Source organism: Taudactylus pleione, unplaced genomic scaffold (genome assembly GCF_031769625.1).
Source record: "Taudactylus pleione unplaced genomic scaffold, aTauple2 ptg000696l, whole genome shotgun sequence".
NCBI classification, from domain to species: Eukaryota; Metazoa; Chordata; class Amphibia; order Anura; family Myobatrachidae; genus Taudactylus; species Taudactylus pleione.
Window position 1 is genome coordinate 276390 of NW_028285098.1, and position 72089 is coordinate 348478.

A 72089-nucleotide genomic window follows, 5' to 3' on the forward strand; every position below is an offset into this window, starting at 1 on the left:
TCCAATATTAGAGTTAGCGATATGACCCCTCCCCAGGCCCCGGCCCCCCACCCTTACAGCACCTTCCTGTACAATTATACCTGGTAAATATAACGTTTGCCCGATGCCCACACGGCTGCCGGCTGAGCTCTTATATGTACTGTTCATTGTTTGCATATAATATAGAACAGAACCTCCCCAGTGCAGACATATAACGCCACCTCCTAATGTCAGACACTACAGGGAACATATTGTTACAGTGTATCACCCGAGCCTTCCCTTCCTAGGAGGTTCTTGCTGTCATGTACTCTACACTGCCGGACCAGAGATCCATATCCTGCCCTGATGGGAGCCAGTAAGTGTGAGACAGTTGTATGCAGGCTGTATTGATGACTACACATCTCTGATGCCAGAAAGCGGAGGTGTCTGGAACCAATGGGTGGGCTCAGGGGCAAGTAAATAGCGATTTGCATATCTCTACCCACAAGTCTCAGGGTGAAGCTTAATCCTTTACTCTATGGTTGTGTTGGTTCATTGTAATACCATTTTATATTAACTTTTGCCATATAAATGCTCTCACTGCATCATTTATAGTGAAGGGTCCACTTCTGTGCCCCTGGCTAAAATCCTAGACTAGGGATGGCCATGACTGAGATAACCATTGATGGTCTTTAACTATTGGGATTTGGGAGAATAGTGGACGCTTGACCGTCATTGGACCTCTGAAGCCGATGTTTACCATCGGTGAATATTCATTGATGGAAAAACTATCAACCGTAGATGTTAGAGACTATCACTGAGACCTATCCATCGATGGTTGATGGCTTCCTCTAATGCAGACCAACGTGTGTGTGTGTGTGTGTGTGTATATATATATATATATATATATATATATGTATAGGAACATGAAACGTTAACTCTTTAATGTGGCCTATGCAGGGCTGGTACTGCACACTGTGTCTTGTTCCAAAGGCTGTATACAGTGGACCAGTCCTGCCCTCAAATAACAGTGGAAGACCATTTATGAACCAATGGGAAACCATTGACTTGGTAGGGATCCCAGCCACCGTAAGATGTGCCGCCAGCCACAGTAAGATGTGCCGCCAGCCACACACACCCTGAGACATGGAGAAGAGAGTCGGCAACATACATCTTATTAAACACAGCGACAATGATCACACTAAAGGAAATAGGATACTTGTGTAATTTGTGTTTATTTTTCTTATCATACAAAGTATAATATAAAACACGTAGAAGACATTTAGACAAGGGAGGAGGGGATATTTACCCCTATAGCGACTTCAACTGCCCCCTGCTGGCAGCACAGAGACTACTTTCTGCCCCTGCAAATCTCTAGCTCAGAATACAGGCTATCCTAATTCAGGAATAACAGGAACTGGGGCAACATGGGACAGTCTGTAGGGCTTCCGTAATCTTCCTATCACCACAGTGCTTTAATATGGGGGACCCTAAAGTAAGATATATATAAAAAGAGGGTTATGTGGGGGAGTTATGAGAGCGGGAAGAGCCGGGACATCATTATGAGTCCACAGAGGGGGCTCCCAGGATCTATGGAGCACAGCGAGCTATAACCACCCCTGGGGCAGGAGGGACACACAGGATGGGTATATACAAGCATAGCAGAGGGGTACACGACGGCTAATATTACATTCCCCAGAGGTACACAGATAGGGGGGGGTGAGGGTCAGGTACAGCACAGGGTACAAGTCATTATATTAACAGATGAGATGTGGGGCCCCTGAGGACGGGACCCCGCAGGCTAGTAACACCGCAGCATGAAAGAATTACAGGAGGCTCCTCGCAGGCAGTCGCACAGCTTCCCAATCCGTGGCCCATGTTTCATGGCACAACGCTCTCCTACGTCACACTATCCAGGGAGAAAAACAGTGAGAGTCAGCTCTTGGGCCAGGGGAATCTTACTTTTGCTTAGCGCTTGTATTCCCTTAATCCCCTGTTTAGTAAATTATTTAACTCTCCCCTCTTTCTTGTCCCCCCAAATTCTGAGTCAGTGCAAATCTTCCTTTGTCACCCACAGGCCTCTCTGTCCTTACACCCGATCTGCCTCTAACCCATGGCCGCCCCCTAAACTATATGGTATGCTAGGCATTATTATAGCTCAGTGATTCCCAACCTCGGTCCTCAAGGCACACTAAAGCTGGCCACACACTAGAACAACTTACATCCAACCAGCCAACTTGTTGATTGGTTGGAATGAAAATCTGGTAACGTATGGGAGTAACTGATGATCAGCAATTTACTCCTAAATGCCAGAAAACAGATGAAAATGGTCGTCAGACAAGTTTGTTAAATGTTTGATTTAAACTATTTGTTTATACAACAGTTTTGGTCCACTTTTCAGCGTCTGGGAGCAAATTGCTGATTGTATTCCTTACCAGATTTTCATTCCAACCAATCTACTAGTTGGCTGGTTGGACAGATAATCTTTAGATGTGTGGCCAGCTTAACAGTCCTGCTTTTAGTGATATCCAGGCTAAAGCACAGATGGTTTAATCAAAATAACTGAGGTACTAATTAAGTCACCTGTGCTCCAGTATAGCTATCCTTAAAACCTGGACTGTTAGTGTGCCTTGAGGACCGTGGTTGGGAACCCCTGTTATAGCTCCTTCCCCTGGGAGCAATGGCACCCATATGGCGTATCCCCAGGGCCAGCTCCGCTCTAACCCCTAGATCGGTGTCCATAAGAAAATCCCCCATCGCCATCCCTATAAGGGATCATCGGTCCCTCCTCACCCTGGGCACTTGGCTGGCTTTCTTCTCCAGGCTGATGCCTTTGTCCTGGTTGTACTGCAACATTTCTCCAAGGGCCACGGCCTGGAACAAGACACCAGTTACAGCACAAAAGGCTATTTACTAACATATATATATATATATATATATATATATATATATATATATATATATATATACACATACACATAATATTCACACCAGTGACCGATCAGGCATTAGCATGGTCTAACTTGTGCTCAGATGTAAGATAATTGTTCATTGGCTGCTATTTTAATGATGATTTACAACTTTCAGGGATGTTAGTCCATATCATTTACAGATCCCAGTGTAGAGTGATTTTAGTGCATGCAGGGCGCCACCTAGCAGTGGAAGTGGTAACAGACTGCTCGGGATAAGAAATACTGATATACAGTAGATTCTAATTTACACCTATACAAATAGTCCTGTGAAATTTGTGTACCCAGCAAAGGAGACAATACTATACTGTTAATAAAAAGTTGTTTTACTTCCTCTAACACAGAGAGTGATCTGTAATGTAATAATCTGATAGATAGATAGATATATATATATATATATATATATCTATCTATCTATCTGTCAAGAGTGTAGATAGGACAGAACAATGTCCTACAGATAACTTAGGTCAGTAATGTAATAATCTGCAGACTATATCACTATGTACCTGTCAGGGGGTAGATGGGACAGAGCAATGTTCTGCAGATCACTAGAGAGATCAGTAATGTAATAATCTGCAGAATATATCACTATGTACCTGTCAGGGGGTAGATGGGACAGAGCAATGTTCTGCAGATCACTAGAGAGATCAGTAATGTAATAATCTGCAGAATATATCACTATGTACCTGTCAGGGGGTAGATGGGACAGAGCAATGTTCTGCAGATCACTAGAGAGATCAGTAATGTAATAATCTGCAGAATATATCACTATGTACCTGTCAGGGGGTAGATGGGACAGAGCAATGTTCTGCAGATCACTACAGAGGTCAGTAATGTAATAATCTGCAGAATATATCACTATGTACCTGTCAGGGGGTAGATGGGACAGAGCAATGTTCTGCAGATCACTAGAGAGATCAGTAATGTAATAATCTGCAGAATATATCACTATGTACCTGTCAGGGGGTAGATGGGACAGAGCAATGTTCTGCAGGTCACTAGAGAGGTCAGTAATGTAATAATCTGCAGAATATATCACTATGTACCTGTCAGGGGGTAGATGGGACAGAGCAATGTTCTGCAGATCACTAGAGAGATCAGTAATGTAATAATCTGCAGACTATATCACTGTGTACCTGTCAGGGGGTAGATGGGACAGAGCAATGTTCTGCAGATCACTAGAGAGGTCAGTAATGTAATAATCTGCAGACTATATCACTATGTACCTGTCAGGGGGTAGATGGGACAGAGCAATGTTCTGCAGATCACTAGAGAGGTCAGTAATGTAATAATCTGCAGACTATATCACTATGTACATGTCAGGGGGTAGATGGGACAGAGCAATGTTCTGCAGATCACTAGAGAGGTCAGTAATGTAATAATCTGCAGATTATATCACTGTGTACCTGTCAGGGGGTAGATGGAATAGAGCAATGTTCTGCAGATCACTAGAGATCAGTAATGTAATAATCTGCAGAATATATCACTATGTACCTGTCGGGGTAGATGGGACAGAGCAATGTTCTGCAGAATATATCACTATGTACTTGTCAGGGGGTAGATGGGACAGAGCAATGTTCTGCAGATCACTAGAGAGGTCAGTAATGTAATAATCTGCAGACTATATCACTGTGTACCTGTCAGGGGGTAGATGGGACAGAGCAATGCTCTGCAGATCCCTAGACAGGTCAGTAATGTAATAATCTGCAGACTATATCACTATGTACCTGTCAGGGGGTAGATGGGACAGAGCAATGCTCTGCAGATCCCTAGACAGGTCAGTAATGTAATAATCTGCAGACTATATCACTATGTACCTGTCAGGGGGTAGATGGGACAGAGCAATGCTCTGCAGATCACTAGAGAGGTCAGTAATGTAATAATCTGCAGAATATATCACTATGTACCTGTCAGGGGGTAGATGGGACAGAGCAATGTTCTGCAGATCCCTAGACAGGCCAGTAATGTAATAATCTGCAGGATATATCACTGTGTACCTCAGTCTGTGTTATTGCAGCTGGGAAGTAAGTGAGAAAAGCAGAAGCTGGCAGGTGTGAGATAATTCAGATAGTAATCTGGGGGTACAATTAGTAAATGAAGAGAATGGTGTAAGGTGTTACTGTGCCCATCGGCTTAGTGCTTATAGTACAATATAAATCAGCATTGGTGGATGATATATACTTTATAGTTACTCACCAGGCTGTTAGATTGCAGGGGGATATCTTCCTGAGACAGCGACAGTACGGGGTCTTCACCTTTACCCGGCAGGACGAATGTGGACAGACAGAGAACCAGCAGGATGGCAGAGTGTCTGGGGGCAGGCTGGGCGAACGGGGGGCATCGCCTCACTTTCTCCATGGTGCTGTCTGTGGGAATCAGCCGTTATTCTCCCTTGTATCAGTGCCGGGCTCCTGGCTTATATCTGTGAGGGGAGGTCTCTGAGTGCACCACAGACCCTGCCCCCCCTCCTCCATATTTCAGCCCTTTATTAAATTCTGCTTTGCTATAAACAAGTGACCTCTAGTGTTTATCTTCTCTCAATACTTTTATTTCTCTCACTAAGTCATGTTTCAGGCAAAGAGCCGGGAGCAGGTTATAATGTCCTTTTATGAGTCAGGTGACATAGTAATTATATTATGTTATTTGTATAGCGCTTTTCTCCAATAGGACTGGAGGAGGAAATCCTGACTATACAGACATGAGACGGGACAGAAGCGCTCACAGCCTGGATGTGATATGTACAATAATACACTGTGCACGTTACGTCCCCAGACTGCCGCAATGTATGGTCCGGGGATTCGCAGACATGAGACGGGACAGAAGCGCTCGCAGCCTGGATGTGATATGTACAATAATACACTGTGCACGTTACGTCTCCAGACTGCCGCAATGTATGGTCCGGGGATTCGCAGACATGAGACGGGACAGAAGCGCTCGCAGCCTGGATGTGATACGTACAATAACTACACTGTGCACGTTACGTCTCCAGACTGCCGCAATGTATGGTCCGGGGATTCGCAGACATGAGACGGGACAGAAGCGCTCGCAGCCTGGATGTAATATGTACAGTAACTACACTGTGCACGTTACGTCTCCAGACTGCCGCAATGTATGGTCCGGGGATTCGCAGACATGAGACGGGACAGAAGCGCTCGCAGCCTGGATGTAATATGTACAATAATACACTGTGCACGTTACATCTCCAGACTGCCGCAATGTATGGTCCGGGGATTCGCAGACATGAGATACTGTAGGAGCAAGTTTCTTGGCACTGTAAGGAGTTAAGCCATGTCCTCCTTATGGGGTCTATATATCAAATATTTCCAGCACCCGTTTTCCAGGGGGTAACCCACAAATATGTAGTATCCCCAGATGTATTATGGAGGAGCTGCTGCAGACATGCGATCCTTCCATTTCTGATAGCAGCTGCAGCCCCCAGATGTTTCTATGGGGATGCGATGCTGTCACATTTACCAAGCTCCAGACTGCAATGTATACCGGAACTTGGTCCCCACAGATATCGCCATCTGAAGATGGCATAAGTCACCGTAGCCTATGGGCTACAAATCGCAATGCCAGCCAGGAGTGGGTTCCATAGAATCCCTCCCCCAGCAATGGTGGCTGCAGACGCATGGTCTGTAGTCTGCGCATACACTGACGTCCTGGCACAGGAGTGGAGATACCGCTAATGTGATCACTTCACTCCCAGCACATCTCAGGGATGGGCTCCTTTTGCAACCCCTTTTAGTACATCCGGGCGATATGATCGCAAACAATTGGACGCAATGTGCGTTGGCTGCAGGACTAGATGCTTCTCAAGATTCGTCCAGCTCTGCAAAGGTAGCGCATGCGCCAATGTTACACTACTAGACAACAGTAGTATATGCACCAGGTAGATGCCATTGTAACACAGTAATATACGGATGTGCCTGGTTTACACCAGGAGATCCTAGCTTCACAGTGTTCGTACTACAGTACCCAATTCATACACAATATAGTACATTGGTGCAGTATGATATACATACGACAGAATAGGAATGATTCGGAGATGCCTGCAAGGTTTCTAGCAACATGTGTCGGTGATTGCGTATACAACTACGAGCATTGCAGAGCCGTACTGATCTCAGACACTCCACCACTAGCCGCTTAATGGGTATAGGAAGCGCTCGCACATAGGATAAGTGTGCCGCTTATTGGGTATAGGAAGCGCTCGCACATAGGATAAGTGTGCCGCTTATAGGGTATAGGAAGCGCTCGCACATAGGATAAGTGTGCCGCTTATAGGGTATAGGAAGCGCTCGCACATAGGATAAGTGTGCCACTTGCTGCTTATAGGGTATAGGAAGCACTCGCACATAGGATAAGTGTGCCACTTGCCGCTTAGAGGGTATAAGAAGCGCTCGCACATAGGAAAAGTGTGTCACTTGCCGCTTAATGGATATAGGAAGCGCTCACAAATAGGAGAAGTGTGTCACTTGCCGCTTAATGGATATAGGAAGCGCTTGCACATAGGATAAGTGTGCCACTTGCCGCTTATAGGGTATAGGAAGCGCTCGCACATAGGATAAGTGTGTCACTTGCTGCTTATAGGGTATAGGAAGCACTTGCACATAGGATAAGTGTGCTGCTTATAGGGTATCGGAAGCACTCGCACATAGGATAAGTGTGCTGCTTATAGGGTATAGGAAGCGCTCGCACATAGGATAAGTGTGCCGCTTATAGGGTATAGGAAGCGCTCGCACATAGGATAAGTGTGCCACTTGCTGCTTATAGGGTATAGGAAGCACTCGCACATAGGATAAGTGTGCCACTTGCCGCTTAGAGGGTATAAGAAGCGCTCGCACATAGGAAAAGTGTGTCACTTGCCGCTTAATGGATATAGGAAGCGCTCACAAATAGGAGAAGTGTGTCACTTGCCGCTTAATGGATATAGGAAGCGCTTGCACATAGGATAAGTGTGCCACTTGCCGCTTATAGGGTATAGGAAGCGCTCGCACATAGGATAAGTGTGTCACTTGCTGCTTATAGGGTATAGGAAGCACTTGCACATAGGATAAGTGTGCTGCTTATAGGGTATCGGAAGCACTCGCACATAGGATAAGTGTGCTGCTTATAGGGTATAGGAAGCACTCGCACATAGGATAAGTGTGCCACTTGCTACTTATAGGGTATAGGAAGCGCTCGCGCATAGGATAAGTGTGCCACTTGCCGCTTATAGGGTATGGAAAGCGCTCGCACATAGGATAAGTGTGTCACTTGCCGCTTAATGGATATAGGAAGCGCTCGCACATAGGATAAGTGTGGCACTTGCCGCTAATAGGGTATAGGAAGCGCTCGCACATAGGATAAGTGTGCCACTTGCCGCTTAATGGGTATAGGAAGCGCTCGCACATAGGATAAGTGTGCCACTTGCTGCTTATAGGGTATAGGAAGCGCTCGCACATAGGATAAGTGTGCCACAAGCCGCTTATAGGGTATAGGAAGCGCTCACACATAGGATAAGTGTGCCACTTGCCGCTTATAGGGTATAGGAAGCGCTCACACATAGGATAAGTGTGTCACAAGCCCTTAATGGGTATAGGAAGCGCTCGCACATAGGATAAGTGTGCCACAAGCCGCTTAATGGATATAGGAAGCGCTCACACATAGGATAATTGTGCCACAAGCCACTTAATGGGTATAGGAAGTGCTCGCACATAGGATAAGTGTGCCACAAGCCGCTTAATGGGTATAGGAAGCGCTCGCACATAGGATAAGTGTGCCACAAGCCGCTTAATGGGTATAGGAAGTGCTCACACATAGGATAATTGTGCCACAAGCCACTTAATGGGTATAGGAAGTGCTCGCACATAGGATAAGTGTGCCACAAGCCGCTTAATGGATATAGGAAGCGCTCGCACATAGGATAATTGTGCCACAAGCCACTTAATGGGTATAGGAAGTGCTCGCACATAGGATAAGTGTGCCACTTGCTGCTTATAGGGTATAGGAAGCGCTCGCACATAGGATAAGTGTGCCACTTGCCGCTTATAGGGTATAGGAAGCGCTCGCGCATAGGATAAGTGTGCCACTAGCTGCTTATAGGGTATAGGAAGCGCTCGCACATAGGATAAGTGTGCCACTTGCTGCTTATAGGGTATAGGAAGCACTCGCACATAGGATAAGTGTGCTGCTTATAGGGTATAGGAAGCACTCGCACATAGGATAAGTGTGCCACTTGCTGCTTATAGGGTATAGGAAGCGCTCGCACATAGGATAAGTGTGCCGCTTATAGGGTATAGGAAGCGCTCGCTCATAGGATAAGTGTGCCACTTGCCGCTTATAGGGTATAGGAAGCGCTCGCACATAGGATAAGTGTGCTGCTTATAGGGTATAGGAAGCGCTCGCACATAGGATAAGTGTGCTGCTTATAGGGTATAGGAAGCGCTCGCACATAGGATAAGTGTGCCACTTGCTGCTTATAGGGTATAGGAAGCACTCGCACATAGGATAAGTGTGCCACTTGCCGCTTATAGGGTATAGGGAGCGCTCGCACATAGGATAAGTGTGCTGCTTATAGGGTATAGGAAGCACTCGCACATAGGATAAGTGTGCCACTTGCCGCTTATAGCGTATAGGAAGCGCTCGCACATAGGATAAGTGTGCTGCTTATAGGGTATAGGAAGCGCTCGCACATAGGATAAGTGTGCTGCTTATAGGGTATAGGAAGCGCTCGCACATAGGATAAGTGTGCCGCTTATAGGGTATAGGAAGCGCTCGCACATAGGATAAGTGTGTCACTTGCTGCTTATAGGGTATAGGAAGCGCTCGCACATAGGATAAGTGTGCCACTTGCCTCTTATAGGGTATAGGAAGCGCTCGCACATAGGATAAGTGTGCCACTTGCTGCTTATAGGGTATAGGAAGCGCTCGCACATAGGATAAGTGTGCTGCTTATAGGGTATAGGAAGCGCTCGCACATAGGATAAGTGTGTCACTTGCTGCTTATAGGGTTAGGAAGCGCTCGCACATAGGATAAGTGTGTCACTTGCTGCTTATAGGGTATAGGAAGCGCTCGCACATAGGATAAGTGTGCTGCTTATAGGGTATAGGAAGCGCTCGCACATAGGATAAGTGTGCCACTTGCTGCTTATAGGGTATAGGAAGCGCTCGCACATAGGATAAGTGTCCCACTTGCTGCTTATAGAGTATAGGAAGCGCTCGCGCATAGGATAAGTGTGCCACTTGCTGCTTATAGGGTAGAGGAAGCGCTCGCACATAGGATAAGTGTGCTGCTTATAGGGTATAGGAAGCGCTCGCACATAGGATAAGTGTCCCACTTGCCTCTTATAGGGTATAGGAAGCGCTCGCACATAGGATAAGTGTGCCACTTGCTGCTTATAGGGTATAGGAAGCGCTCGCACATAGAATAAGTGTGCCACTTGCTGCTTATAGGGTATAGGAAGCGCTCGCACATAGGATAAGTGTCCCACTTGCTGCTTATAGGGTATAGGAAGCGCTCGCGCATAGGATAAGTGTGCCACTTGCTGCTTATAGGGTATAGGAAGCGCTCGCACATAGGATAAGTGTGCTGCTTATAGGGTATAGGAAGCGCTCGCACATAGGATAAGTGTGCCACTTGCCTCTTATAGGGTATAGGAAGCGCTCGCACATAGGATAAGTGTGCCACTTGCTGCTTATAGGGTATAGGAAGCGCTCGCACATAGGATAAGTGTGCTGCTTATAGGGTATAGGAAGCGCTCGCACATAGGATAAGTGTGCCACTTGCTGCTTATAGGGTATAGGAAGCGCTCGCACATAGGATAAGTGTGCTGCTTATAGGGTATAGGAAGCGCTCGCACATAGGATAAGTGTGCCACTTGCTGCTTATAGGGTATAGGAAGCGCTCGCACATAGGATAAGTGTGTCACTTGCTGCTTATAGGGTTAGGAAGCGCTCGCACATAGGATAAGTGTGTCACTTGCTGCTTATAGGGTATAGGAAGCGCTCGCACATAGGATAAGTGTGCTGCTTATAGGGTATAGGAAGCGCTCGCACATAGGATAAGTGTGCCACAAGCCGCTTATAGGGTATAGGAAGCGCTCACACATAGGATAAGTGTGCCACTTGCCGCTTATAGGGTATAGGAAGCGCTCACACATAGGATAAGTGTGTCACAAGCCGCTTAATGGGTATAGGAAGCGCTCGCACATAGGATAAGTGTGCCACAAGCCGCTTAATGGATATAGGAAGCGCTCACACATAGGATAATTGTGCCACAAGCCACTTAATGGGTATAGGAAGTGCTCGCACATAGGATAAGTGTGCCACAAGCCGCTTAATGGGTATAGGAAGCGCTCGCACATAGGATAAGTGTGCCACAAGCCGCTTAATGGGTATAGGAAGTGCTCACACATAGGATAATTGTGCCACAAGCCACTTAATGGGTATAGGAAGTGCTCGCACATAGGATAAGTGTGCCACAAGCCGCTTAATGGATATAGGAAGCGCTCGCACATAGGATAATTGTGCCACAAGCCACTTAATGGGTATAGGAAGTGCTCGCACATAGGATAAGTGTGCCACTTGCTGCTTATAGGGTATAGGAAGCGCTCGCACATAGGATAAGTGTGCCACTTGCCGCTTATAGGGTATAGGAAGCGCTCGCGCATAGGATAAGTGTGCCACTAGCTGCTTATAGGGTATAGGAAGCGCTCGCACATAGGATAAGTGTGCCACTTGCTGCTTATAGGGTATAGGAAGCACTCGCACATAGGATAAGTGTGCTGCTTATAGGGTATAGGAAGCACTCGCACATAGGATAAGTGTGCCACTTGCTGCTTATAGGGTATAGGAAGCGCTCGCACATAGGATAAGTGTGCCGCTTATAGGGTATAGGAAGCGCTCGCTCATAGGATAAGTGTGCCACTTGCCGCTTATAGGGTATAGGAAGCGCTCGCACATAGGATAAGTGTGCTGCTTATAGGGTATAGGAAGCGCTCGCACATAGGATAAGTGTGCCACTTGCTGCTTATAGGGTATAGGAAGCACTCGCACATAGGATAAGTGTGCCACTTGCCGCTTATAGGGTATAGGGAGCGCTCGCACATAGGATAAGTGTGCTGCTTATAGGGTATAGGAAGCACTCGCACATAGGATAAGTGTGCCACTTGCCGCTTATAGGGTATAGGAAGCGCTCGCACATAGGATAAGTGTGCTGCTTATAGGGTATAGGAAGCGCTCGCACATAGGATAAGTGTGCTGCTTATAGGGTATAGGAAGCGCTCGCACATAGGATAAGTGTGCCGCTTATAGGGTATAGGAAGCGCTCGCACATAGGATAAGTGTGTCACTTGCTGCTTATAGGGTATAGGAAGCGCTCGCACATAGGATAAGTGTGCCACTTGCCTCTTATAGGGTATAGGAAGCGCTCGCACATAGGATAAGTGTGCCACTTGCTGCTTATAGGGTATAGGAAGCGCTCGCACATAGGATAAGTATGCTGCTTATAGGGTATAGGAAGCGCTCGCACATAGGATAAGTGTGTCACTTGCTGCTTATAGGGTTAGGAAGCGCTCGCACATAGGATAAGTGTGTCACTTGCTTCTTATAGGGTATAGGAAGCGCTCGCACATAGGATAAGTGTGCCACTTGCTGCTTATAGGGTATAGGAAGCGCTCGCACATAGGATAAGTGTCCCACTTGCCTCTTATAGGGTATAGGAAGCGCTCGCACATAGGATAAGTGTGCCACTTGCTGCTTATAGGGTATAGGAAGCGCTCGCACATAGAATAAGTGTGCCACTTGCTGCTTATAGGGTATAGGAAGCGCTCGCACATAGGATAAGTGTCCCACTTGCTGCTTATAGGGTATAGGAAGCGCTCGCGCATAGGATAAGTGTGCCACTTGCTGCTTATAGGGTATAGGAAGCGCTCGCACATAGGATAAGTGTGCTGCTTATAGGGTATAGGAAGCGCTCGCACATAGGATAAGTGTGCCACTTGCTGCTTATAGGGTATAGGAAGCGCTCGCACATAGGATAAGTGTGCTGCTTATAGGGTATAGGAAGCGCTCGCACATAGGATAAGTGTGCCACTTGCTGCTTATAGGGTATAGGAAGCGCTCGCACATAGGATAAGTGTGCTGCTTATAGGGTATAGGAAGCGCTCGCACATAGGATAAGTGTGTCACTTGCTGCTTATAGGGTATAGGAAGCGCTCGCACATAGGATAAGTGTCCCACTTGCTGCTTATAGGGTATAGGAAGCGCTCGCACATAGGATAAGTGTCCCACTTGCTGCTTATAGGGTATAGGAAGCGCTCGCACATAGGATAAGTGTGCCGCTTATAGGGTATAGGAAGCGCTCGCACATAGGATAAGTGTGCTGCTTGTCGCTTATAGGGTATAGGAAGCACTCGCACATAGGATAAGTGTGCCACTTGCTGCTTATAGGGTTAGGAAGCGCTCTCACATAGGATAAGTGTGCCTCTTATAGGGTATAGGAAGCGCTTGCACATAGGATAAGTGTGCCGCTTATAGGGTATAGGAAGCGCTCGCACATAGGATAAGTGTGCCACTTGCCGCTTATAGGGTATAGGAAGCGCTCGCACATAGGATAAGTGTGCCGCTTATAGGGTTAGGAAGCGCTCGCACATAGGATAAGTGTGCCGCTTATAGGGTTAGGAGGCGCTCGCACATAGGATAAGTGTGCCACTTGCTGCTTATAGGGTATAGGAAGCGCTCGCACATAGGATAAGTGTGCTGCTTATAGGGTATAGGAAGCGCTCGCACATAGGATAAGTGTGCCACTTGCTACTTATAGGGTATAGGAAGCGCTCGCACATAGGATAAGTGTGCCACTTGCTACTTATAGGGTATAGGAAGCGCTCGCACATAGGATAAGTGTGCCACTTGCTGCTTATAAGGTATAGGAAGCGCTCGCACATAGGATAAGTGTGCCACTTGCTACTTATAGGGTATAGGAAGCGCTCGCACATAGGATAAGTGTGCTGCTTATAGGGTATAGGAAGCGCTCGCACATAGGATAAGTGTGCCACTTGCTGCTTATAGGGTATAGGAAGCGCTCGCGCATAGGATAAGTGTGCCACTTGCTGCTTATAAGGTATAGGAAGCGGTCGCACATAGGATAAGTGTGCCACTTGCTGCTTATAGGGTATAGGAAGCGCTCGCACATAGGATAAGTGTGCTGCTTATAGGGTATAGGAAGCGCTCGCACATAGGATAAGTGTGTCACTTGCTGCTTATAGGGTTAGGAAGCGCTCGCACATAGGATAAGTGTGTCACTTGCTGCTTATAGGGTATAGGAAGCGCTCGCACATAGGATAAGTGTGCTGCTTATAGGGTATAGGAAGCGCTCGCACATAGGATAAGTGTGCCACTTGCTGCTTATAGGGTATAGGAAGCGCTCGCACATAGGATAAGTGTCCCACTTGCTGGTTATAGAGTATAGGAAGCGCTCGCGCATAGGATAAGTGTGCCACTTGCTGCTTATAGGGTATAGGAAGCGCTCGCACATAGGATAAGTGTGCTGCTTATAGGGTATAGGAAGCGCTCGCACATAGGATAAGTGTGCCACTTGCTACTTATAGGGTATAGGAAGCGCTCGCACATAGGATAAGTGTGCCACTTGCTGCTTATAAGGTATAGGAAGCGCTCGCACATAGGATAAGTGTGCCACTTGCCGCTTATAGGGTATAGGAAGCGCTCGCACATAGGATAAGTGTGCCGCTTATAGGGTTAGGAAGCGCTCGCACATAGGATAAGTGTGCCGCTTATAGGGTTAGGAAGCGCTCGCACATAGGATAAGTGTGCCACTTGCTGCTTATAGGGTATAGGAAGTGCTCGCACATAGGATAAGTGTGCTGCTTATAGGGTATAGGAAGCGCTCGCACATAGGATAAGTGTGCCACTTGCTACTTATAGGGTATAGGAAGCGCTCGCACATAGGATAAGTGTGCCACTTGCTACTTATAGGGTATAGGAAGCGCTCGCACATAGGATAAGTGTGCCACTTGCTGCTTATAAGGTATAGGAAGCGCTCGCACATAGGATAAGTGTGCCACTTGCCGCTTATAGGGCATAGGAAGCGCTCGCACATAAGATAAGTGTGCCGCTTATAGGGTTAGGAAGCGCTCGCACATAGGATAAGTGTGCCGCTTATAGGGTTAGGAAGCGCTCGCACATAGGATAAGTGTGCCGCTTATAGGGTAAAGGAAGCGCTCACACATAGGATAAGTGTGCCACTTGGCGTGTTTGGGGGCTATTCAGGGGTGACCATGCGCCGAGGTCACACTGATCTCAGATAGAGCTCTTGCACCAAGGCGAGGGCTGGCGCAAATCTGCGCTGCTGATGACGCTAAGTTTCTCAAGCGGATGTACAGGGACAACGCGGAAGCATAGAAATGGGCCAGACGTGAATACACGCCTCATCTATTTTCAAACTTTCAAAGCAAAAATAGGCAATTTGTGCCAAATAAATGCATCTGTGCCCAAATCTATATCTGTCCCCCTCTGTACGTACAACGTTCCTGGTCCTCAGGGTTAATAGTGATCATGTCTAATGGTGTGAGCTGGCAGGAACACTCCGGGTGGAGTCAGGTGCGGTATTTACAAGTTGAGAACATACGGAAAAGTTTAAAGTCCACCTGACAACTAATTACACTTTGTTATTACCGTCCACGGGACACAACTCTGTGTAATTACATGGTACGTCCTCGCCATTCACTACTTGCCCCGGTCAGTGGGGGTGAGCTTTCCCTTTTGGACGCAGTTCGGGTTTGGTCAGTCTTCTGATCCCGCATGGTGGTGCACAAGAGAGGTTGGCCAGAGCGTAAACAGACGCTGGGCAGATGATCACGGCTAGTATTCGTCAGGTGTATGTCTCAGAGCAGGTCCCCGTTCCTGTGCATATTGTGACTAATCCAGATCAGTGAGCGCCTTCTGGGTGGCGCAGCCACCTGGTACTCTGTTCGTACTTTTACTTTAGGCAGTGTCCCCCAGAAGGGGGAAAGGAGGGTTTTGTGAGTCCATCTGGGGGCCCCTGGCTCTTGTGTCACTCTGTCTCTCATGGTCGGAGTGGGTTGTTTTAGCTCATCTATAGCTCTGTGAAGTTTAAACTGAATTTCTTAGCTCCTTATTAGCTTTGGGTGATGTAGAGGGGGAACAAGTGTCGTGTGACGTGCCTGCTCCTCGCAGTGCCCACCAAGACGGGCTCAGAGATTGGGATTTAATGAGCAGTACCACCAATCCGCTTATGAATCTGATCCTTGACCCAACACATTGGCCAGAGAGGAAAATGTATCTCATTAAATGTAAATCAAATTTCTCGTGTGTTGTGGACGTGTACCCCGAGTTGCATGCTGTCGTGAGACGCACGTACGGAGAAGGGACGCCTGTGTCAGGCGGATCCCTCAGCGTGGGGCTGGTGCACGTGCCAATGCTAATGATGGCAGCTGTGGGCTCGAAGCTGCATGGAAATTGGTATTAGCCCTATGCGGTTCCCCCTCACTACAGCCTCACTCAGAATCAGGGCTCTCGTGTCACCGTACGGATGTCTCCATGTCACCCCGGCACTGGCTGGGTGACCACGCGCAGACTGCCCCCAATATGACCACTCTGCTGTAACAAGACGGATAAAAACTAAATAACATTTTTATTAACACATGTTACAAATCTTTTTCTCCCCGGAGATATAATTGACCCCCTCCCCTTCTAAAATATAATCATTCCATATATAAATATTATAAAACATTTCTCTGAATATCAGGAAGTTCCAGTCAAGCAGGAGTTAGGCGGTAATCGCAGCGAGAGGAGGCGGTTCTGTGTGTTACACCGCAGTCTCAGTGTGTCATTGCATGCGCAGCGTATGTACAACTCAGCGAGGCCTTTATTACTAGTCTATAGATCTGTGATATAGGGGATTATGGGCACCGTTCCTTGTGTCAGTGTGTGCTCAGGGATATACTGTGTGTGTCCGCACTCCTACAGATTGTGTGTCCAAAGCTTGTGTGTGTGTATGTGTGTGATATAACACAGTCTAACGCTTAACAGGGTCATCTGGAGAACACACAGGTGGGGTGGAAGTTAGTGCAGCGAATTATACACCGTGGCTAAGTATAGACTGGCTAAATCCCTGATTAATTAAGCCATGAATAATTATTTTATAGTGAAGTTACGGTGCCCAAATACTGTGTTCTCCCATTAGCCAATTACAGTCACACAATGGGCACAATCCGACTGCCTGTGCATTATCCGTGCCCGTGAGCTGCCCACTGCGGTGGTCAGTGTACGATATTTGGCATTATACTTGGCTAGCAGACTGCGTAAAGATCAGATCTGATAGGGCATCTTTGGTTGTAAAAAGTACCCAGTTAATGCCAATGTGCATTGTATAGTGCAATAAAGTCTACTGCCCCTGTCGCAGATACATTATGTTGCTGTGCCTTATGTACGTATGTAGGATTGTGGCCTAGGTGTCCTGTATGTTGTACAGTGAGTGTGTATAGGACAGACACCTGTGACTGGGCACTCGGGGGGGAGTCACCGCCTCCTCTCGCCGTGCTGGGTACTAGTGCCAAGCCTAAATGTAACATCTCCCATCACAGTCTATGGCAAGCCTTTGTGCGGTCACATCTCGTCTGTCCGTGCTGTCTTAGACAGGTCCCTGTTAGCAGGATTGTCCTGGTCCAGCGGCAGATTTTCTTTCTCCGGGGGGAGAGTAGATTCGGGGGGCACCCTCTCCTCTGATGCCTGCCTCTCCAGAGAGATCACTGCCCCCCTCTTGTCTGCGTCCGTCTCTTCCTGCTCTGGGGCATCAGGGGGCCCTACGAGAGGTTCCTGTATCTTCTCCCCCAACTGCGGAACGCGGGACAGCTTCTCGGAGAGGACAGGGGGCTCTGTGACCTCGGAGAACTCTCCTTTATTCAGGATGTTTCTAGAGATAACTGGAAATACATCACCAGCATTAAAAGCTGATCACTCCCAGGGCGGTGTATTCAGATTACATTGGCACCATAAATCACTCCCCATGCCAGGAGTTATTATTCAGCTGCCTGACATACATGCGAAATGTCGTCCCCCCCACCAACTTGCTAAAATTGCAGAACACCCTACGTTTTTACAGCACCTCAGAGCAGTCACATCACCCGCTTCTGTGAGCATCTAAGCCCTGCCGTGCGTCTGCCCGCACACCGTTATAATGGCGAAGGGCAGCACCGTTACAATGGCCTTACTGCTGTCGCTATAGTGCTCTTACCTCCAGTAGGTGTGTAGGTGGAGCCATCACTCAGGGCAGCTCCGGAACGGAGCGGGTAGTAATTGGGATATATCAGCAGAGCCAAGGAAAAGAATAGGATCTGCAATAGAGTGACAGCTCTGTGACAAGCACACGTGGGAAGACACGGGAATGACTAGGGGAGGGATCACGTGGGACATACCAGGACACAGGTGCCCGTCTGAGCGGCTTTGTTAGATGTCTGCTTGATGAGGGTCTGAAGTCTGCGGAGTTGGGTGATCAGGGATCTAGAAACGGGAACAGATTCAATGTGATAATCACCCTCACAATTATTAATGATCACCCTCACAATTATCACCCTCACAATTATCACCCTCAAAATCTCCTTCTGTTTCATATATATATATATATATATATATATATATATACACACCCCAGAGTCATTGCTTCTAATCCTCCTCTCACACAGTTACCCCTGTACCTCCACCCTGTGCTTTACACCCCACAGCTACCCCCATACCTCCTCACTGTGCATTACACCCCACAGCTACCCCGTACCTCCACCCTGTGCATTCTACCCCACAGCTACCCCCGTACCTCCTCCCTGTGCATTACACCCCACAGCTACCCCCGTACCTCCACCCTGTGCTTTACACCCCACAGCTACCACTGTACCTCCACCCTGTGCATTACACCCCACAGCTACCCCCGTACCTCCACCCTGTGCATTCTACCCCACAGCTACCCCCGTACCTCCACCCTGTGCATTCTACCCCACAGCTACCCCCGTACCTCCTCCCTGTGCATTACACCCCACAGCTACCCCCATACCTCCTCACTGTGCATTACACCCCAGAGCTACCCCCGTACCTCCACCCTGTGCTTTACACCCCACAGCTACCCCCGTACCTCCACCCTGTGCTTTACACCCCACAGCTACCCCCGTACCTCCACCCTGTGCTTTACACCCCACAGCTACCCCCGTACCTCCACCCTGTGCTTTACACCCCACAGCTACCCCCATACCTCCTCACTGTGCATTACACCCCACAGCTACCCCCATACCTCCTCACTGTGCATTACACCCCAGAGCTACCCCCGTACCTCCACCCTGTGCTTTACACCCCACAGCTACCCCCGTACCTCCACCCTGTGCTTTACACCCCACAGCTACCCCCGTACCTCCAGCCTGTGCTTTACACCCCACAGCTACCCCCGTACCTCCAGCCTATGCATTACACCCCACAGCTACCCCCATACCTCCACCCTGTGCATTACACCCCCACAGCTACCCCCATACCTCCACCCTGTGCTTTACACCCCACAGCTACCCCCGTACCTTCACCCTGTGCATTCTACCCCACAGCTACCACCGTACCTCCACCCTGTGCTTTACACCCCACAGCTACCCCATACCTCCACCCTGTGCTTTACACCCCACAGCTACCACCGTACCTCCACCCTGTGCTTTACACCCCACAGCTACCACCGTACCTCCACCCTGTGCTTTACACCCCACAGCTACCCCATACCTCCACCCTGTGCTTTACACCCCACAGCTACCACCGTACCTCCACCCTGTGCTTTACACCCCACAGCTACCCCCATACCTCCACCCTGTGCATTACACCCCACAGCTACCACCATACCTCCACCCTGTGCTTTACACCCCACAGCTACCCCCATACCTCCACCCTGTGCATTCTACCCCACAGCTACCACCATACCTCCACCCTGTACATTCTACCCCACAGCTACCCCCATACCTCCACCCTGTGCATTCCAGCCCACAGCTACCCCCGTACCTCCACCCTGTGCATTCCACCCCACAGTTACCCCCGTACCTCCACCCTGTGCTTTATACCCACAGCTACCCCCGTACCTCCACCCTGTGCTTTACACCCCACAGCTACCCCCGTACCTCCACCCTGTGCTTTACACCCCACAGCTACCCCCGTACCTCCACCCTGTGCTTTACACCCCACAGCTACCCCCGTACCTCCACCCTGTGCTTTACACCCCACAGCTACCCCCGTACCTCCACCCTGTGCTTTACACCCCACAGCTACCCCCGTACCTCCACCCTGTGCTTTACACCCCACAGCTACCCCCGTACCTCCACCCTGTGGTGCTTTACACCCCACAGCTACCCCCATACCTCCACCCTGTGCTTTACACCCCACAGCTACCCCCATACCTCCACCCTGTGCTTTACACCCCACAGCTACCCCCATACCTCCACCCTGTGCATTACACCCCACAGCTACCCCCATACCTCCACCCTGTGCTTTACACCCCACAGCTACCCCCGTACCTTCACCCTGTGCTTTACACCCCACAGCTACCCCCGTACCTCCACCCTGTGCTTTACACCCCACAGCTACCCCATACCTCCACCCTGTGCTTTACACCCCACAGCTACCCCATACCTCCACCCTGTGCTTTACACCCCACAGCTACCACCGTACCTCCACCCTGTGCTTTACACCCCACAGCTACCCCCGTACCTCCACCCTGTGCATTACACCCCACAGCTACCACCGTACCTCCACCCTGTGCTTTACACCCCACAGCTACCCCCATACCTCCACCCTGTGCATTCTACCCCACAGCTACCACCATACCTCCACCCTGTGCATTCTACCCCACAGCTACCCCCATACCTCCACCCTGTGCATTCCAGCCCACAGCTACCCCCGTACCTCCACCCTGTGCATTCCACCCCACAGTTACCCCCGTACCTCCACCCTGTGCTTTATACCCACAGCTACCCCCGTACCTCCACCCTGTGCTTTACACCCCACAGCTACCCCCGTACGTCCACCCTGTGCTTTACACCCCACAGCTACCACCGTACCTCCACCCTGTGGTGCTTTACACCCCACAGCTACCCCCGTACCTCCACCCTGTGCATTCCAGCCCACAGCTACCCCCGTACCTCCACCCGGTGCTATACACCCCACAGCTACCCCCGTACCTCCACCCTGTGCTTTACACCCCAGTTACCCCCATTCCTCCACCCTGTGCTTTACACCCCACAGCTACCCCCGTACCTCCACCCTGTGCATTCCACACCACAGCTACCCCCGTACCTCCTCCCTGTGCATTCAACCCCACAGCTACCCCCGTACCTCCTCACTGTGCATTCCAGCCCACAGCTACCCCCGTACCTCCACCTCATGCATTACACCCCACAGCTACCACCGTACCTCCACCCTGTGCATCACACCCCACAGCTACCCCCATACCTCCACCCTGTGCATCACACCCCACAGCTACCCCCATACTTCCACCCTGTGCATCACACCCCACAGCTACCCCCATACCTCTACCCTGTGGTTTACACCCCACAGCTACCACCGTACCTCCACCCTGTGCATTCCACCCCATAGCTACCCCCGTACCTCCACCTCGTGCATTCCACCCCAAAGCTACCCCTGTACCTCCACCCTGTGCATTCCACCCCACAGCTACCCCCGTACCTCCACCTCGTGCATTCCACCCCACCGCTACCCCCGTTCCTCCACCCTGTGCATTACACCCCACAGCTACCCCCGTTCCTCCACCCTGTGCATTCCACCCCACAACTACCACCGTACCTTGAGTCTGTGCATTACACCCCATACACCCCTCACACCGCCCCCTGTCACCCTTCCCCCACACGGGACGCACAAACACTCACACATTGTGCTTTTCCAGCTCCAAAACCTTTTTGTGTAGTTCCTGGTTTTGTACAGAACAAGCAGTAACTCTGTAATAAAAGAGACCACGACAATTATTTTACAATCCCCGGCATAGAGAGCAGGAGACCCCACCCAATTCCCTGGGTCCTATAGTATACACATTACACCATCACACCTGCTTTCCAGACCATCGATATATTCCTTCTTGCGTTTCCGGCTGTCCTGCGCGGACTGTTTGTTCCTGATCTTCCTCCGCACTTTCTTCAAGATCCGTTCCTCTGCCTGTGAGAGGGAGAGAAAGCCGGGATCACACGCTGCGGAGGGGATGGAGAATTCTGTACGTACAAACGCTCTCTCACACCATTCTAATGGAGAAGACACGGAGTGCTGCCAAATGCCAGGCATTTACTGACGGCTGCATCCTATATGGACAGAGAAGATCATTCTCTGCATCTCACACACCAGAACGTGGTCCCAGCACTCTGCTACAGTGTGACCCAGTCACAGCACTTCCCTTCTAAGACAAATCTTCCTCACCACCTGTAATCTGTACTATGGGGCTGGATTAGATGCATACACTGCCCATGTTCACATAGTTGGGCTAAAACCAGCATTTGCATATTAACGCGGCGGCTCTGCAACCAAACGCAGTGGCACCGGTGACTGACGGCACCGCTGGATCAGGCCCTGAGGCCTTAGGTGAATTAGTCCCTTCTCCGTCATCCCCTCGTTTCTTACTAACCAAATTCACATGAGAGATAAAGATTTCCAGCTCACGCTGCTTTCTATCTACATCTTTCTGCCCAATTATCTCCATCAAGCCGCATATATATTGCTACATTACTACATGCTCGCGGCCCAAACTCGTTCATCAAGTTCTCCCTTTTCTGAATGTGATCTGTGCTGATCCAAAGAAAAGCAAAACACGTTTGCAGGGAGGAACCCATCCGGCGTATATATAAATAACCATCGGGACAGGTCCCCGGCTCACTAAGGACATCCAATCCATGTTCCAACCTCATTTACACACCTGCCATCCGTCAGTCAGGATTTCCATTACCGAATTTGACGAGTTGTCGTTCCGATCTGTCGTAATTGGGAAAATCGTTCAAAATATCGCTAAATGTGTACCCAGCTTTAGGCTATAGACAGACCTGTTTTTAGGTTGAAGTCGGAGTGTCCCTGGGGTTGATTGTCAGAGGGGCGCAGTGCTCCATCTGCTCATCAGCCCACCATCAGCAATATAAGCTATTACCACAGTATATTTCCCATCATGCTTAGCACCCAGGACTTGTAGTATAGGGCCATACAATGCACAGCACTGCGGCCTTACACATCCTATAACCAGGTGTACCTCCACCTACAGCGGTAACTACCAGCAGTAAATACAAATCAGTCCGCGCCTGAGGGTGAACCCTCCAGGAAGACTGAGGCTGCTGCAATCTTCTGGCTGGAGCGGAGCAGTAAATAAAGTCACGTATTGCCACCTTGGCCCATCTGACGCCACTGACTCCAGAACATAAAACCATAGGCAGCCGTGGCTTGGCGTGACCAGTCATTAACTGACTGACCAGACCTCAGCGGTAAAATAAGGTGCACCCATGCCGATGGTGTGCTGGCTGACTAAGCTGCAGGATTCAGGCTCTGATGCCATACCTTTGTGAGTGGCAGGTTATTGGGCAACGCCACGCCCTCTTGGGACAGAAGTCGCTTCTCCTCGTCAGTCAGGTGGAGCTCTGGGTACTGTAGATAGAGAACGGCTGATATAATGACAAAAGGGAGGACACAGACAGACAGATCTACGGACAGAACACAATTCCTTACCAGGGCCTCCACGGACAGCAGGTCTGGAGAGATGCCCCGAACGGGCACTACTGCAGCCTTACACATGCCCACTTGCAGAGGGGGCAGCTCGTTCACGATGCAGCTGTCGGGTATGAGGACAGAAGAGTGCCAGTCCTCTGCTAATATAGATAAACAGAGAAGAGGCATCAGCAGTACGCCTAGTCCTCTCTACCTCCATTCCTCATGGCGTAAACTGCATTATACAAGGACATCAAGGAATAATTCAAATCAATAACGCTTTGTAATATTAACATCATTCTGTGGGGTCTATTTACTAAGCAGTGTTAGGAGACAGAGTGAAAAGTGATAAGGTACCAGCCAATCAGCTCCCAACTGTCATTTTTCAAACACAGCCTGTAAGGTGACAGTTAGGAGCTGATTGGCTGGCACCTTATCACTTTTCACTATGAGGGGTATTCAATATGAAAGGTTAAACTTCCCTGGCGAAGTTAACTTTTCATATCGGAGTTTTTTTCTGCGTAAAGGTATGGTGCGCTCCCGCTTATCCCCGTATTCAATATCAAATTAACGAAAACGGGAAACTGCGAAGTTGGATTTGCGTAAAGTTAAGAATTTTTCCTTAAAATAATTGTAAGACCCCCCTAAAGTTGTAAAAACATGGGGGAACACTATGGATACCCCCGTTTTAGCCTTTAATTGAAAGTCGGGGTTTTAAATAGCCGCAGCAAGTGTTTTTTTCCCGACATTGAAGAAGTGATGCAGAAGAGCACTTGGGTTATTTTTTTCGTTTTTTTAAGTGGTCCCATCATATTTGGGGTACATGAAAATGGGTACTAGTATATTTTGGTGTCCCTAAAGTAAGTTTTTAAATATTCTGCATTTGTGCACCTGCCGCTATAAATCTCTACATTTTTTTTTTTTGCACCCCAATTTTTAGATTCATTTTTTTAACAAAGTTCTTTTTTAAATGTCAATCTCAGGGGTGCAGGCTATTTTTTTTTAAGCCTGCACCCCTAAACCCCAATACTGCACTTTTTTTCGACACCTATTCAAGGGTGAAAAGTTATCACCGTTTTTTATCCAAGACTTTTCAAAACAGCGATAAGTCTTTGAAATTGAATACGGTGTAAAACTAAAACCAGTGATATTAACGCAAAAAACGATGTTATCGCACCCACATTGAATACCCCTGTATGTCTCCTAACACTGCTTAGTAAATAGACCCGTGTGTCTTTAACCAAAGCCTTTATATCATTTGGGAAGAGTTGTTTATTTTGGTCACCCTTCTATGTATCTAGTATAAGTGACAATAGGGAAACCACAAAACAATAAATGTTAGAGGTGTTACGCTGGAAAACCCATTCATGTCACTCATCGCCATCGGTGGGACAGAAATATACTTTGATCTGTTATGGGATATGGACGAGGACGGATAAGCAGAGATAAGGAGACAGCGGTCTCATAGGGAGTGCTGCACACTTTGCCATCATGCATTTACGTACGGACCAAGCCAAGAGGTCCATGACCCACAGGCCACTGGTGAGAGGGAGACGGCAGCTGGGTACCTAGCTGTATGGACACCACGCTGCTCATCTCGCTGTGAAGCTTGTGCTCCTGCATGGACCCAATGTCATACACCAGCTCGTACACCGGGGTCGGCTGGGGCAGCGGGGTGCTGGCGTCACAGTTGGTGGGGGTCTCTGGCCGAGGGTCATCTGAGAAGCCGCTGTCACTCTCCAGGGACTCGCTGGCCGCTGCCTCCGTGTTGTAGACATCATTGGGATTTATCATCATCTTCAGGAACTCATCGGGGTCTTCTCTCTCGCTCAGTCCCTAAAATCACAAAGAGGTTACAGCGCAGATCCCGGCATCAAGGACGCAGGACGGGGACTGGTGGTCACAGACGACAGACATCCAGCAAACATGAGACTGTGTTAGATTTATTAACAAGTGAGGTGACCCGTGTACACTTCCTTTTGTCATCTTGTGGTACTTCCCACCCGTATATATTGTAAGCTCTCAGGAGCAGGGCCGTCTTTCCCCATTACTTGTGACATCTTCTCCTCCCCCTTCCCAACTGCAGCAGTAATGTGTATTATATGGCTGGGATACTCCCGGGTACAGCAGTGACTGTGTATACAGTAATATGTATTATATGGCTGGGATACTCCCGGGTACAGCAGTGACTGTGTATACAGTAATGTGTATTATATGGCTGGGATACTCCCGGGTACAGCAGTGACTGTGTATACAGTAATGTGTATTATATGGCTGGGATACTCCTTTGCCCCTTCCCGGGTACAGCAGTGACTGTGTATACAGTAATATGTATTATATGGCTGGGATACTCCCGGGTACAGCAGTGACTGTGTATACAGTAATGTGTATTATATGGCTGGGATACTCCCGGGTACAGCAGTGACTGTGTATACAGTACTGTGTATTATATGGCTGGGATACTCCCGGGTACAGCAGTGACTGTGTATACAGTAATGTGTATTATATGGCTGGGATACTCCCGGGTACAGCAGTGACTGTGTATACAGTAATATGTATTATATGGCTGGGATACTCCCGGGTACAGCAGTGACTGTGTATACAGTAATGTGTATTATATGGCTGGGATACTCCCGGGTACAGCAGTGACTGTGTATACAGTAATGTGTATTATATGGCTGGGATACTCCTTTGCCCCTTCCCGGGTACAGCAGTGACTGTGTATACAGTAATATGTATTATATGGCTGGGATACTCCCGGGTACAGCAGTGACTGTGTATACAGTAATGTGTATTATATGGCTGGGATACTCCCGGGTACAGCAGTGACTGTGTATACAGTACTGTGTATTATATGGCTGGGATACTCCCGGGTACAGCAGTGACTGTGTATGCAGTAATGTGTATTATATGGCTGGGATACTCCCGGGTACAGCAGTGACTGTGTATACAGTAATGTGTATTATATGGCTGGGATACTCCCGGGTACAGCAGTGACTGTGTATACAGTAATGTGTATTATATGGCTGGGATACTCCTTTACCCCTTCCTGGGTACAGCAGTGACTGTGTATACAGTAATGTGTATTATATGGCTGGGATACTCCTTTGCCCCTTCCCGGGTACAGCAGTGACTGTGTATACAGTAATGTGTATTATATGGCTGGGATACTCCCGGGTACAGCAGTGACTGTGTATGCAGTAATGTGTATTATATGGCTGGGATACTCCCGGGTACAGCAGTGACTGTGTATGCAGTAATGTGTATTATATGGCTGGGATACTCCCGGGTACAGCAGTGACTGTGTATACAGTAATGTGTATTATATGGCTGGGATACTCCCGGGAACAGCAGTGACTGTGTATGCAGTAATGTGTATTATATGGCTGGGATACTCCTTTACCCCTTTCCGGGTGCAGGTGACTGTGTATACAGTAATGTGTATTATATGGCTGGGATACTCCTTTACCCCTTCCCGGGTGCAGGTGACTGTGTATACAGTAATGTGTATTATATGGCTGGGATACTCCCGGGTACAGCAGTGACTGTGTATACAGTAATGTGTATTATATGGCTGGGATACTCCCGGGTACAGCAGTGACTGTGTATACAGTAATGTGTATTATATGGCTGGGATACTCCTTTACCCCTTCCCGGGTGCAGGTGACTGTGTATACAGTAATGTGTATTATATGGCTGGGATACTCCTTTACCCCTTCCCGGGTGCAGGTGACTGTGTATACAGTAATGTGTATTATATGGCTGGGATACTCCCGGGTACAGCAGTGACTGTGTATACAGTAATGTGTATTATATGGCTGGGATACTCCTTTGTCCCTTCCCGGGTACAGCAGTGACTGTGTATACAGTAATGTGTATTATATGGCTGGGATACTCCTGTGCCCCTTCCCGGGTACAGCAGTGACTGTGTATACAGTAATGTGTATTATATGGCTGGGATACTCCCGGGTACAGCAGTGACTGTATATACAGTAATGTGTATTATATGGCTGGGATATTCCCGGGTACAGCAGTGACTGTGTATGCAGTAATGTGTATTATATGGCTGGGATATTCCCGGGTACAGCAGTGACTGTGTATGCAGTAATGTGTATTATATGGCTGGGATACTCCCGGGTACAGCAGTGACTGTGTATACAGTAATGTGTATTATATGGCTGGGATACTCCCGGGTACAGCAGTGACTGTGTATACAGTAATGTGTATTATATGGCTGGGATACTCCTTTACCCCTTCCCGGGTACAGCAGTGACTGTGTATACAGTAATGTGTATTATATGGCTGGGATACTCCTATGTCCCTTCCCGGGTACAGCAGTGACTGTGTATGCAGTTATGTGTATTATATGGCTGGGATACTCCCGGGTACAGCAGTGACTGTGTATACAGTAATGTGTATTATATGGCTGGGATACTCCTTTACCCCTTCCCGGGTACAGCAGTGACTGTGTATACAGTAATGTGTATTATATGGCTGGGATACTCCCGGGTACAGCAGTGACTGTGTATGCAGTAATGTGTATTATATGGCTGGGACACTCCTGTGCCCCTTCCCGGGTGCAGCAGTGACTGTGTATACAGTAATGTGTATTATATGGCTGGGATACTCCTGTGCCCCTTCCCGGGTGCAGCAGTGACTGTGTATACAGTAATGTGTATTATATGGCTGGGATACTCCCGGGTACAGCAGTGACTGTGTATACAGTAATGTGTATTATATGGCTGGGATACTCCCGGGTACAGCAGTGACTGTATATACAGTAATGTGTATTATATGGCTGGGATACTCCCGGGTACAGCAGTGACTGGGTATACAGTAATGTGTATTATATGGCTGGGATACTCCTTTGCTCTGCGTTTGAACTGTAAGATTAGATTTCGCACTGTATTTCTATTTATGGGCCTGATTCAGAGCCGGTCGCTATTTGCGGTCGTTCGTTCAACAAAAAGGGGTAGCTATTCAAATGAACCGTTCGCTCTTTGCGGTCTGTTGACTTGCGGTTGTAATTTTGAAAAATACCCCCCGTGGGCGCTCGCACCATACGTCATGTCCGCTATTTATTAGATTAATCGAGTACATCGAACAGCGTATGAACTGCTCGCTATTCTTGGGGCTGGTGTTTGCTACCACAAATTTGCAAGCAGTTCTGGCTATAAAATAACCCAGTGACGTGGTCAATGACGCTTCTGTTTTAATTATGCACACCCATAAAACGCCCGTTTTGACCTTTAAGCACGCCTGCGTTTGGAACTCCACTCCCCGTTTTCAATCACCTTCCCCTGTTACCACCTGCCACATACGCCTCCTCCTGTCACTCAAATTATCAGGCATTCGCTATTTTGCGAGCACATGAATTTCGGCCGCACTGACTGGTTCGCGCATGCGTATAACGATCCGTACGCATGCGCAGTTGGGCAAACATCGCTCGGAGCAAACGAGCAGCCGCTTATGAGCGGCTCTGAATCAGGCCCTATGTCTGAAATGTATCTGTTCTCGCCATTTGTGGCACCATATGAATAAAGGATAATATTAATACTAGAAAGTGTATTAGACACTGACAGGCTTCCAAACGCTCAAGGGTGTTTTTAGATATCAGTGGTCCCGTGTACAAGATTATTGCATGGGTCCCCTCCCCCGGGTGTGGATAAACAGATAGACAGTAAAAAGGTGGGACAATGTCTACATAGACATAGGGGGTAAATTTACTAAAGTGAGAGTTTTTAGAAGTGAGTTTTAAAAGTGATGTTGCCCATAGCAACCTAATCAGATTCTAATTAACATTTATCTAGCATCCTCTAAAAGATGATAGCTAGGATCTGATTGGTTGCTATGGGCAACATCACTTTTAAAACTCCCTTTTAAAAACTCTCACTTTAGAAAAATTAACCCCTAGATGTTAGACAGTCATTAGGTCGGCTGGGACAAAAGGTCGACACACTAAATGTCAACATGTAAAAAGTTAGACAGGTATAATATGGTCGACATGATCAAAAGGCCAGCCCTAATCTTCACCCTAACCCTCCCTCCTGTTGCCTAACTCTAAAGGGGGGCATCCACTTAGCGGTTTAAACAAGCGATTGCACGACAACGATGTCGTTACCGTGCAATCACTTGCAAATCGCGCATGCATCGGGCATGTTGTGGACAGAAGCGACCCACGATGCGCGTGCCCGCGGGTCGCTTCCGACATCGCCCGTACATGCAGGTCAACCTGACGATCTCGTCAGGTTCTGCATGTGCGGGGATGAGGGATGTGAGTGAACGTTCAGTGTAGGCACATCACTTGCGATATACAAACGACAGCACGATTGCAATGTCGCAATCGTGCTCTCGTTTGTATATCGCTAAGTGGATACCCCCCATAACAGTCGGGGTAACTGCCTAACCCTAACCAGAATCCTGTTCTACTGAGGACGGTTTACAGACTAATAATGGCTCCGCATCTGTCTGACGACTGCTTTGTTGCTTCCTAAAAGATCAAGAACCCTGGAATACAAAGCTATCTGATAACATTCGCAGACATATATGTATAACACTCAGGACACGATCAGAACTGAAGATATCCCAGATAACATTGTGATGGTGGGGGGTGAGTTTTCTCCTAGGCACTGCGCACTACTGCAGGACAGACAGTGGGAAGAACAATAGCTTACACTCAGCTGCACAGCAAGTGTAAGCACAATGTCACAAGTCTGCACAGTAATAGCTCTTAATATAAGTCATCTTTAGGAAACGTTAGGATCAACTCATGTCAAATAAGACTTCAGTAAGTTACAATGACATGTCCTGTACTCCAAGCCTGGATAGGAGAATATAAAGCTTTGTGATGTTACAGGAGCCGGATAATGTGTTTACCCAGCCTTATACTGTGTGTATGTTCAGGCAGCCAGGATATAGCAGGAGATCACGCTGACCACTGATTATGTAAACCTGGAATGAGCTCTATGCAGCCGATAAAATCTAAAGCAAATAATTGTTTTTGGATTAGAAAAGATTGAAAAACAAATGTATAATCACATTTGCGATCAGCGCTAATTTATTAACAAACACCAATCAGGATGCGGCTCCTTTTACGCAGTCGTGGGAAAATAACATTTAGCACACAATATGGGTCAGGCGCACCTTTAAATCGTCTGTATGGATTATAAGCAATTCGTTGTTCGCGAGCGGTTGTGGAACTACAAGTATCAGCATGCCGTGCCTGCTAAGAGCCAATTAATCCTCAATTGTGGGAAGTGCAAAATCCTAATACGCTCAGCTATAAATAACTGGATTCTGAAAGTAGCGCAGTGCAGTTTTACAAGGTTAGATTTAACAGCGCAAATTCATTCTCTGCCTCCAATATGAAACGAAACCAATGGAAATTGTTAATTTTATATAGTTATTCATAATAAGGGTTACCTAGTAGTGAATATTGCCATTTAAGAATAAGAAAAGTGAGTGCTGTCATATTGAGAAGTAAAGAGAGTTAGAGAATAACACAAAACAGTGCCACCTGGTGGCTACATTACAATCAAAAATGGCATTTAATAACATTTGGACTTGTGTTTAGTACATTGCCACTCACCGTCCTTCCGCTAACCTGCCAGTCCTCATAAAGTTTGTCGGCTGGAAACCCGTGGGGTTCGGACAGGGGAAAAGTCACGACGTCCGAACCCGGAAACCCCTCGGGATGGAATAGCTCCTCCTGAGACTCGAATATGGATCCAAGCAGCAGTTCCGATCTGGACAAGTCCATGTTCCCAGAGAAGGGGCCGGAGAGAGCAGGATTTAGCAACACTATGAACAAACACAGCAAAGTTAATATATATCAGCAGCATACAGTCTTCATACTACTAATAACTCCTACAACCTAGTTACCAATCAGGTCAGATTTTCTAGCCTCTGATGGAATAGGATTTATACCGTATCTCTGTATGATATCAGAATTATTATATGCCAGATGTCCACTGTCATGCCTTCTTAGATTGCAAGCTCTTTGTCTGCGGAAGCAAAGTCGCTGGCACTAGCGTTGAAGAATAACGCATTGTCCCTTCCTATAGAAACACTGCACCTTATATAGAACATAGCCCTGGCATTTTCCTGAACCTTGAGATCTTATCTTTCTGATTATTACACCTTACAGACGTATGTGCTGTAAACAGAGAGAGGTGGGGGAAATAACTCACGCCTAATATCACATTATTACCCATAGACAGTGCATGCACAGCACAGAGCTAACCCTCCTGTATAAGCCCCAGCTGCCCCTTCTCTCTCTCTGCAGCTAAACCCAGCACAAAGCTCCCAGCTCCTCTCCACCTACCCAGGGCCAGCGATGGGAATGGACCCGCACTCCAGCCGCAGATTAGATCGCAGGGTTCCAGGATCTGAACATCCTGGATGGGGCAGCCGGGTCCACCCTCTGTTCTTAAAATGGGAACGGAGCTGTTGTTTGGCAGGTTTAATGGGTGTGTCCCTCCCCCTTTGCACCTGTCACACAGGTAGACTGGGAGCTGTTAATGGTGGCGGAGATTAGATGGGTGTGTCTCTGCTGAGCCATGTGAGAGAGGGAAGGGTCGCCTTACAGCAGGAGGAGGGGTACAGGAGCTGCCTTACATACAGTCATCTCAGCCACCTTCTCTCTCAGCGTGATTGGGGGGGGGGGGGTATGACTGACACATGGCATAGACATGGATAGTGCCAGCACAAATACAGAGACGGATTAACAGCAGGGTAGCCGGGGTGCTACATCAGCAGCGTGGGGGGCACTGTGGCACTGCAGTGTATATATATAACATTTGTGGTGCTGGGAGTAGTTACACATTACACATTATGATAACATTGGCCATTAGTTGTTAGTTAGTAGCCCTAGTAGCAGTACTACAGCATGTAAAGCCGCTCAGAGGGGGCGTCTCAGTCCTTGCACATTGGGACGCATGCTGATAGCAGTATTCGCATAAATCCGCAGACGCCACTGCCGTAACAGACGCTAATGCAGTCGCAGCAGCGTGCGGCTCAGAATCCGAACCCTGTATGTCCAACTGTATCATTATTATTAGCAGTAATACATAAGGCGCCACAGAATTACGCAGCGCTGTAAAGATAATATTATGCCATACACACCAGTCCCTGCCCCATTGCAGATTACAGCCTCAGGGGGTGATTCAGATTCGGATGCAATTCTGTCCTTACTATTATGCTAATGCAGCAGGAGGTGTATGATACCCTCTGTATGACACCCCTGTATGACACCTCCTGTATGACACCTCCTGTATGATACCCTCTGTATGACACCTCCTGTATGACACCCCTCTGTATGACACCCCTCTGTATGACACCCCTGTATGACACCCTCTGTATGATACCCCCTGTATGATACCCCCTGTATGACACCCCTCTGTATGATACCCCCTGTATGACACCCCTCTGTATGACACCCTCTGTATGACACCTCCTGTATGACACCTCCTGTATGATACCCCTTGTATGACACACTCCTGTATGACACCCCTCTGTATGACACCCCTGTATGACACCCTCTGTATGATACCCCCTGTATGACACCCCTCTGTATGATACCCCCTGTATAACACCCTCTGTATGACACCCCTCTGTGTGACACCTCTGTATGACACCTCCTGTATGATACCCCCTGTATGACACCCCTGTATGACACCCTCTGTATGACACCCCTCTGTGTGACACCTCTGTGTGACACCCCTCTGTATGACACCTCTGTGTGACACCCCTCTGTATGACACCCCCTGTATGACACCCCTGTATGACACCCTCTGTATGATACCCCTCTGTATGACACCCCTCTGTATGACACCCCTGTATGACACCCTCTGTATGATACCCCTCTGTATGACACCCCTGTATGACACCCCTGTATGACACCCCTCTGTATGACACCCCCTGTATGACACCCTCTGTATGACACCCCTCTGTGTGACACCCCTGTATGACACCCCTCTGTATGAAACCCCTGTATGATACCCCTCTGTGTGACACCCCCCTGTGTGACACCCCTCTGTATGACACCCCTCTGTGTGACACCGCCCTGTATGACACCCCCCCTGTATGACACCCCTCTGTGTGACACCCCTCTGTATGACACCCCCCTGTATGACACCCCCCTGTATGACACCCCTCTGTGTGACACCGCCCTGTATGACACCCCCCCTGTATGACACCCCTCTGTGTGACACCCCTCTGTATGACACCCCTCTGTATGACACCCCCCTGTATGACACCCCCTGCTGCATTTGCTATCCCAGCACTGCGACTGAGGCCACGATGGTGGACGGGCCCGGGCCTCCTGCCAGCTGAGCAAGCCTCAGCTTACTCAGGCTGGCCGGCTTGCGAAGCCAGGAAACTGCGTCCGTAGACGCAGCCCCTGGCCTTACCACTCCCGGAAAATGAGGCCGTCATGCCCTCATTTCCGGGAACGCCGGCTGTCCCCGCCCCCGCACCGCCCCTTAAATGCCTCTACCTGTCAGTCAGGCAGAGGGATAAAAGGGTCTGCGTGCGATTACACAGGACCCATTCTGCACACACACAGCTTCCCGATAATCGGGAATCTGCCTTCAGAATTGCACTGCTGAATCAGGCCCTAAACTCCCTGTGGCACAGACACATGCCAGGGTACCCTGTAGTCAGCACGGTGGCCAGAGAGACCAGGTACTCTGTAAACATCAGCGCTGTGTCCCCGGCTGGGATTGGTCTCGGCTCGGTCAGAGGTCTACTGTGATTGGTGGAGAGGAGTGGAAGACATCACTCAACAGCGTGTGCCACGCCCACCCTCTGGTGTGAGTCCCAGTCATCTGCCTCCGGGAGGAACACATGTGGCAGCGCTGAGAGGAACGGAGCGACCGGGGAGTCCTGGGGTACAGGTAAGTGCTGGAGTCTGTCACCTGGACATAGGAGCTCTGTGTGATGTACTACACAACAGTATAGGGTATATGTGATGTACTACACAACAGTATCGGGTATGTGTGATGTACCACACAACAGTATCGGGTATATGTGATGTACCACACAACAGTATAGTGTATATGTGATGTACTACACAACAGTATAGTGTATATGTGATGTACTACACAACAGTATAGGGTATGTGTGATGTACTACACAACAGTATAGGGTATGTGTGATGTAATACACAACAGTATAGTGTATGTGTGATGTACTACACATCAGTATAGAGTATATGTGATGTACTACACAACAGTATAGGGTATGTGTGATGTACTACACAACAGTATAGTGTATATGTGATGTACTACACAACAGTATAGTGTATATGTGATGTACTACACAACAGTATAGGGTATATGTGATGTACTACACAACAGTATAGGGTATATGTGATGTACTACACAACAGTATAGGGTATATGTGATGTACTACACAACAGTATAGTGTATATGTGATGTACTACACAACAGTATAGTGTATATGTGATGTACTACACAACAGTATAGTGTATATGTGATGTACTACACAACAGTATAGGGTATATGTGATGTACTACACAACAGTATAGTGTATATGTGATGTACTACACAACAGTATAGGGTATATGTGATGTACTACACAACAGTATAGTGTATATGTGATGTACTACACAACAGTATAGGGTATATGTGATGTAATACACAACAGTATCGGGTATATGTGATGTACCACACAACAGTATCGGGTATATGTGATGTACCACACAACAGTATAGTGTATATGTGATGTACCACACAACAGTATCGGGTATATGTGATGTACTACACAACAGTATAGGGTATATGTGATGTACTACACAACAGTATAGGGTATATGTGATGTACTACACAACAGTATAGGGTATATGTGATGTACTACACAACAGTATAGTGTATATGTGATGTACTACACAACAGTATCGGGTATATGTGATGTACTACACAACAGTATAGGGAATATGTGATGTACTACACAACAGTATCGGGTATATGTGATGTAATACACAACAGTATCGGGTATATGTGATGTACTACACAACAGTATAGGATATATGTGATGTACTACACAACAGTATAGGGTATATGTGATGTACTACACAACAGTATAGTGTATATGTGATGTACTACACAACAGTATCGGGTATATGTGATGTACTACACAACAGTATAGTGTATATGTGATGTACTACACAACAGTATAGGGTATATGTGATGTAATACACAACAGTATCGGGTATATGTGATGTACCACACAACAGTATCGGGTATATGTGATGTACCACACAACAGTATAGTGTATATGTGATGTACCACACAACAGTATCGGGTATATGTGATGTACTACACAACAGTATAGGGTATATGTGATGTACTACACAACAGTATAGGGTATATGTGATGTACTACACAACAGTATAGGGTATATGTGATGTACTACACAACAGTATAGTGTATATGTGATGTACTACACAACAGTATCGGGTATATGTGATGTACTACACAACAGTATAGGGAATATGTGATGTACTACACAACAGTATCGGGTATATGTGATGTAATACACAACAGTATCGGGTATATGTGATGTACTACACAACAGTATAGGATATATGTGATGTACTACACAACAGTATAGGGTATATGTGATGTACTACACAACAGTATAGGGTATATGTGATGTACTACACAACAGTATCGGGTATATGTGATGTACTACACAACAGTATAGGGTATATGTGATGTACTACACAACAGTATAGTGTATATGTGATGTACTACACAACAGTATAGAGTATATGTGATGTACTACACAACAGTATAGTGTATATGTGATGTACTACACAACAGTATCGGGTATATGTGATGTACTACACAACAGTATAGTGTATATGTGATGTACTACACAACAGTATAGGGTATATGTGATGTACTACACAACAGTATAGTGTATATGTGATGTACTACACAACAGTATAGTGTATATGTGATGTACTACACAACAGTATAGTGTATATGTGATGTACTACACAACAGTATAGGGTATATGTGATGTACTACACAACAGTATAGTGTATATGTGATGTACTACACAACAGTATAGAGTATATGTGATGTACTACACAACAGTATAGTGTATATGTGATGTACTACACAACAGTATAGTGTATATGTGATGTACCACACAACAGTATAGGGTATATGTGATGTACCACACAACAGTATAGGGTATATGTGATGTACCACACAACAGTATAGGGTATATGTGATGTACCACACAACAGTATAGGGTATATGTGATGTACCACACAACAGTATAGGGTATATGTGATGTACCACACAACAATAGAGTGTATATGTGATGTACCACACAACAGTATAGGGTATATGTGATGTAATACACAACAGTATAGGGTATATGTGATTTACCACACAACAGTATAGGGTATATGTGATGTACTACACAACAGTATAGGGTATATGTGATGTACTACACAACAGTATAGTGTATATGTGATGTACTACACAACAGTATAGTGTATATGTGATGTACTACACAACAGTATAGGGTATATGTGATGTACTACACAACAGTATAGTGTATATGTGATGTACTACACAACAGTATAGTGTATATGTGATGTACTACACAACAGTATAGTGTATATGTGATGTACTACACAACAGTATAGGGTATATGTGATGTACTACACAACAGTATAGGGTATATGTGATGTACCACACAACAGTATAGGGTATATGTGATGTACTACACAACAGTATAGGGTATATGTGATGTACTACACAACAGTATAGTGTATATGTGATGTACTACACAACAGTATAGTGTATATGTGATGTACTACACAACAGTATAGGGTATATGTGATGTACTACACAACAGTATAGGGTATATGTGATGTAATACACAACAGTATAGTGTATATGTGATGTACTACACAACAGTATAGGGTATATGTGATGTACTACACAACAGTATAGGGTATATGTGATGTACTACACAACAGTATAGTGTATATGTGATGTACTACACAACAGTATAGGGTATATGTGATGTACTACACAACAGTATAGGGTATATGTGATGTAATACACAACAGTATCGGGTATATGTGATGTACTACACAACAGTATCGGGTATATGTGATGTACTACACAACAGTATAGGGTATGTGTGATGTACTACACAACAGTATAGGGTATGTGTGATGTACTACACAACAGTATAGGGTATGTGTGATGTACTACACAACAGTATAGAGTATATGTGATGTACTACACAACAGTATAGGGTATATGTGATGTACTACACAACAGTATAGTGTATATGTGATTTACTACACAACAGTATAGGGTATATGTGATGTAATACACAACAGTATCGGGTATATGTGATGTACTACACAACAGTATCGGGTATATGTGATGTACTACACAACAGTATAGGGTATGTGTGATGTACTACACAACAGTATAGGGTATGTGTGATGTACTACACAACAGTATAGGGTATGTGTGATGTACTACACAACAGTATAGGGTATGTGTGATGTACTACACAACAGTATAGAGTATATGTGATGTACTACACAACAGTATAGGGTATATGTGATGTACTACACAACAGTATAGAGTATATGTGATGTACTACACAACAGTATAGTGTATATGTGATGTACTACACAACAGTATAGGGTATATGTGATGTACTACACAACAGTATAGGGTATATGTGATGTACTACACAACAGTATAGGGTATATGTGATGTACTACACAACAGTATAGTGTATATGTGATGTACTACACAACAGTATCGGGTATATGTGATGTACTACACAACAGTATAGGGAATATGTGATGTACTACACAACAGTATAGGGTATATGTGATGTACCACACAACAGTATAGTGTATATGTGATGTACTACACAACAGTATAGGGTATATGTGATGTAATACACAACAGTATCAGGTATATGTGATGTACTACACAACAGTATAGGGTATATGTGATGTACTACACTATAGGGGTATATACAGGATTTGTGTGGATATGATGGTCTGTATACGGGATCTAAGTGATGTCCTACACTACATGGTATATACGAGGGACAGTATAGGGAATCTATGCGATGTACTACACTATAGGGAATATACAAGGGACAGTATAGGGAATCTATGCGATGTACTACACTATAGGGAATATACAAGGGACAGTATAGGGGATGTATGCGATGTACTACACTATATGAGGGACAGTATAGGGTATCTATGTGATGTAATACACTATATGGTATATACAGTATGATATGACAGTATAGGGGATCTATGCGATGTACTACACTAGAGGGTATATATATGAGGGACAGTATAGGGTATCTATGTGATGTAATACACTATATGGTATATACAGTACGATATGACAGTATAAGGGATCTATGCGATGTACTACACTATAGGGTATATATGAGGGACAGTATAGGGAATCTATGCAATGTAATACTCTATATGGTATATATGAGGGACAGTATAGGGGATCTATGCGATGTACTACACTATAGGGTATATATGAGGGACAGTATGGGGGATCTATGCGATGTACTACACTATAGGGTATATATGAGGGACAGTATAGGGAATCTATGCGATGTACTACACTATAAAGGTATATATGAGGGACAGTATAGGGGATCTATGCGATGTACTACACTATAGGGTATATATGAGGGACAGTATAGGGGATCTATGCGATGTACTACACTATTGGGTATATATGAGGGACAGTATAGGGGATCTATGCGATGTACTACACTATAGGGTATATATGAGGGACAGTATAGGGGATCTATGCGATGTATTACATTATAGGGTATATATGACGGACAGTATAGGGGATCTATGCGATGTACTACATTATAGGGTATATATGAGGGACAGTATAAGGGATCTATGCAATGTACTACACTATAGGGTATATATGACGGATAGTATAGGGGATCTATGCGATGTACTACATTATAGGGTATATATGAGGGACAGTATAGGGGATCTATGCAATGTACTACACTATAGGGTATATACGAGGGTCAGTATAGGGGATCTATGCGATGTACTACACTATAGGGTATATATGACGGACAGTATAGGGGATCTATGCGATGTACTACATTATAGGGTATATATGAGGGACAGTATAAGGGATCTATGTGATGTACTACACTATAGGGTATATATGACGGACAGTATAGGGGATCTATGCGATGTACTACATTATAGGGTATATATGACGGACAGTATAGGGGATCTATGCGATGTACTACATTATAGGGTATATATGAGGGACAGTGTAAGGGATCTATGCAATGTACTACACTATAGGGTATATATGAGGGGCAGTATAGGGGATCTATGTTATCACTAACCTCATATATTTCCCAAATATACTCCCTTCTGGCTGATATATTAGAACACTGTCAATTTCAGTATGCTTCAAGTATAACATTATTTAATGAGTGCGCACTGTCTGTGAAACACTGATGTAACATCTGCAGCTAAGAGAACTTTGCAATGTAATAACCTAAGGAGGAAGCAGAGACTGAAAATCGCTAAAATACCAGGAAAACGCATTTGTACTCAGAGGTTAGATCTTTCTACCCTCACCATACAGCTGCCGAGCAATGATCTACCAGATGAACGGCTGAACCATTATCTATGGGCAATGACCCGAGAGGGTATTTCCTGGTAGCGACTTCCTCATGTTAGGTAAAATATGAAATAGCTCTGATACAAGATATTATTTATATATTTATCATTTATATATTTATCTGCAAAATATAAAATGAATAAAAATATACAGTCAGGTGCATAAATATTGTGACATTGACAGAATTTTCATATTTTGGCCTCTAGTCACCACCACAATGGCTTAGAAATGAAACAAACAAGATGTGATTTACCTGCAGACTTTCAGATTTAATTTGAGGGTAATAAATCCAAATCAGGTGAACGGTGTAGGAATTACAATGGTTTCTATATGTGCCTCCCACTTTTTAAGGGGCCAAAAGTAATGGGACTATTAACTCAAAAGCTATTTCATGGACAGTTGTGGGCTATTCCCTCGTTATTTCATTATCAATTAAGCAGGTAAATGGTCTGGAGTTGATTCTAGGTGTGACATTTGCATTTGGAATCAGTTGCTGTCGACTCTCAATATGAGATCCAAAGAGCTGTCACTATCAGTGAAGCAAGCCATCATTAGGCTCAAAAATCCAAACAAACCCATCAGAGATATAGCAAAAACATTAGGTGTGGCCAAATCAACTGTTTGGAACATTCTTAAAAAGAAAGAACGCATCGGAGAGCTCAGCTACACCAAAAGACCCGGAAGACCACGGAAAACAACTGTGGTGGATGACAGAAGAATTATTTCCCTGGTGAAGAAAAACCCCTTCACAACAGTTGGCCAAATCAAGAACACTCTCCAGGAGGTAGGTGTATATGTGTCAAAGTCAACAATCAAGAGACTTCACAAGAGTGAATATAGAGGGTTCACCACAAGATGTAAACCATTGGTGAGCCACAAAAACAGGAAGACCAGATTAGAGTTTGCCAAACAACATCTAAAAAAGCCATTACAGTTCTGGAACAACATCCTATGGACAGATGAGACAAAGATCAACTTGTACCAGAGTGATGGGAAGAGAAGAGTATGGAGAAGGAAAGGAACTGCTCATGATCCAAAACATACCACCTCATCAGTGAAGCATGGTGGTGGTAGTGTCATGGCGTGGGCATGTATGGCTGCCAATGGAACTGGTTCCCTTGTATTTATTGAAGATGTGACTACTGACAAAAGCAGCAGAATGAATTCTGAAGTGTTTCGGGCAATATTATATGCTCATATTCAGTCAAATGCTTCAGAACTCATTGGACGGCGCTTCACAGTGCAGATGGACAATGACCCGAAGCATACTGCAAAAGCAACAGAAGAGGTTTTTTTAAGGCTAAAAAGTGGAATGTTATGCAATGGCCAAGTCAATCCCCTGACCTGAATCCGATTGAGCATGCATTTCACTTGATGAAGACAAAACTGAAGGGAAAATGCCCCAAGAACAAGCAGGAACTGAAGACATTTGCAGTAGAGGCCTGGCAGAGCATCACCAGGGATGAAACCCAGCATCTGGTGATGTCTATGCGTTCCAGACTTGAGGCTGTAATTGCCTGCAAAGGATTTGCAACAAAGTATTAAAAAGTGAAAGTTAGATTTAGGATTGTTTAGTTTGTCCCATTACTTTTGGCCCCTTAAAAAGTGGGATGCACATATAAAAACCGTTGTAATTCCTACACCGTTCACCTGATTTGGATGTAATTACCCTCAAATTAAATCTGAAAGTCTGCAGGTAAAGCACATCTTGTTTGTTTCATTTCAAAGCCATTGTGGTGGTGAATAGAGGCCAAAATATGACAACTCTGTCAATGTCCCAATATTTATGCACCTGACTGTATCTACTTTTCTCTGCTCACTCTCCATTGTATTGATGTTCTTACATTTTTTTTTCACTTCTAATTATCTTTTTTTTTGTAATTGCTGTAAATGTTCTGGAAATCAATAAAGAGAATACTCAATATAATCTATGAAATGGGTATGTAATGCCACAATACTGACAGCGGCATCCCTATGGTTGGTATCCCGACGGGTCGGGTAAGTACACTTACTCTCTCCCCCTAACCCTCCCTTCTTGTAGGCTAACCCTCCCCATCAGTGCCTAAACCTAACCCCCCACCCCTTCGTACCTAACCCTCCCCACTAGGGGTACCTAACCATAACCTCCCCCCAAAACCTATCCCCGCTACGTTCCCTAAACCTAACCCCCCACCCCTTCGTACCTAACCCTCCCCAATAGGGGTGCCTAACCCTAACCTCCCCCCCCTCAAAACCTATCCCCACTACGCTCCCTAACCCTCCCCCCCGCGGCTAACGCTAAGGGCGCCCCGGACTTACCTTGTTTGAGTTGGCGTCCTTCGGCATTCCGGCACTTAGACCTAACCCCCCGTCCTTCGGTGTTAGTGCCTAAACCTAACCCCCCACACCTTCGTACCTATCCCTCCCCAATAGGGGTGCCTAACCCTTACCTCCCCCCCAAAACCTATCCCCGCTACGCTTCCTAAACCAAACCTCCCCCCCCCCGCGGCTAATGCTAAGGGCGCCCCGGACTTACCTCGTTTGAGCTGGCGTCCTTTGTGTTCCGGCGTTGGTATTAACATAGGTGTCGGTATTTCAACGCCTATCTTAAGTCCCTTGTTGAGATTTCACTGTTTATTGAGACCGGCGGCATCACGGCCGCCGTTCTCACAACTACATCCCATATATACAGTATATTTACTTGAACTTGTACTTGCATACAATTACTTTCAATATAATTAACAATTTTTCAGGTATCACATATCACATTACTCAGCGCAGTCTACTATATACAGACTCAGGAGGACACATATATACAGGTGTCAGATATCACATTACTCAGCGCAGTCTCCCATATACAGAATCAGGAGCACACAGATATACAGGTGTCACGTATCACATTACTCAGCGCAGTTTCCTATATACAGACTCAGGAGCACACAGATATACAGGTATCACATATCACATTACTCAGCGCAGTCTACTATATACAGACTCAGGAGGACACATATATACAGGTGTCAGATATCACATTACTCAGCGCAGTCTCCCATATACAGACTCAGGAGGACACAGATATACAGGTGTCAGATATCACATTACTCAGCGCAGTCTCCCATATACAGACTCAGGAGGACACAGATATACAGGTGTCACATATCACATTACTCAGCACAGTCTCCCATATACAGACTCAGGAGGACACAGATATACAGGTGTCAGATATCACATTACTCAGCGCAGTCTCCCATATACAGACTCAGGAGGACACAGATATACAGGTGTCACCTATCACATTACTCAGCGCAGTCTCCCATATACAGACTCAGGTGCACACAGATATACAGGTGTCACATATCACATTACTCAGCGCAGTCTCCTATATACAGACTCAGGAGCACACAGATATACAGGTGTCACATATCACATTACTCAGCGCAGTCTCCCATATACAGACACAGGAGCACACAGATATACAGGTGTCACATATCACATTACTCAGCGCAGTCTCCCATATACAGACTCAGGTGCACACAGATATACAGGTGTCACATATCACATTACTCAGCAGTCTCCCATATACAGACTCAGGAGCACACAGATATACAGGTGTCACATATCACATTACTCAGCAGTCTCCCATATACAGACACAGGAGCACACAGATATACAGGGGTCACATATCACATTACTCAGCGCAGTCTCCCATATACAGACTCAGGTGCACACAGATATACAGGGGTCACATATCACATTACTCAGCGCAGTCTCCTATATACAGACTCAGGAGCACACAGATATACAGGTGTCACCTTATCACATTACTCAGCACAGTCTCCATATACAGACTCAGGAGCACACAGATATACAGGTGTCACATATCACATTACTCAGCGCAGTCTCCCATATGCAGACTCAGGAGCACACAGATATACAGGTGTCACATATCACATTACTCAGCGCAGTCTCCCATATACAGACTCAGGAGCACACAGATATACAGGTGTCACCTATCACATTACTCAGCGCAGTCTCCCATATACAGACTCAGGAGCACACAGATATACAGGTGTCACATATCACATTACTCAGCGCAGTCTCCCATATACAGACTCAGGAGCACACAGATATACAGGTATCACATATCACATTACTCAGCGCAGTCTACTATATACAGACTCAGGAGGACACATATATACAGGTGTCAGATATCACATTACTCAGCGCAGTCTCCCATATACAGACTCAGGAGGACACAGATATACAGGTGTCAGATATCACATTACTCAGCGCAGTCTCCCATATACAGACTCAGGAGGACACAGATATACAGGTGTCACATATCACATTACTCAGCACAGTCTCCCATATACAGACTCAGGAGGACACAGATATACAGGTGTCAGATATCACATTACTCAGCGCAGTCTCCCATATACAGACTCAGGAGGACACAGATATACAGGTGTCACCTATCACATTACTCAGCGCAGTCTCCCATATACAGACTCAGGTGCACACAGATATACAGGTGTCACATATCACATTACTCAGCGCAGTCTCCTATATACAGACTCAGGAGCACACAGATATACAGGTGTCACATATCACATTACTCAGCGCAGTCTCCCATATACAGACACAGGAGCACACAGATATACAGGTGTCACATATCACATTACTCAGCGCAGTCTCCCATATACAGACTCAGGTGCACACAGATATACAGGTGTCACATATCACATTACTCAGCAGTCTCCCATATACAGACTCAGGAGCACACAGATATACAGGTGTCACATATCACATTACTCAGCAGTCTCCCATATACAGACACAGGAGCACACAGATATACAGGGGTCACATATCACATTACTCAGCGCAGTCTCCCATATACAGACTCAGGTGCACACAGATATACAGGGGTCACATATCACATTACTCAGCGCAGTCTCCTATATACAGACTCAGGAGCACACAGATATACAGGTGTCACCTTATCACATTACTCAGCACAGTCTCCATATACAGACTCAGGAGCACACAGATATACAGGTGTCACATATCACATTACTCAGCGCAGTCTCCCATATGCAGACTCAGGAGCACACAGATATACAGGTGTCACATATCACATTACTCAGCGCAGTCTCCCATATACAGACTCAGGAGCACACAGATATACAGGTGTCACCTATCACATTACTCAGCGCAGTCTCCCATATACAGACTCAGGAGCACACAGATATACAGGTGTCACATATCACATTACTCAGCGCAGTCTCCCATATACAGACTCAGGAGCACACAGATATACAGGTGTCATATCACATTACTCAGCGCAGTCTCCTATATACAGACTCAGGAGCACACAGATATACAGGTGTCACATATCACATTACTCAGCGCAGTCTCCTATATACAGACTCAGGAGCACACAGATATACAGGTGTCACATATCACATTACTCAGCGCAGTCTCCCATATACAGACTCAGGAGCACACAGATATACAGGTGTCACATATCACATTACTCAGCGCAGTCTCCCATATACAGACTCAGGAGCACACAGATATACAGGTGTCACATATCACATTACTCAGCGCAGTCTCCCATATACAGACTCAGGAGCACACAGATATACAGGTGTCACATATCACATTACTCAGCGCAGTCTCCCATATACAGATTCAGGAGCACACAGATATACAGGTGTCACCTATCACATTACTCAGCGCAGTCTCCCATATACAGACTCAGGAGCACACAGATACACAGGTGTCACCTATCACATTACTCAGCGCAGTCTCCCATATACAGACTCAGGTGCACACAGATATACAGGTGTCACATATCACATTACTCAGCGCAGTCTCCCATATACAGACTCAGGAGCACACAGATATACAGGTGTCACCTATCACATTACTCAGCGCAGTCTCCCATATACAGACTCAGGAGCACACAGATATACAGGTGTCACATATCACATTACTCAGCGCAGTCTCCCATATACAGACTCAGGAGCACACAGATATACAGGTGTCACATATCACATTACTCAGCGCAGTCTCCCATATACAGACTCAGGAGCACACAGATATACAGGTGTCACATATCACATTACTCAGCGCAGTCTCCCATATACAGACTCAGGAGCACACAGATATACAGGTGTCACATATCACATTACTCAGCGCAGTCTCCTATATACAGACTCAGGAGCACACAGATATACAGGTGTCACATATCACATTACTCAGCGCAGTCTCCCATATACAGACTCAGGAGCACACAGATATACAGGTGTCACATATCACATTACTCAGCGCAGTCTCCCATATACAGACTCAGGAGCACACAGATATACAGGTGTCACATATCACATTACTCAGCGCAGTCTCCCATATACAGACTCAGGAGCACACAGATATACAGGTGTCACATATCACATTACTCAGCACAGTCTCCCATATACAGATTCAGGAGCACACAGATATACAGGTGTCACCTATCACATTACTCAGCACAGTCTCCCATATACAGACTCAGGAGCACACAGATATACAGGTGTCACATTACTCAGCGCAGTCTCCCATATACAGACTCAGGAGCACACAGATACACAGGTGTCACATATCACATTACTCAGCACAGTCTCCCATATACAGATTCAGGAGCACACAGATATACAGGTGTCACATATCACATTACTCAGCACAGTCTCCCATATACAGACTCAGGAGGACACAGATATACAGGTGTCACATATCACATTACTCAGCACAGTCTCCCATATACAGATTCAGGAGCACACAGATATACAGGTGTCACATATCACATTACTCAGCGCAGTCTCCCATATACAGACTCAGGAGGACACAGATATACAGGGGTCACATATCACATTACTCAGCGCAGTCTCCCATATACAGACTCAGGTGCACACAGATATACAGGGGTCACATATCACATTACTCAGCGCAGTCTCCCATATACAGACTCAGGAGCACACAGATATACAGGGGTCACATATCACATTACTCAGCGCAGTCTCCTATATACAGACTCAGGAGCACACAGATATACAGGTGTCACATATCACATTACTCAGCGCAGTCTCCCATATAGACACAGGAGCACACAGATATACAGGTGTCACATATCACATTACTCAGCGCAGTCTCCCATATACAGACTCAGGAGCACACAGATATACAGGTGTCACATATCACATTACTCAGCAGTCTCCCATATACAGACTCAGGTGCACACAGATATACAGGTGTCACATATCACATTACTCAGCGCAGTCTCCCATATACAGACTCAGGAGCACACAGATATACAGGTGTCACCTATCACATTACTCAGCGCAGTCTCCCATATACAGACTCAGGAGCACACAGATATACAGGTGTCACATATCACATTACTCAGCGCAGTCTCCCATATACAGACTCAGGAGCACACAGATATACAGGTGTCACATATCACATTACTCAGCGCAGTCTCCCATATACAGACTCAGGAGCACACAGATATACAGGTGTCACATATCACATTACTCAGCGCAGTCTCCCATATACAGACTCAGGAGCACACAGATATACAGGTGTCACATATCACATTACTCAGCGCAGTCTCCTATATACAGACTCAGGAGCACACAGATATACAGGTGTCACATATCACATTACTCAGCGCAGTCTCCCATATACAGACTCAGGAGCACACAGATATACAGGTGTCACATATCACATTACTCAGCGCAGTCTCCCATATACAGACTCAGGAGCACACAGATATACAGGTGTCACATATCACATTACTCAGCACAGTCTCCCATATACAGATTCAGGAGCACACAGATATACAGGTGTCACCTATCACATTACTCAGCACAGTCTCCCATATACAGACTCAGGAGCACACAGATATACAGGTGTCACATTACTCAGCGCAGTCTCCCATATACAGACTCAGGAGCACACAGATACACAGGTGTCACATATCACATTACTCAGCACAGTCTCCCATATACAGATTCAGGAGCACACAGATATACAGGTGTCACATATCACATTACTCAGCACAGTCTCCCATATACAGACTCAGGAGGACACAGATATACAGGTGTCACATATCACATTACTCAGCACAGTCTCCCATATACAGATTCAGGAGCACACAGATATACAGGTGTCACATATCACATTACTCAGCGCAGTCTCCCATATACAGACTCAGGAGGACACAGATATACAGGGGTCACATATCACATTACTCAGCGCAGTCTCCCATATACAGACTCAGGTGCACACAGATATACAGGGGTCACATATCACATTACTCAGCGCAGTCTCCCATATACAGACTCAGGAGCACACAGATATACAGGGGTCACATATCACATTACTCAGCGCAGTCTCCTATATACAGACTCAGGAGCACACAGATATACAGGTGTCACATATCACATTACTCAGCGCAGTCTCCCATATAGACACAGGAGCACACAGATATACAGGTGTCACATATCACATTACTCAGCGCAGTCTCCCATATACAGACTCAGGTGCACACAGATATACAGGTGTCACATATCACATTACTCAGCAGTCTCCCATATACAGACTCAGGAGCACACAGATATACAGGTGTCACATATCACATTACTCAGCAGTCTCCCATATACAGACACAGGAGCACACAGATATACAGGGGTCACATATCACATTACTCAGCGCAGTCTCCCATATACAGACTCAGGTGCACACAGATATACAGGGGTCACATATCACATTACTCAGCGCAGTCTCCTATATACAGACTCAGGAGCACACAGATATACAGGTGTCACCTTATCACATTACTCAGCACAGTCTCCATATACAGACTCAGGAGCACACAGATATACAGGTGTCACATATCACATTACTCAGCGCAGTCTCCCATATGCAGACTCAGGTGCACACAGATATACAGGTGTCACATATCACATTACTCAGCGCAGTCTCCCATATACAGACTCAGGAGCACACAGATATACAGGGGTCACATATCACATTACTCAGCGCAGTCTCCCATATACAGACTCAGGAGCACACAGATATACAGGTGTCACATATCACATTACTCAGCGCAGTCTCCCATATACAGACACAGGAGCACACAGATATACAGGTGTCACATATCACATTACTCAGCGCAGTCTCCCATATACAGACTCAGGTGCACACAGATATACAGGTGTCACATATCACATTACTCAGCACAGTCTCCCATATACAGACTCAGGAGCACACAGATATACAGGTGTCACCTTATCACATTACTCAGCACAGTCTCCATATACAGACTCAGGAGCACACAGATATACAGGTGTCACATATCACATTACTCAGCGCAGTCTCCTATATACAGACTCAGGAGCACACAGATATACAGGTGTCACATATCACATTACTCAGCGCAGTCTCCCATATACAGACTCAGGAGCACACAGATATACAGGTGTCACATATCACATTACTCAGCGCAGTCTCCCATATACAGACTCAGGAGCACACAGATATACAGGTGTCACATATCACATTACTCAGCGCAGTCTCCCATATACAGACTCAGGAGCACACAGATATACAGGTGTCACATATCACATTACTCAGCGCAGTCTCCCATATACAGATTCAGGAGCACACAGATATACAGGTGTCACCTATCACATTACTCAGCGCAGTCTCCCATATACAGACTCAGGAGCACACAGATACACAGGTGTCACCTATCACATTACTCAGCGCAGTCTCCCATATACAGACTCAGGTGCACACAGATATACAGGTGTCACCTATCACATTACTCAGCGCAGTCTCCCATATACAGACTCAGGAGCACACAGATATACAGGTGTCACCTATCACATTACTCAGCGCAGTCTCCCATATACAGACTCAGGAGCACACAGATATACAGGTGTCACCTATCACATTACTCAGCGCAGTCTCCCATATACAGACTCAGGAGCACACAGATATACAGGTGTCACCTATCACATTACTCAGCGCAGTCTCCCATATACAGACTCAGGAGCACACAGATATACAGGTGTCACCTATCACATTACTCAGCGCAGTCTCCTATATACAGACTCAGGAGCACACAGATATACAGGTGTCACATATCACATTACTCAGCGCAGTCTCCTATATACAGACTCAGGAGCACACAGATATACAGGTGTCACATATCACATTACTCAGCGCAGTCTCCCATATACAGACTCAGGAGCACACAGATATACAGGTGTCACATATCACATTACTCAGCACAGTCTCCCATATACAGATTCAGGAGCACACAGATATACAGGTGTCACCTATCACATTACTCAGCACAGTCTCCCATATACAGACTCAGGAGCACACAGATATACAGGTGTCACATTACTCAGCGCAGTCTCCCATATACAGACTCAGGAGCACACAGATACACAGGTGTCACATATCACATTACTCAGCACAGTCTCCCATATACAGATTCAGGAGCACACAGATATACAGGTGTCACATATCACATTACTCAGCACAGTCTCCCATATACAGACTCAGGAGGACACAGATATACAGGTGTCACATATCACATTACTCAGCACAGTCTCCCATATACAGACTCAGGAGCACACAGATATACAGGTGTCACATATCACATTACTCAGCACAGTCTCCCATATACAGACTCAGGAGCACACAGATATACAGGGGTCACATATCACATTACTCAGCGCAGTCTCCTATATACAGACTCAGGAGCACACAGATATACAGGGGTCACATATCACATTACTCAGCACAGTCTCCCATATACAGACTCAGGAGCACACAGATATACAGGTGTCACATATCACATTACTCAGCACAGTCTCCCATATACAGACTCAGGAGCACACAGATATACAGGGGTCACATATCACATTACTCAGCGCAGTCTCCTATATACAGACTCAGGAGCACACAGATATACAGGTGTCACATATCACATTACTCAGCGCAGTCTCCCATATAGACACAGGAGCACACAGATATACAGGTGTCACATATCACATTACTCAGCGCAGTCTCCCATATACAGACTCAGGTGCACACAGATATACAGGTGTCACATATCACATTACTCAGCAGTCTCCCATATACAGACTCAGGAGCACACAGATATACAGGTGTCACATATCACATTACTCAGCAGTCTCCCATATACAGACACAGGAGCACACAGATATACAGGGGTCACATATCACATTACTCAGCGCAGTCTCCCATATACAGACTCAGGTGCACACAGATATACAGGGGTCACATATCACATTACTCAGCGCAGTCTCCTATATACAGACTCAGGAGCACACAGATATACAGGTGTCACCTTATCACATTACTCAGCACAGTCTCCATATACAGACTCAGGAGCACACAGATATACAGGTGTCACATATCACATTACTCAGCGCAGTCTCCCATATGCAGACTCAGGTGCACACAGATATACAGGTGTCACATATCACATTACTCAGCGCAGTCTCCCATATACAGACTCAGGAGCACACAGATATACAGGTGTCACATATCACATTACTCAGCGCAGTCTCCTATATACAGACTCAGGAGCACACAGATATACAGGTGTCACATATCACATTACTCAGCGCAGTCTCCCATATACAGACACAGGAGCACACAGATATACAGGTGTCACATATCACATTACTCAGCGCAGTCTCCCATATAGACACAGGAGCACACAGATATACAGGTGTCACATATCACATTACTCAGCGCAGTCTCCCATATACAGACTCAGGAGCACACAGATATACAGGGGTCACATATCACATTACTCAGCGCAGTCTCCCATATACAGACTCAGGAGCACACAGATATACAGGTGTCACATATCACATTACTCAGCGCAGTCTCCCATATACAGACACAGGAGCACACAGATATACAGGTGTCACATATCACATTACTCAGCGCAGTCTCCCATATACAGACACAGGAGCACACAGATATACAGGTGTCACATATCACATTACTCAGCGCAGTCTCCTATATACAGACTCAGGAGCACACAGATATACAACAACTTGAATGACTCCAATGTATAATTATCAAGTTTACTTGGACACATGAACTGGACACTATTTTGCCTCTTGGCCTGAATGAATCTATACATTTAGAAATCTTTGTGGTTTGAATTTCATTTTGGGTGAACTCCTGGCTTTTTGTAAATCAATGGCAATTATTATATTTTTTTATTTATTAACTTTTTTAATTTGTATTCCTATTTTCGGTGGATCTGGTTGATTCTTACAGTTTTACTATATAACCCGTGCCCTACATTAATACTTTTGTATATTGTTATATTTGTGTATAGATTAGCTATGGTAAATTGCACTTACAATAACTAATAAGTAGCTAATATCCTGAATATGCTTTATTATTATTATTATTATTATTATTATTATTATTATTATTATTATTATTATATAATGTATATGCCCCTAATAGGGCTATTTCTTGTTGCTGCTCCTCATGCTTATTGATGCTTCACATCGGAAGCACTGGTGGGCCACTGCGCACGTGCCGGTTTGCGTTCCACGATGGGACGCTCCCAGCACTGCGCTTCCTACAACTGGAAGTGCGGCTGTACCAGTGTGCGTTCCGGGAAGGCAATGCGCTTATCTGGAAATGCGCTTACTATTTGTGTATATGCCCATGCGCCAGTGTGCGTTCCACGGCAGGAAACGTTGCGTTGTGCTGCACTTCTGATTATCCTCTGGGGCCTAGCTAATAAAATCGGGATTGATTTTCAATTGTATTTGTCTGAAGATTTATACTGAGGGGTTTATTTACGTATACCCCTTTTACACCAGAGCTAACACCCGGGTTGCTTCTGGGTGTAAAAGGGGACAGGGTTAGATTCCTGGGACGAGTGACCCGCCAATCCAACACAGGTAACTTTGTGAAACCCTGCAGTGTAAACGGCGCAATCCGGGTCACGATTACCCGGATCGTGCCGCATGCCTGCCGATTGACCGCCTGCAGTGGCGCTTGGAAATGACGTCACTTCAATGCCGGAAGAGCTGGTTCATTGCAGACCTGGCTCCGGTGTGAACCGGGCCGATTCGGGAATATCCTGGGTCAGCTCCGGGAAAGTTCCGGGCCTGATATGGATTTTAACCCTGTTCCGACCTCCGGGTCAGGGCCGGAACTTACAGTAGGTATAAGAGCAGTATTAAATGGTTTTGCTCTACTCCTGGTTCTGCCTGTCTTTTAATCAACTACACCTGTGCTAATTGTTTGGCTGGGGGAGCGGAAACATGTACTATAGGTGTGGCTTCATATACTGGGGGTGTGGCTACGTGTACTGGTGTGGGTATTTATTCTGGACGTGTCCCATATAGTACCACCTTGACAAAGGTCCCTGTTAAGATTAAAACGTTGATGCTTATATTTTGCATGATAAGACTTGCTGAATAAAATATTGCTTTATCCCAGACTGGTGAGTGCACACATTTAATTAAAAAAAAAAGTGTATTGTAATACACACCCCTATGGAGCTGTGAATTTGCCCCTAACATGCGTGATTTAGGGGGAAATTTGTGGAGAAATTGGTGTGATTTAGGGTGCCATTGCCAGTGGTTGAACAGCACATCCTGGGCATCACCCGTAATTCACCCCTTATTCAATTGACCCCTGAGAATGACATGTTAAATCTTGTTACTCCCAATTCAGTTATGGGCAAATTGCAGGCATAGCCCACAATCATACCACCCAACGACCTATCCCAGGAGGGACACAGTGCTCTGCTCCTGGACTTCCCACCTCATGTATGATTGCAGCCACCTGTGGTGACACCTGTCTCATCAATGACCTAGCTCCCCACAGGTGATGGCAATCATACATTAGGTGGGGAGTCAGACAGAGGAGCATCTTATCCCTCCTGGAAGGGGCCATGTTGGGAGGTATGTACAATGTGCCATTGCAACTGCACCTAAATCAACCTGATTTTGCCCCTAAATACACATTTTAGTTTGCAGCCGCATAGGGGCACAAATCAAAGTAAGTGATGTAGGGGCTACCAAAGTGTCACAGGGCCTTGGCTGCCTAATATACAGGACACAGCCTGCTGCGGACAGTCACCTCGGTCAGTGAGAGCGCTGCACGTCGCAGGGCATTGCCATTGTAAGAGACTGCCCAAGGGAAGGACCGAGACGCCTGAGACTCATATGGGGAGGGGGGCAGTGCAGCCTAGCAGGGACAGCTTTGCATTTCTATAAGTATGCATTAGATTGCTAGCTCTGAGGTCTAGGTGTGCAGATTCCTACTCCTATGTAACTTTACATTTACCAGTGATCCCTGATTTTCTAGGGGCTTTTTTTCAGTATGCCTTTCATAGCTTTTGCCTCTAATAACCTCCATGTTCCTAATACTGATCAACTACACAGTACCACTTATTTTATAATGTATGATGGATGCAGCTCTTAGTATATGTTCAGTATGTAGGGAAACTACAGATTAGCACTTATTTCCTAATGTATGATGGGTATATCTCTCAACATATACTCAGTATGTATTAAGTAATACTTATCTTGCTTCCTATACTCAAAATCTGGCTTTATTCTGTACTGAGTCTGTGGAACCAGCACAGTGTCAGTATCTGTTCCGAACAGTTCAAACCCCCCCCCCCCCCCCCCCAAACAGCTGCAACTTTGTGTCTGTATGACAGCATGGGGGGTGCCCTGCATTGTATCACACACATGGCAGACTCGTGTGCCCATGTCTGGCTGTGGCAGGCAGGACAGGTACACCACCCTGCGGGGAGGGGCATACATAATAGTATGTGTATGTAATAAGTATGTGTATGTAATAGGTATGTGTATGTGTATGTAATAGGTATGTGTATGTGTATGTAATAAGTATGTGTATGTGTATGTAATAAGTATGTGTATGTAATAAGTATGTGTATGTAATAAGTATGTGTATGTAATAGGTATGTGTCTGTGTATGTAATAGGTATGTGTCTGTGTATGTAATAGGTATGTGTATGTGTATGTAATAGGTATGTGTATGTGTATGTAATAGGTATGTGTATGTGTATGTAATAACTATATATATGATATACTCAGCGCTGTGACTGACAGGGATGGAGGCAGCCAGCGCCCCGCCCAATGCTATGGGAACGCCCCCTGCGCAAGGATGAGTACCTCCCAGATACTCACCACCAGCAGCCAGTCACGATGACGTCCATCAGCTGGATACCCGGCTCGTTGATCTCTAATTGGTGGACAGTCTAGCAGCGCCGCCAATAGAAATGGCTAGGGCGTGGTTACGTTTACCTGACAGCATGGCACATTAGGCGGGACGTGATTTGTCCGCGCAGCTGCCAGTCTGGGCCGGGGGCGGGCACTACTCTGCGCGGGTTCTCGAACGTACAGTAGTAACCACCCAACCTCTGTGTTATTATTACAGGATGTATGTATTATACAGTACTAACTAGTAACCTTGTTACTGACAGGCTATAGCTCCATTAGCTTTGTACCGACGGGCTATATATCTCTCTTACCCCTGTTACTGACACATTATATCTCTCTTACCCCTGTTACTGACACATTATCTCTATTATCCCTGTTACTGACACATTATATCTCTATTATCCCTGTTACTGACACATTATCTCTCTATTATCCCTGTTACTGACACATTATATCTCTATTATCCCTGTTACTGACACATTATCTCTCTATTATCCCTGTTACTGACACATTATATCTCTATTATCCCTGTTACTGACACATTATCTCTATTATCCCTGTTACTGACACATTATATCTCTATTATCCCTGTTACTGACACATTATATCTCTCTTACCCCTGTTACTGACACATTATCTCTATTATCCCTGTTACTGACACATTATATCTCTATTATCCCTGTTACTGACACATTATCTCTCTATTATCCCTGTTACTGACACATTATCTCTCTCTTACCCCTGTTACTGACACATTATATCTCTATTATCCCTGTTACTGACACATTATCTCTCTATTATCCCTGTTACTGACACATTATATCTCTATTATCCCTGTTACTGACACATTATATCTCTATTATCCCTGTTACTGACACATTATCTCTATTATCCCTGTTACTGACACATTATCTCTATTATCCCTGTTACTGACACAATATCTCTCTATTATCCCTGTTACTGACACATTATATCTCTATTATCCCTGTTACTGACACATTATATCTCTATTACCCCTGTTACTGACACATTATCTCTCTATTATCCCTGTTACTGACACATTATATCTCTATTATCCCTGTTACTGACACATTATATCTCTATTATCCCTGTTACTGACACATTATCTCTATTATCCCTGTTACTGACACATTATCTCTATTATCCCTGTTACTGACACAATATCTCTCTATTATCCCTGTTACTGACAGGATATCTCTCCTTACCCCTGTACTGACACAATATATCTCTATTATCCCTGTTACTGACACATTATATCTCTCTTACCCCTGTTACTGACACATTATATCTCTATTACCCCTGTTACTGACACATTATCTCTCTATTATCCCTGTTACTGACACATTATCTCTATTATCCCTGTTACTGACACAATATCTCTCTATTATCCCTGTTACTGACAGGATATCTCTCTCTTACCCCTGTTACTGACACATTATATCTCTATTATCCCTGTTACTGACACATTATATCTCTATTACCTCTGTTACTGACACAATATATCTCTATTATCCCTGTTACTGACACATTATATCTCTATTACCTCTGTTACTGACACAATATATCTCTATTATCCCTGTTACTGACACATTATATCTCTATTACCCATGTTACTGAGACATATCTCTATTATCCCTGTTACTGACAGGATATCTCTCTCTTACCCCTGTTACTGACACATTATATCTCTATTATCCCTGTTACTGACACATTATCTCTATTACCCCTGTTACTGACAGGATATCTCTCTCTTACCCCTGTTACTGACACAATATCCCTCTCTTACCCCTGTTACTGACACATATCTCTCTATTATCCCTGTTACTGACACATTATCTCTCTATTACCCTTGTTACTGACAGGATATCTCTCTCTTACCCCTGTTACTGACACATTATATCTATTATCCCTGTTACTGACACATTATCTCTATTACCCCTGTTACTGACAGGATATCTCTCTTACCCCTGTTACTGACACAATATCTCTCTATTATCCCTGTTACTGACACATTATATCTCTATTATCCCTGTTACTGACAGGATATCTCTCTATTATCCCTGTTACTGATACATTATCTCTCTATTACCCATGTTACTGACACATATCTCTATTATCCCTGTTACTGACACATTATCTCTATTACCCCTGTTACTGACACATTATATCTCTATTATCGCTGTTACTGACCCATTATCTCTCTATTACCCCTGTTACTGACACATATCTCTCTATTATCCCTGTTACTGACACATTATCTCTCTATTACCCCTGTTACTGACAGGATATCTCTCTCTTACCCCTGTTACTGACACATTATCTCTCTATTATCCCTGTTACTGACACATTATCTCTATTACCCCTGTTACTGACAGGATATCTCTCTTACCCCTGTTACTGACACAATATCTCTCTATTATCCCTGTTACTGACACATTATATCTCTATTATCCCTGTTACTGACAGGATATCTCTCTATTATCCCTGTTACTGACACATTATCTCTCTATTACCCATGTTACTGACACATATCTCTATTATCCCTGTTACTGACACATTATCTCTATTACCCCTGTTACTGACACATTATATCTCTATTATCCCTGTTACTGACCCATTATCTCTATTACCCCTGTTACTGACACATATCTCTCTATTATCCCTGTTACTGACACATTATCTCTCTATTACCCCTGTTACTGACAGGATATCTCTCTCTTACCCCTGTTACTGACACATTATCTCTCTATTATCCCTGTTACTGACACATTATCTCTCTATTATCCCTGTTACTGACACATTATCTCTATTATCCCTGTTACTGACACAATATCTCTCTATTACCCCTGTTACTGACAGGATATCTCTCTCTTACCCCTGTTACTGACACATATCTCTCTATTATCCCTGTTACTGACACATATCTCTATTATCCCTGTTACTGACACATTATATCTCTATTACCCCTGTTACTGACAGGATATCTCTCTCTTACCCCTGTTACTGACACATATCTCTATTATCCCTGTTACTGACACATTATATCTCTATTATCGCTGTTACTGACCCATTATCTCTCTATTACCCCTGTTACTGACACATTATCTCTCTATTACCCCTGTTACTGACAGGATATCTCTCTCTTACCCCTGTTACTGACACATTATCTCTCTATTATCCCTGTTACTGACACATTATCTCTATTACCCCTGTTACTGACAGGATATCTCTCTTACCCCTGTTACTGACACAATATCTCTCTATTATCCCTGTTACTGACACATTATATCTCTATTATCCCTGTTACTGACAGGATATCTCTCTATTATCCCTGTTACTGACACATTATCTCTCTATTACCCATGTTACTGACACATATCTCTATTATCCCTGTTACTGACACATTATCTCTATTACCCCTGTTACTGACACATTATCTCTATTATCCCTGTTACTGACACAATATCTCTCTATTACCCCTGTTACTGACAGGATATCTCTCTATCCCTGTTACTGACACAATATCTCTCTATTATCCCTGTTACTGACAGGATATCTCTCTATTATCCCTGTTACTGACACATTATCTCTCTATTATCCCTGTTTCTGACAGGATATCTCTCTATTACCCCTGTTACTGACACATTATCTCTGTATTACCCCTGTTACTGACACAATATCTCTCTATTTTACTTGATACTGACAGTATATCTCTCTATTACCCCTGTTACTGACATACTATATATGTATTACCCATTTTACTGACAGGATTTCTCTTATCCCTGCTACTGACACAATATTTCTCTGTTATCCATGTTACTGACAGGATATCTCTCTGTTATCCCTGTTACTGACAGGATATCTCTCTATTACCCCTGTTACTGACACATTATCTCTCTATTACCCCTGTTACTGACACATTATATCTCTATTATCCCTGTTACTGACAGGATATCTCTCTATTATCCCTGTTACTGACAGGATATCTCTCTATTATCCCTGTTACTGACACAATATCTCTCTATTATCCCTGCTACTGACACAATATCTCTCTATTACACCTGTTACTGACACAATATCTCTCTATTATCCCTGTTACTGACAGGATATCTCTCTATTACCCCTGTTACTGACACAATATCTCTCTATTACACCTGTTACTGACAGGATATCTCTCTATTACCCCTGATGCGGTCACTACACTCCCAGCACATCGCACGGACGGGCACCTATCGGCACCCCTGTCACTGCAGGTGCCCTTTATTACATGCAGGTGCTATGATCTCACCCTGCAATGTGGTCATTGGTGCTAATATCGCACCCAGATCGCATTGCAAATGTGATCATTAATACATGGGCCCCCAGTATCCCTGCATTCACTTATTTACTAACTCAATATATATCCAGTAAGCCCTTTACTGGCACAATATCTCTCCATTAATCCTTTTATGAATGAATATGTTTGAATTCCACTTAATTTAAGCAATAATTCCACATAAAGAGAAAAAAAAAAAAAAACTTTCTAAGACACAAGTCTAGTACCTCAAGTACCATGTATCTGTCATGTCAATTAGCCTAGTTAATTTACAGCGCAGGGGAAATGTGCTGCTAACAAGTATTAAACCATAGAATCTGAGATAAGTACCCGGAGCTATGGGTTAAAGAATTTGCGCTTTCTGCAATAATTGTAAATAGCCATACTAAACGTTGGAGTCAGCAGATTACACATTATGTTATTTATACAGAGTTTGTATTCTTTTTGGCAGTTCCTTTCTGCATAGCAACAGGTAAGATGTGAATAAATGTAACGTTACGAGTTTGGGGCTCTTGTGTAGTGTCGAATGCCACCAACCTACGCAGGGAAGAATGCATATATATACGAAAAGGCGTATTTACATGCATATGTTGATTCCTACACTCCTCATGTTGCATTTAGCTGCACACCAGTAACCTTGGTATGTCAGGCATACAAGTGTATATACGAGTACTTGCACTGCGTGAGTCTGTAGAGATCGCATAAACATGTGGATTGACACTGTTAGGGTATGTAATTCAACTTTATAATTTGCTACTATTTGAACACAATATTATATAATAAAATTGCACTTTTTGAGTTGGTCACAGTCCAAAATCAATATCTGTTATTATGCACGATCTGTACAGACTGTGGGTGGGGGGATACAATTGTTTTATTGTGCCTGTAAGTAATGGGCCGGCGATGGTCAATTGTTTTACTGATGGGCATGAGTACCGAGGGCTCCCATTACCTGTAGTGTATGTCAGGTTTAGACACTTAAAGCGGCTAAACCCATGCAAAATAATTGGTGCGCTGCCCAAACAGTAATTTGGGAGTCCAAAAACCTGACTTTGGACGCCCTGACTTTCTGCTCGCCACCTCAGGGCTTTTGGTCACTTTGGATGGGAGATCGGGCATCCAAATACAATTGAAAATATGTTTTTGTTTACAACTTTGATTCAGGACCTAAAAGCAAGTGTGTGTGTGTGTGTTTTTTTCTAACCACCACCAATAAATAATTTGTGGCCCCCTACTTTGGTATTAATACACTGGATGGGGTTTTTATGAAATGCGCGTGTGTGTGTTTGTGAATAGTATGGTAGCCCAACATCAAATGAGTCAAGTCCTTTCATGCTAAGTTGATCCAGAGACTTGTCGGATTGCCTGCATGAAGTCATAATGGATTTTGTTTCTCTTCTGATTTAGGCAGAACATTTTGTTCCAGTGATTTCTGCAGTATGTAATCTTGGGTGGAGAATTGGGCGGCGGATTAGTTGAGTCGGTATTTCGTGTCTCCAGGAGAATGGTCTCTGCATCCGGACGTATTCCATCTGCCGGGGGAACACTGGCCTCAGCTCTAGAACGATCTGAGGGCCTCCCAACGCAACACCAAGGTGCCTATGTTCTGCTCCAGGTCCAGACACCTGTTGGCATATTTAGTATTTGCCATTGAATCTATTTCTACAAATTCATCTCTTTTGGTGGTGGTTAGAAAAAAAGTAATTTTTTTGGAGGAAATGTAGAACTTTCCAGAGCGTCCTAAAGGTGCATTGGGTGGCTCTACAGTCTGCATGCCAGGAACATCCAGGTGGCTCTACAGTCTGCATGCCAGGAACATCCAGGTGGCTCTGCAGCAGCGCTTCTGGCTGCACCCTGCAAAGCCAAATACAGGTTCTGTGGGGCAGCAATGATGCCACCTCCAGAGCTCACACGCCCCTAGTTATGGCCCTGGCTCACTACATAAGGTGCCATGTGACTGTGGTTAATATGGTAGTGCAGAATTATAAATAAATAACAGCTACAGGAAATAGTATTTACCTTTTTTCCTTGATCTAACATTCATTGTATAAACACAGTCACTTACGTACAAAATACATCTGATTTCTTCAGGATCCATAGGGCTCCACAGGGACCCTATGGACTTCGAAGAAAGAGTTAACGAAGGTAAGTTTTACCATAACTCTCCTTTTTTTCATGGACTTGCTGCTTTAACTTTTATACTGGAATAATGTCTGCATTCTCAGATAGCACCACTAGAGGGGTGTAGTGATCTGAATATTGTGTTTTTTCATGTTTCGCTCAGTATCATAGAGAAGAGCAATATCTGTCACATTGTGGAGTAACTGGAGTTGCAAGTAAAGATAATGCTAATGTGCTGATATTACTTGTTAAATAGATTGCTGTTAAGTGAGTAATAAGATACAAAATAAATTAGACTTGTCATTTTAAATAGTATTTTACCTTTAAAAACATGTTTCTTTTTTAAACTTTGAAAAACATACATTCCATCAGACACTAAAAAAAAAACCTAATTATCAGTTTTGATACCTTACTGATGCCACTAATCAATAAGTAGTATGTTTTGTCTTTTCATTGGGGAGCAGTAACAGTGAGTAAATGTCATGAGTATTGTGTCCATAGAGCATTGCATTATGGGCCTTCAGCAGAAATATTATAGCCCCAGCGCCCCTGCGTGGATTCAGAATATTGTTTCACTTCCAGTAGTTGGATTCGCCTTGTTTGCTGCCCCTTTGAAAGGATTTTGAAGTGTAAAATGTAGAGATGAGCAGTTCGGTTGTACTGTTGGGTTCATAACTGAAAACGGCATCTTATTGGATATCCGGCTCTCATTTTGTTTTGGATAGCCACTAAGATAAATGCAAACTTGCGCTAATTTGGCGAAAAGAACAGGATAGAACGGAACTGCTCATCGCTGGTAAGATGCCATTTCCTGCCCCATTTTGCTCTGCGACGTCCCCTCAGATGAGTTTCATGGTGAACTTGTTGTCGTCTGTTGCGGTCTGTCCTCGAGAAGTCCTGGGAATATAGTCTATGTTTGCCGTGTGCTTGATCTTCCCACGTCCGCGACTCAAGAGGAAGATGAAGATGAAGCAGAGTGTGACGGAGCTTATGAAGGGCAGGACGCCCCCAGCAGTGATGACAATCAAAAGGTGACTGTGGAGTATAGAAAGTGGAGGCAAAAGGGCACTGCCATTAAACGGTGCCACTTCCAGGTGAATCCAAGCAGAATCATTGCCTGCCAGGTTACTCGCCAGGCAGAGATAAGCACCAGCGTCTTTTGCTTTCACTGGGAGGAACTGGAGCGATCCTTCTGGCAGAACCCTGATTCTTCCCTCTACCTGCTCTACAGCATTGGCCATGAGTGGTGCATTCACTAACCTCCATTTCTGAGAGTCTGCCACTGACCACGATGACCCTGTTACCTGGTCTGAGGAGATCGGTTTATGCTGAGGGAATCCCGTGGCTGCCATTCCTGCTGCGTCTCGCTCCACCGATTTTGTGTCTACAGTCCACAGTGTTTGTGGCAGCACCCAGTTGGTGGAGGGCTCGGGCACACCATGACTCTTGCAGCTGATAGTCAGCCTGTCGCCTTCCTTCGCCTTTAACTCTCGTGGTTCTTGCTCCACTATCCTTGGGGGTTGGCAGGTGAAGAGTTTTGGGCACAGCAGCTGAGAGTTGTCTGGGATAATCATCCCTTGTAGCGATGCAGGACCTGCGCAGACTGGCGGCGTCCCCCCAAAATTTATTTTCTGATGCAAGATCCAGCAAAGACGACAGTCGCATGACAGATTAGTCCCAGACAGCAGCATAGTCTCTAGGTCTCCATGAGGAGGCAGGGCATCCTCTGCAACCCAGTAAAGTGGATTATCCGAAAGGTCCAGCACACGAAGGCAATCTAAACCATGGAAGGAACCTGAAGGTATCGAGAGGAGTTTTCCCCCAGACAATCGTAGCTCTTCTAAGTTTTTCAGAGCACTGAAACACCGTCTGGTAAGGGCAGTAATTGGATTCTGAGACAGATCCAATCTCCGAAGATGAGCTTGGGATCGCAGTGCTTCCGCTGGTATTAAGCTTAGATTGCACCGTGGTAGTGACAGGGAGGAAAGGTTAAGTCCAGAGAGACTCAAAGCACTAAGATTTGCAAGGGAGGGCCAATGGTCCATATCTAATACTTTCAGCAATGCCATTTCTGAAAATGAGAGATCCCGCAGCACCGTGCTGGTCACTCCTCCCAGCCGTAGTTCAGAGAGCCGGGGCAGAGTGAACAGGGCCTGAGAAGGTACACTTCCCAGTTTGGTATTCTCCATTCCCAATCTCTGCAGTAGTGGCATCCCCAAGAAAGCACCAGGCGATATAAACAGAAGAGGATTGTCGCCAACCTCCAAGTGCCTAAGGTCCTGAAGACCCCGGAACGTCTGATCCAGCAAGATGACCAACTGGTTTGCTCGCACATCTAGCCATGTCAGATAAGGCATTCCTGAGAAGACTCCAGGAGGCAGCAGTTTCAGCTGGTTATGATGGACTAATAGGATGTGCAAGTTTGGTAAGTTGCTAAAGGCTCCTGGTTCTATGCGGGATAACTGGTTGTGGCTCAAGTCTAGCTCCTGCAGGTCCTGCAAATGGGAAAAGGTCCTGTGCTGCAGCGTTCTAATTCTGTTATAACTAAGATCCAAGAAATGGGACGAGAGAGGGATCTTTACTGGAACTGTGCTGAGGAGCCTGTGTTTGCAGAGGGTGGTATTGTCATGGGCAGGACAGTAACAGGGTGGAGGGCAGCTGGCGCATAGCAATCTCATCAAGAGTCCAACAGAGATGAACAGGACCGGTGGGTTCAGCAATGGTTTCAGTCGCCTTATTTCCATCTTCAAGAGGAGCGGCTTGCGGGCATATCCGGAATGGTCATTCTGTGCCGTTATCTTCTACCAGACCTAAGTGAGCCACAGAGGTGCCGCTTTAATAATTATAGAGCATTCCATCCATGCCCATTATATGAACCAGTTTACCTGGAAACAGAAGAAGTAATAAAAATGTTATCAACACATTCATAAAAGAAACTTGTTTTACTTTGTGTCACTATTTTATTCTTGAGACAATCTTGTTAATGATGGGACATTGTGACTGCTCCCTGAACAGACCTATATTATGTAATGCCACTCTGTTTTTATAGGAGTGGGGAAAAAACCGGTTACACGTTTCCCAGACAGCGGCAGAAGGAACGCTAAGTGTATTTTATATGGAGTGCCGTAGCTCTTAGCAGTGTAGATAGGACAGGATTTTGTGTTACTTACTAGCTCAAAATCTAGAATTTGATAATGTTGGATAGGTATAGTGCACTCCTGAATATTCATTTAGTTGTTTAGAGCTTTTAATTGAAGGACGTTTAAAATTATTTCTCAAGCCAAACAATTTACTAGGAATCTGTGACATCACTTATGATACAGCTTGTTCTTTCCCTTGGACAAAGGTTAATAAAAAAAAAAATATACACAATGCAATATGGCCGCTGCTAAAGCAGAATTGGCACTGGCTACAGGGAAAGTCTTACAGCTCCTCCCTGCAAAGGAGATGATGAGAATGCTGGCCCGATGTGTGATAGCAGCCTGTCAGGTCATTAGCGATCAGTGATGTCCCTGAGAATGCAGCCTATCCAGTCACTAGGAACCAGTGACATCACTGAGAGTGCAGCCTATCCAGTCACTAGGAGCCAGTGACATCACTGAGAGTGCAGCCTATCCAGTCACTAGGAACCAGTGACATCACTGAGAGTGCAGCCTATCCAGTCACTAGGAACCAGTGACATCACTGAGAGTGCAGCCTATCCAGTCACTAGGAGCCAGTGACATCACTGAGAATGCAGCTTATCCAGTCACTAGGAGCCAGTGACATCACTGAGAGTGCAGCCTATCCAGTCACTAGGAACCAGTGACATCACTGAGTGTGCAGCCTATCCAGTCACTAGGAGCCTGTGACATCACTGAGAATGCAGTCTATCCAGTCACTAGAAACCAGTGACCTCACTGAGAATGCAGCCTATCCAGTCACTTGAAACCAGTGACATCACTGAGAATGCAGCCTATCCAGTCACTAGGAACCAGTGACATCACTGAGAATGCAGCCTATCCAGTCACTAGAAACCAATGACATCACTGAGAATGCAGTCTATCCAGTCACTAGAAATCAATGACTTTACTGATAGTGCAACCTATTCAGTAAATAGTGTTATGCAGTGTTATCCTGATGGGGCAGTTCTAGACTTCTTGTTTAAGGAATTGGTTTTAGGGGGGTTATTGATTAAGTCACATTGGCTTTGTAACAATAAATACTTATGTTTAGCATATATCTAGATTGCATTTGCTGCATCTTCTACAGCCACTGTATACTCTGTGCCTGTGTGTTTCATGGCCCCTTCAGTAAATGTACCATGACGTCATCATTTACTTTCCATGTGAACAGTAACCTGCCCATGCCCGAAGCGTGGCGAGCCTGCAAGGCTACAAATTTCTCCCGTTGGTATCCAGATACTACATTTGGGAGAAAATATGCCTCACACCACCCAGTTGCACCATTTCTGCCGCAAGTTGATATGCGACTGAGTTGCGCATAATTCTGAATTGCCCGTAGATGCATGCGCTCAGCTCTGGAGTAACAATACTGAATTAGAACCTCTATACACTCCTTCCTATACCTTCTAATATCCTGCCTATACCTTCTAATATCCTGCCTATACCTTCTAATAATGACGCTAATTTGCGTACGCAGTCATACAGTAAATAAAGACTTCAGACTTAGAATCTGTGGTTCCAAAGCACAAAGTATTATTCAAGTAAAAGTACAGGCAGTTACACGCTATTGATCCAGACACAATTTGGCGCAAAGGAATTATACAGACCCAAGTACAGTATACATACGCAGCACTTCTGGACCAGATGTTAGGCATCAGCAAGAGACCCCTCGTCAATCAACATTCAGCACGAAGACTAAGACCCAGTGTTGGAGCACACATATTTATAACCCCCAGAAATAGACAACAGAATAGAGAAGTTTGTTGCTGATGCCATTGGTTCCCAAGGGGGGATGTATCTGTTACAGAGCATTTAACAGGTTGATTCAAATAGACCCAACCCAGCCTCTAACAACTGGGGGTCTCTGGATTCCCGCCTCATGCAACATCCTAACATTTGATCATATAATATACATTTTGTTGCTTGAAGTCTCTGCGGTCCATAAGTTGAGAATGCATGATGCGATCTCCACACCGATGATACCGGAATACTGTGGAAAGAGTACGCATCAGTACGAACCCAAACACGGCTTTCTTATCATGTATAAAACCTTAGTTACCAAATAATCTTTATTTCACAGCATTTATACTAAATGAACAAACTTAAATCTTATACCTTAAAGCTTATGGAACCTTGTATGTGGATATGTAATGTGTGAGTATGCCGGGTTTGATATAACAACGCTAGTTAACTTGGAGCAGACGCGTGCGCATAAAGCTAATAAACAGCGTTTTCATATAGGATCTTATGCATTCGCTAATATGCGACTAGTTAACAGCGCAATTGTGCGTATTAATGTGTATATGAGGAATGGTGAAAGATGCAATTGCATGGTGCTAATAGTAATATCGCCATATGTACTTAATTGTGAGTTTATCTAAAATGGCGCTTGGGCGGCCATTCACAAAAATGGCGTCTTGCGATCGCATTTCCAAGATGGTGTCTTGCGGCCAGTCGCAAGATGGTGTCGCTGCGATCCAATTTTAAATTGATCTTGTCTCAGCCAATAATCCAGCTTCGACAGGAGCACGCCAGGTGCGAAACCATGCTAGATCCATCCGCAAAACTGCCTTGCCTTCAACTCTCCATCGGTTCCATTGTGTGCTATGAACTGGGAATAGGTACTGAAAACCCAGTGTAGCTGCTAGCATATTGACAGGTGGTAAATTGTAATCATTAGGGCCCCCATACACACTGCGATATACACCTTGCCATGCGACGGGCGACATATCGATGGGTCCCCATACACGGAGCGATTTGCTGCCCGACCGCCTGATATCATTTTTCTGTCATTTGCTCTTAGCTTTGCAAAACTGAGGTTATTAGGTTGTTTCATCGCTTTCCTGATCTCTTTTTCGTTTCACAGAAGCTGCAGAGAAAGTCCCAGAAATCCTTTGGCTAAGCGAGCTCCTGATGCCATCTGAGTGAAATCTTAGCGTGCCTCCTGCTGAATATTTCATCTGTTAATTTTGTGGTATCCTGGCTAGCGGGGTGAGGTGGCCTGCGACAGACTGTAACCAGGAAAATGTGAAAGGCGTAGATGAGGTTTCCAGCATGCTTGAGTGAGAGGTAAGTAAAACTCAGTGAACCCTAGGTCTGAGTGTCAGAGCCGCCACGCTCTGATATTCCAGCTTGTGTCCCTCGGGACAAGGAATGCGTCAATAAAAAGGCTGTTCTATAATTAATGCAAGATGACAGCACTTAGGTGCCACTCAAATACTTTGTAACAAATAGCAAGGAGTTCTCCACAACACAAATGTACACACACTGGAATAGGACTTGTAGGATATACTGTAGATACATAATGTAACACACAGGTGCTTTCTTGTACGAAATTAAAAACAAAGTGGGAACTTGCATATTGCTAGCGGAAGATGCCAACATTGCCAGCTGTTATAGATGCCAGGACTAGAAAGCAGATTTCTCCCTGGAAAGGAGACAGGTGTCAGGCTGAGGTCTGGCATATAATTTCAGCTGTCGGTACAAGGAGACATCCGAGCAGTGTGCCTTTCATTACGCACAGCGAGAACACCGCTCCATTAGACAAAACAGCAGCTCAGTATGTCGTGGATGGAACAACAAATCCTGGTTTAATGTGGCTGACAGATCTTCCCAATCTCTTGCTTGGGTTTGCTGTGTGAGGCCTTAGACTGATTTAGATAGGTGTTTATGTAGTAATAAGAGGGTCCTGTTCAAAAATGAACGTCCAAATACGCCTGTCTATAAAAGATCAGGTCACTTGAGTTTGGAATGTGACCAGGAAACACCTCGGGGCGGGGTGGGGGGGCATTAGTTCTACATTTCCAAGGGGGACAAATTAACTTAATATATCTGTGTCACAGACCAAAGCAGCCTACAAGCCTGTGAGTTTCAGCAGGTATCGTTTTTGACAATTCACATGGAAGTGCAGCTCTGTAGACTCCATGCGGGGAATTCAATTGTTTTTAGCGCCACAATAATTAATGGCCGCCCGTCATAACCGTTCAATTCCTGGTGTGAAACTGGAGCTATTCCCCACGAGGCAAACCCAGCGCCTAATTCCCCTGTGTGTGTTCTGGAACAGGGCTTATTAATGTGATAACTGTACCACTTGGCATATGAAAATGTGCGGGAGGGTATGGGTTATTTACTGAATCGTATCTTTGAGGTATCAGAAGAAGGAAATTTGAAGGTAGAATATTTTGGACTATTTTGTGATTCACATCCTGGGGATATTTACTCCCCATTAACTCTGCTCCTCTAAGTGACCTCACAGGGAGACATGTTCAAAGTCACGTGACATGTCATGAATAGTCGTCACTGCTGGGGACAATTCACTTGTGCTGTCCGTCTTATTCTGCTTTGTCCCAGGCATACAGATGGTATGTACAAGGGGGACTATTCATCATCACTTAATATTTACAAAAGCAGAGGACAATGCACATTTTTACCTACAATTGTAAACAGTTTTCTGCTTCAGGGTCCATAGTTCTCCACAGGGAGACAATGGGTTGTAGGTGGGACCTGGAGGACCGGATACCAACAGCAAATCTTTTCAATCCCAGAATGCTCTGGTCCTTCCCCCTATACCCCACCCACAGCGGGGTATACGGGGAAATTTCGTTGGTGTCCAGCAGGAGCTGGACCACCATTATAACAGAGGGCTGCCTTATGCAGCCCAAGCTTTTATAATTTTTTTATTTTATATAATTCTTATTTCTACCAGAAGGCTGAGCAGCACCAGACTGTCCTCCGGACATCTCTGCTGCCTCCCCATCACCTCTCCGCGGCGCCGGAATCCAGGGGACAGGTGAGGCGGATCCCCGTTCTCTGGGTCAGATGATTTTCTCATCAGCTGTCTCCGCGCTGGAGCAATGATGAAATGCTCCGGCGTCCGCGGTGATTTAGTATGTTCATTATCGGGGTCACTCTGATCATGAATACATAAGCCTGTGATAAAGAGAAATATTGATAGCCCGTGCTTAACTTTGACCGTTTGAATAATAGGACAGGCTGAGTTAACCTTTTGAATCGTGATGTGTGAATTGTTTAGGAAATAGCACGGTGTGAACCAGCGGGTACATTCGTGTAGCCAAGTGTTCTGGTGTCCTGTTGCCTTAAATATAATAGGTGGTTGTAATGACGAGGCAGGTAGGAAAACCTGCTTTGGTGCTGAAATCCGGTTCACACCCCTCTTATCCCTTCACTTCACTTCTCATCTCATCCCTTCACCTCTCATCTTATTTCTTCACATTCCCTTTAATGACTTCATTTCAATTCTCATACCTTCACATCCCCTCTTATTCCTTCACATCCCCTCTTATTCCTTCATTTCACTTCTCATCCCCTCTTATTCCTTCATTTCCCTTCTCATCCCCTCTTATCCCTTCTCTTCACTTCTCATCCACTCTTATCCCTTCTCTTCACTTCTCATCCCCTCTTATCCCTTCTCTTCACTTCTCATCCCCTCTTATCCCTTCTCTTCACTTCTCATCCCCTCTTATCCCTTCTCTTCACTTCTCATCCCTTCTCTTCACTTCTCATCCCTTCACTTCACTTCTCATCCCCCATTATCCCATTTCTTCACTTCTCATCCCCTCTTATCCCTTCTCTTCACTTCACATCCCCTGTTATCCCTTCACTTCAATTCTCATCCCCTCTTATCCCTTCACTTCTCTTCTCATCCCCTCTTATCCCTTCACTTCACTTCTCATCCCCTCTTATCCCTTCTCTTCTCTTCTCATCCCCTCTTATCCCTTCACTTCTCTTCTCATCCCCTCTTATCCCTTCACTTCACTTCTCATCCCCTCTTATCCCTTCACTTCACTTCTCATCCCCTCTTAACCCTTCACTTCACTTCTCATCCCGTCTTATCTCTTCACTTCACTTCTCATCCCCTCTTATCCCTTCACTTCACTTGTCATCCCCTCTTATCCCTTCTTCACTTCTCATCTCCTCTTATCCCTTTACTTCACTTCTCATCCCCTCTTATCCCTTCACTTCTCATCTCCTCTTATCTTTTCTCTTCACTTCTCATCCCCGCTTATCCTTTCTCTTCACTTCTCATCCCCTCTTATCACTTCACTTCTCATCTCCTCTTATCTTTTCTCTTCACTTGTCATCCACTCTTATCCCTTCTCTTCACTTCTCATCCACTCTTATCCCTTCTCTTCACTTCTCATCCCCTCTTATCCCTTCTCTTCACTTCTCATCCCCTATTATCCCTTCTCTTCACTTCTCAACCCCTCTTATCCCTTCTCTTCACTTCTCATCCCCTCTTATCACTTCACTACTCATCCCATCCCCTCTTATCCCTTCACTTCACTTCTCATCCCCTCTTATCCCTTCACTTCACTTCTCATCCCCTCTGATCCCTTCACTTCACTTCTCATCCCCTCTTATCCCTTCACTTCACTTCTCAACCCCTTGTATCCCTTCACTTCACTTCTCATCTCCCCTTATCCCTTTACTTCACTTCGCATCCCCTCTTATCCCTTCTCTTCACTTCTCACCCCCTCTTATCACTTCTCTTCACTTCTCATCCCCTCTTAACCCTTCTCTTTACTTCTCATCCCCTCTTATCCCTTATCTTCACTTTTTATCCCTTCTCGTCACTACTCATACCCTCTTATCCCTTCACTTCTCATCCCCTCTTATCTCTTCACTTCACTTCTCATCCCCTCTTATCCCTTCACTTCATTTCTCATCCCCTCTTATCACTTCACTACTCATCCCGTCTTATCCCTTTTCTACACTTCTCATCCCCTCTTATCCCTTTTCTTCTCTTCTCATCCCCTCTTATCTCTTCACTTCACTTCTCATCTTCT

The 72089-nt window shown here is 45.4% G+C and overlaps 3 protein-coding genes across 3 annotated transcripts; all 3 read right to left on the bottom strand.

Moving 5' to 3' along the window:
- Positions 1-1196: 1196 nt before the first annotated feature.
- LOC148477715 (cocaine- and amphetamine-regulated transcript protein-like) lies at positions 1197-5359 on the bottom strand. The gene is made up of 3 exons (XM_088456295.1): positions 5124-5359; positions 2752-2832; positions 1197-1867 (listed from the first exon to the last, which is right to left on the bottom strand). The coding sequence occupies exons 1-3, from the start codon at positions 5283-5285 to the stop codon at positions 1760-1762; spliced, it is 351 nt and encodes a 116-aa protein (XP_088312421.1). The 5' UTR covers positions 5286-5359; the 3' UTR covers positions 1197-1759.
- An 11200-nt stretch (positions 5360-16559) lies between these two features.
- CREB3L4 (cAMP responsive element binding protein 3 like 4) lies at positions 16560-32051 on the bottom strand. Its single transcript, XM_088456285.1, has 10 exons — positions 31969-32051; positions 31234-31445; positions 25214-25481; positions 23667-23806; positions 23499-23585; positions 22018-22124; positions 21842-21910; positions 18362-18446; positions 18181-18280; positions 16560-17869 (listed from the first exon to the last, which is right to left on the bottom strand). Exons 2-10 carry the CDS (start codon positions 31402-31404, stop codon positions 17553-17555), a joined length of 1344 nt encoding a protein of 447 aa, XP_088312411.1. The 5' UTR covers positions 31405-31445; positions 31969-32051; the 3' UTR covers positions 16560-17552.
- A 30855-nt stretch (positions 32052-62906) lies between these two features.
- On the bottom strand, positions 62907-64863 carry LOC148477717 (leucine-rich repeat and immunoglobulin-like domain containing-NOGO receptor-interacting protein 4). Its single transcript, XM_088456301.1, has one exon. The coding sequence runs from the start codon at positions 64861-64863 to the stop codon at positions 62959-62961; it is 1905 nt and encodes a 634-aa protein (XP_088312427.1). The 3' UTR covers positions 62907-62958.
- Positions 64864-72089: the final 7226 nt, after the last annotated feature.

What these genes read in the sequence shown, in the direction of transcription:
- LOC148477715 (XM_088456295.1), bottom strand. Translation starts at nt 5,285, where the DNA reads ATGGAGAAAGTGAGGCGATGCCCCCCGTTCGCCCAGCCTGCCCCCAGA. An exon ending in CCCTGCAATCTAACAGCCTG is followed by an intron (nt 2,833 to 5,123) that starts GTGAGTAACTAT and finishes GTCTTGTTCCAG; the next exon opens with GCCGTGGCCCTTGGAGAAAT. An exon ending in AAGCCAGCCAAGTGCCCAGG is followed by an intron (nt 1,868 to 2,751) that starts GTGAGGAGGGAC and finishes CTCCCTGGATAG; the next exon opens with TGTGACGTAGGAGAGCGTTG.
- CREB3L4 (XM_088456285.1), bottom strand. Translation starts at nt 31,404, where the DNA reads ATGGACTTGTCCAGATCGGAACTGCTGCTTGGATCCATATTCGAGTCT. An exon ending in AGACGGGCACCTGTGTCCTG is followed by an intron (nt 18,281 to 18,361) that starts GTATGTCCCACG and finishes ACTCTATTGCAG; the next exon opens with ATCCTATTCTTTTCCTTGGC. An exon ending in CACCTACACACCTACTGGAG is followed by an intron (nt 17,870 to 18,180) that starts GTAAGAGCACTA and finishes ATGTATTTCCAG; the next exon opens with TTATCTCTAGAAACATCCTG.
- LOC148477717 (XM_088456301.1), bottom strand. Translation starts at nt 64,863, where the DNA reads ATGGAAATAAGGCGACTGAAACCATTGCTGAACCCACCGGTCCTGTTC.